We start from the raw sequence: 72,089 nt of genomic DNA, 5'->3' as shown, positions 1-72,089 counted from the left end.
GCCATGCTGCTCGCCGTCGTACGCTCAGCCTCAGCGGCGCCGTCGAACTAGAACCACTCTCCTGGATCTTTCGCAGATCGGGCTCTGACTTTTGGTATGCGCGGCTGCCCATGCTCGACATCGCACCTCCCGAAGAGAATCGTGCCTCCCATTCGGTCAGTCGCCCTTTGACCTCCGCCGAATAGCTACCGCCCTGGATATAGGACGACAATCTCTTCCTTAAATCCTCCACGCGGCCCTCGTCGTCCAGGCCGAGATCTCGTGCAACCGCTATCAATTCTTCTTTGCAGCGCTGGTAAACCCAGCCGACGTTCAGTCCCGAACTGTGAGATGCCGCTCCTTCCATCCTTGATGCCTGGGTGCTCTGTGTTACTTTGATTACTTATACTAACGATCTCCAGTCGTTTAGCTCTTCTTTTCTCTTCTCTTTTTTTTTTTTTTTTTTTTTTATTAATTTTTTTTTCCCCCTTTTTTGTCCCTTCCTTTTTTTTTTTTTTTTTTCCTACTCTTTATTTGTTATTATATATATATATTTATTTATTTTTTTTCTCTCTTTTTTTTACTCTTTTTTATTATTATATATTTATTTTTTTTCCCAAATTTTCTTATCTTATACAATTCTGTTTGCTTTTACTGTCTTAATCTATCTTATATTACACTTATTCTAGTTTTGGTTTACTTTTCTTTATTCGTCTTAACCTATTTCGTTCTCTTTAGTTTTATTCTCTTTTTTCTCTTAATCTCTTTTTTTTTCTATCTTGCTTTATTTCGTTTTCTTTATTTCTCTTAGTATTTTGTTTTATTTCGTTTTCTTTATTCTTTCTTAATCTAGTTTTAGACTATTTTACTTTGTTTCATTTCTTTTTTTTTCTTTCAGTTTTACTTCTCAATTGACTTTATTCCCCTTCCCTTTTTCACTTTCCGTTCGCTCATCCAACTCAACTTTATCCCTTTATCCTAGTTTGTTCGCTTCAACTTGCTTTGCTTTCACTACCGTTTACTTGACTTACTCCTCTTCTCTTTACTCTAGTTACTTTACTTGACTTTCCCGTCTCTACTTATTCCACCTTATTTTATCTCTTTACTCTTGTCTTTATTACTCCGCTTTTATTCTGTTTCACTCCGCTTCAGCTCTCCTTGCTGCATTTTCTCTTCACTTTATCTCATGTCGCCTCACTTCATCTTCACTTGACTTGGCTTCGCTTTATCTTCTTTGCTTTTCCTTCGCTTCACTTTATCCTGCTTAACCTTGCTATGTCCCGCTTCGCTCCGTTCCAGTGCGTTTTTATTTTATTTTATTTTATTTTATTTTATTTTATTTTATTTTATTTTATTTAATTTAATTTAATTTAATTTAATTTAATTTAATTTAATTTTATTTAATTTTATTTTATTTTATTTTATTTTATTAGCCAAAATCGCCCAGTGTCATGCGCGCATAATTACACACATACACGCACCGATCGCTCTCTCCCTCTCAATTTGTTCTCTCACCTACATATGCACATACCCAGTGGCGACGACCTGAATGAGGTTGGTCGAAATAATGCATGAAATACGAGACGTAAGTAATGCATTACCTATGAGATTTTTTTTCAGCGCATTTGTAATGGGCAAAATAAAAACGACTACTCGTACGAAAGAATCGAGCTGTTGTCAACTTCGGTTTTGTATGCCCCTTCCCCTCTGATCAACAAACGATTTTCGTCGTTCGTTGCGTCTGTCGAATTTCGTTTTCAATTTTACCGATTTGCGTGTGGCATGCGTTCTTCTTTCGTTTGGTTTTTTGTCTATGCCTATTCCTTTTGTGTGTATAGTGTTAATGTGCGTAAATACAAGTGCATAATTGCATATGTGTGATGACTTCTGATTTCGTTTTACCCGCCGCGTCGCGTCACTTTTCTGATTTTCTTGTGCTGTGTGGACGTTAAGGAAAGTATTTTGCAGTAAGTTAAACAAAAATATTTGTAAAATTGGCTTGTTGCATTACAATTAATAATTTTAATAATTTAATAATTTTAATTGTACGGAATTAAGTGTACACATTTTGATAGCATTATATCCAAGGATATAATCCCAAACCTTAACTATGATGGCTTAAACGGCAAAAAGCCATTTAAAGAGTTCAAATATTTGAACGATGCTCTTGCTGGTATGTAAAAATCATCTTACATGTATTTTGAATGAACAAAAATTAATAATGTTTAATTTACAGATGCTATCAAAACCGAAGGGTCGACGAAGAAGACGTACATAGCGACGATTCGCAACTGCTTCAAAGTCCAGAAAGGTCGACTGGCAAAACAAAAATTTGACTGCAAAATTAAAGTAGATAATAAGACATAGCTTAGATAGATTTAATAAAATAGTAATAAGACATAGTTTAAGTTTTAAATATTAAGAAATAATAAATAATAATAATAATAATATTAAATAAAAATTTTTAAAAATTTACACCAAAAATACTGCATTACTGAAGCCTTTCTATTTTTCAATTAGTAATCAATTATTTCCCCAATTACTTTACATTAAGAAGTAAGCCATTTTATATAGTGGGAAAATGGGTTACAGGTATATTGTGTTGTAATGCACGTACATTATTTACCCATAAGCGATTTTGAAATTGTATGATGCGTTTTCTTCAGGTTGCGGAATTTCTGCATTACAATATTTAAAAAGTATACGCATGGGTAATGGAGAGCCGAAGGCAACTTCGTCACAGCCTTACTTTCTACTTTACAAAATTCAACATTTTCATGCACCCGGGAGAAAAAGCGGCCATTCCTTAAAAAAGTAAGGCAGCTTGTAAGCGGTTATTGAATGCACACAGGCGCGAAGTAATGCATGAGTAATGGATGTTATAATGAACATTTCCGCCACTGGGTATTTCGCTTTTCGTTCTCTCCCCGCTAATCCTCACATTCACTCACGTATGTATATGCACACTTGCACCCTTGACTATGCGCGTTTTCTTGACTGTTTCTTTCACTTGATTTTTTATTTTTATTTTTTTTTGTCCTCTGTTACTTACTTTTGACGTGTGCATACATATATACACACTCTGCTCTTACCACTTCTCCTTGCTGCATTTCGGCGACGTTCGCTACGCTGCCCCCGCGCGTGCACATGCTTATGCACATGCGTTTTCGGTTTTACGCTTCTGCGTAATATTTTCGCACGCACTGTACTTTTCGGCGCCGCAACGGTTTTCTAGTCCCGTTTTTTCGCTCGACGCAATTTCTGACCCCCCGACCCCGCGGCCGTCGTAGGGTGTCTTCACTTTTTAATTTTCGCACTTTTTCATGAATGTTCTTGCCTTTTGCTGCTTTTATACGCACACTGCCTATATTCGAATTAACCACCAAATAACTACACAATCGCCTCTATTGCCCATCACCTCTATTTGGGTATGCCGGCGGGCTTTTACGCCGCCCGTATACCACACTCTCTCTAGCCCCGCGTCCCTGCTCGGGCGCCACTTGTAAGGTTCGCTAAATGGGTGGAGCTGGTGCCATTGAGGAGAGCTACTACCGCTCTGTTGCAACTGGCGTTCCGGGAACGTACACTCAGCAGATTTGGAATACCCAGGACATTCGTTTGCGACAACGGTGTACAATTTGCGAGCAGAAATTTCAAGGCGTTCATGGAATCCCTGGGGGTGACACTCCAGTACACAGCGCCTTATTCACCACAGGAGAACCCGACGGAGAGAACGAATCGCACAGTGAAGACTATGATCGCCCAATACATCGAAGGCCACCAGAGCTCGTGGGACGAGCTGTTGCCGGAGATAACGCTGGCGGTCAATTCGAGCGTGGCCGACTCCACGGGCTTCACTCCAGCTTTTCTGATGTTAGGGCGGGAGCCACGCCTACCCGCCGCTTTGTACGATGAAGTCACTCCCGGTTCGGCGACTAGAGAGACCCAGCCCGAGGCCAAGGGAGTCAAAATGAAGGAAATTTTTGACATAGTGCGTAGTAACTTGCAGCGAGCATCAGGGGATCAAGGCAGGCACTACAACTTGAGACGGCGTGACTGGAGACCAGCGTTGGGTTCGGCGGTGCTGTTACGACAACATCAACTGTCGAACGCGGTGGAAGGATTCGCGGCGAAACTGTCGCCCAAATTCGACGGCCCCTACAAGGTCGTTAAGTTCCTGTCCCCCAACGTGGTGCGCCTGACGAAGGAGGGCGAACGCAAGAGGAGGGTGGCCAACATTGCGCAGTTGAAGCCATTCCATCAAGAGGATGAAGAGAGCGACACGATCTCGGGAACCGAGACCGAGGAAACGGGGAACGAGGAGCAAGCCCCGCTGTCCCCGGCGAAGACAACCAAAGCCCTTGACAGATCTACACGTCTCATCAACCACTAACTTCCCCGTAGAGCCCCTATTAATGCTAACACTAACGCAGTAGTTAGAGGGCCATTTCGGTCATTAACAAAAAGAATAAACAGAAGACTAAAGAATCTGAACTTGCAGGGAAGTAGCGGTATGGAAGACGTCATCGAAATCAGCAGTGACGACGAAGGCTCAGTCCGAGTCGAGGACGCGAGCAGCGACAGTACGGTGCCGTTCTCCAGAGAAGAGGCGAGGAGTCGGCAAAGGGACCCGAGGCTCGGTAGGGAGTACTACCATCGCCGAGAGGAGCGGGCGCCACCCCGGCGTGTGCACACGGTCCTCCGCTCGACGGTGAACGTAGCGACTCGGATGGACGGCCTCATACAACTTGTACAGGCCAGGTACACGACGGTGTACATCCAGGTGCCTAGGGGGGGCACCACGCCACCACTCGTGGAGGAGCCGCCATCTCCGCCCCGCCCACCGGGCAGCCCGAAGCCGGACGCACGGAGATGTGCGGAAGACGGAGCCCCGTCGAGATGGGCGACTCCGACGCCGTGGACGGCAAGCGAGGACGAAGAAGCTCCGGCTGTAGAAATGGACGACAGATCCCCGTCACGGGGGTGGGAAGGCGGCAGGGAGCATTGTCCCTCCGTCGATGACCCCGCCCCGGAGACCGCGGCGCGGGATGGAGTGGAGGAAGGGCGCAGTGATGTGTCGAGAAGTTCCGGCGAAGAGTTCCAGGCCGAGGATGCGAGCCCCGAGGAAGGCGGCATTGCAAGCCCCATTCCCCGAGGGCTAGACGATGGATCCCCGTCACGGGGACGGGACGGCGGCAGGGAATGTTACCCCTCTGTCGACGTACCCGCCCCGAAGACCGCGGCGCGGGACGGAGCAGAAGTGGAGCAGTTGAGCATGTCGAGGAGTTCCGATGAGGAATTCCAAGTGGAGGACGCGAACCCTGAGGAGGATGCTACCGCAGACCCTATTCCCCAACGCCGAACTGGCGCCGACGTTGAGAGGGACCAGCAGCCAGAATCCGTCAGGATCTCGTTGTGATATACGCCGGGCACGGCTGAAAACCGACGCCTATCGCGCTCGTCGCAATCCAGCGCAGAAAGCCCGACAGGTCACTACCAGGCGTCCAGGCGTAAGCGTCGTCGGCGACGACAAAAGGGGCGACCAGTGTCCGCGCGCAAACCGGACCCCTGTACCCCCGCCGATCAAGGGAAACCGACGGATGGAGCCGAGGTTCCGTCCGCGCATCGGCATAGCAGGAAGTGGAGCCGGTCTGGGAGCGGCCAAGAACGTGACGGGCGTAGAGATGAGTCGACGGAGACTCGCTCGAGCGAGGAGAGGCGCCTACTGGCAGACATGGCCGAGCTGTTGGACGGATGGGAGGTGAGCCTCGAGGACGCGCTGGGCGCGGAGGACGTGGAGGCGACAAGGATGTTACCGCTGATCCCCGTCAACTGGAGGGTACGCCCTGCTGGCACCGAGCTGAGTGCGGAGATGATCCAGCTCCTGAGGCGGGAGGTGGAGACGCGTGGACGGCAGCACAGGAGAACCCGCTTCCGGGTCGCGGCGGGGGGACGTTCCTTCACGGTGACCGTCAACTCGTCGGGGGGCGTGACGGTTGTTTTGTCGAAGTAAGGGGGGGGGGGGGGGGGTGTAAGGTGGCCTTTTTGCCCACCTTACATGTTGAATCATAGTTGTTAAGTTATATGATACTTGTAGCAAGTAAGTCAATGAATTGAATTGAAGAGAATTATAGTCGTTAAGTTATATTACATTTGTAGCGACTAAGTTAGTGAATTGAATTGAATTGCTTTGATTGATCTTTATAGTTGTTGAATTTGCATTATACTCGTAGCGATAAAGTTGGATTAGATTGATTTTTGTAGCCATTAAGCTTACATCTTGTAGTTGCTGTATATTTTTGGTAGATGGTAAGGTAGATAGTAAGCAGACTAAGCGTTAGTTCGTAAGATAGTTAAGTAGATATAGGTGCCATAGCTATTAACTCTAGACAGTAAGCAAAATTCAAATTAGTGGGCGGGCACGCGATCAGCAATGCAACCGTGCAGTTTGAAAGCTCGCGGTGGTGGATTTCATTGCTGGTCGCGTGGTGAAATCTGAAGAGCGGGAGGAGAAGCTTGAAAGCTGCACGCAGATTTCAGTCATGATACATGATACTCAAACCGTAGAAATGGTAGACATTTTTTAGAATCACCTTGTTAAATCAGTCTACCGATATACCAAACGACTCTTTCTGAAGTAGAAGAGAATATAAAAAACCTAAATAGGAAAAAGTCCCCAGGATACGACAAAATTTGCGCGACTACAATTAGGTATCTCCCGAGAAAATGCATTCGTCTGCTCACATATATATTTAATGCGATGCTCAGATTGGAATACTTTCCAAGTCAGTAGAAATGCGCAGAAGTAGTAATGATTGCTAAGCCCAACAAGCCGGAAGGCTGCACATCGTCCTACCGTCCCATTAGTTTGCTGGTGACGTTCTCTAAAGTATTCGAAAGGATACTTTTAAGAAGAATGTTACCAGTGCTGGACAAACTAAACATCATACCCGAACACCAGTTTGGGTTTAGAAGAGGACACGGTACGATAGAGTTTTTAGCTCTCGGTTTGAGCAGTCGGTTTTTAGCTCTCGGTTGGAGCAGTCAGTTTTTAGCTCTCGGTTTGAGCAGTCAGTTTTTAGCTCTCGGTTGGAGCAGTCGGTTTTTAGCTCTCGGTTTGAGCAGTCAGTTTTTAGCTCTCGGTTTGAGCAGTTGGTTTTAGCTCTCGATTTGAGCAGTCGGAGAAAAAAAAAAATAAAAAGGAAAATAGAGAACCGATAGGCAAAGGGTAGAAGGTGTAAGGTAATATATAGAATAAAAATAAGAAAAGTATATAGAAACAGTTGCGCGTTTATTTGTAGTTAGTCTGCTAACAATAATTCACTAACAATTATAACCATACTAACAGGTAGTTAGAACGAGGGTAAATCCCGTTCGCCAGACGGTCAAAACTCTGGCATGCAAAAACCGCGTGGTCTTGAGCGAACGTCGACGGCAACGCTGGCCGTTCCTCAATCTGCGGTCTACCAATCGTAGTAGCCCCACTAATACCCCACTAATAACTTTTTTTGTGGACGTACGATCTTCATGAAACTTTCAGATTATGATTATAACATAGATATGCATGTAATTGCCAAAGCACAAGTGTCTAGTATTTGAAATACGCTTTTTACAAAAGTGAGGGTGAGGGGGTGAATTTAAGGGTAGGGGGTAAATTTTAACAAAAACCGAAATTTTATAAATTGCATGTAAGCATACATTAAAAATTTGGAGACTCTAGCAATAAAGGTGTAGAAGATATAATTTTATAACTGGTTTTCGATAAGGTTTTTTATCGATAAAAATATCGGGATGAGCTATCGATTTTTAATGATAATCTTATTTTTCATTCATCTTTTTTTAGCTACGGCTACATAACGGTACTTTACGAACCAGAAAAAACAAACGATCTCCGAATTGCAGCATAACAACGGCAGAAAGATCCGTAGCAAAAAACAATTTCGTTTGCTCTGCTCTCGTTTTTCGGCTACAAGTCTGACGAAGCGTAGTCGTTAGTCGTAGTCGTAGTGCTATTGCTATCGCTACAGATTTGAAAACAAAAAACTATGAAAGCAGAGCAGAGCTCATACATTTTTTCGTTCTGCTACGTCTCCTGTCATAAATGAAACCGGTAAGCAGAGTAAAACGAAAAACTACGGAGTAGCGTAACATTTTCAAACGTTGGTTTTATTTTTATTATTTGTAGGAAGGTGATGAAAGCGTTGAGGCGAATAAAAGTTTGTCTCGGGACCAGAATTTTCGTCGCTATAACCATGTGATGTTTCCATGGATATGTAGAAACAGAAAAGTCTTTTCCTCAATTGTCTGCATTTTACAGCGATTACTGTAATCAGTCGCCGACCCACACTCCGTACAAAAATTCAAAAATAGGCCGATCGCATGAAGCGAAATAATTTTGCGTTCCTATATTTTCGTAGCCTTAATCAAAGTGTAAGGAATCATTTCTCGGATCTCGAAGTTGATTCGCTATCGAACTCTCATTGAGTACGGACGCGCACGCGCATAGTAACTGAAGTCGTAATGAAAAACAAAAAATAAAATATACAAAGCAAAACAAAATAGCAAAACAACAACTTACAGCAAAGTAACGGTCGCCCGTTCTAAAAATATAATTTACTGATAAGCGGCTGCAAGTTTGCAGCTGCTAAGCAGCAAAAGATCATGCCTCCAGACGACGATGACAACAACTTAGCATGGCAAAAAGTGCCCACTAATACACGATTACCGAAGAGAAGAAATGAAAGTTCCCCAGCTTTAGTAGGAAAGATCATGGCTATAGACGAACCTTCGACATCTAAACGAGCCAACCACTTTGCCCTATTAGCAGACTCAGAAGATGACAACCCAAAACTAGATAAAGAAATGGAAACCGACAAGTCAACACCTGAAAAACCACCTCCCATTTTCGTGTCCAATGTCAATGATATAAATGGATTGCTGAAGTACCTCAATTCATACCTTCATGCTACTGAATTTACTTACAAAACACAGCGAGACGGTCATATTCGAATCATGCTAAAAAGCATTGAAAAATATAGGGATATAATTAAAGTTTTAAAGGCTGATAAAGTAAATTACCATACATTTCAGCTTAAACAAGAAAGGGCATTTAGGGTTGTATTAAAAAATATCCATTACTCCACACAAACTGAGTCAATAAAACGAGCTATTGAAATGCAAGGTCATGTAGTTAGATCGATTCAAAACATAAGGAGTCGTATTACCAAGGAGCCGCTAGAATGACAACAATTGTCGACAGCAGGGGCCAACGCTGCAGACATAATGCTGAGAAGGCTGAAGCATTCGCAGAACACTTAAGCTCGGTTTTTAAGCCCGATGATGTACATGATACTCAAACCGTAGAAATGGTAGACATTTTTTAGAATCACCTTGTTAAATCAGTCTACCGATATACCAAACGACTCTTTCTGAAGTAGAAGAGAATATAAAAAACCTAAATAGGAAAAAGTCCCCAGGATACGACAAAATTTGCGCGACTACAATTAGGTATCTCCCGAGAAAATGCATTCGTCTGCTCACATATATATTTAATGCGATGCTCAGATTGGAATACTTTCCAAGTCAGTAGAAATGCGCAGAAGTAGTAATGATTGCTAAGCCCAACAAGCCGGAAGGCTGCACATCGTCCTACCGTCCCATTAGTTTGCTGGTGACGTTCTCTAAAGTATTCGAAAGGATACTTTTAAGAAGAATGTTACCAGTGCTGGACAAACTAAACATCATACCCGAACACCAGTTTGGGTTTAGAAGAGGACACGGTACGATAGAGCAATGCCATCGCATCACAAATATAATTATAAATGTGTTTGAATAAATAGTATTGCACAGGAGTATTCCTAGATGTCAAACAGGCCTTCGACAAAGTGTGGCATGCAGGTCTACTGTATAAAATTAAGAAATGGTTGCCTGCACCATACTTTTTGATTATCAAGTACTATATGGAAAACAGGAGTTTTTACGTCCAAGAGCAGGATGAATCGTCCAGTATACGCACTGCAAACGCTGGAGTCCCTTAAGGCAGTGTATTGGGCCCAGTCCTCTATACTGTTTTTACAGCCGACTTGCCTTCTACCAATGCTGTAGAACTAGCAACATATGCTGACGACATCGCAGTCGTTGCTACCAGCACTGACCCAACAGTTGCATCCAATCTTATTCAAGAGGAACTTGGTCTGATTGAAGCTTGGCTAAACAAATGGAGAATTGTGGTGAACGCCCAAAAGTCTGTGCAAGTAACATTCGCTCTCAGACCCGGGAACTGTCCTACAGTCTCACTCAATGGAATCACCATTCCAGTTAGCGAAACGGTTAAATACCTGGGAGTGCATATGGATCGGAGGCTTACCTGGAGACAGCATATAAATGCAAAGAAATTACAACTCAAAATCAAGACAACAAAAATGTACTGGCTATTAGGACCGCGCTCGCAGCTAAGCCTTGAAAACAAAATACGGCTATATAAGGCTGTTTTAAAACCAATATGGACCTACGCGTTGCACCTTTGGGGAACAGCCAGTAAATCAAACATTGAAATTCTTCAACGTTACCAGTCTAAAACACTGAGAACAATAACAGGTGCTCCATGGTATATGACCAACTTTGACATCCATAAAAACCTCAAACTTCCTCTTATCAAAGAGGAAATACAAAAAAGCGCAGAGAGTTATTTAAATTGGCTACATGACCACTGCAATGCTCTAGCTTCTGGACTCCTCTACAACACAAATAACAGCGAACGGCGCTTAAAAAGATTCCACGTATTAGATTTGCCAAATAGAGAATAGACTCGTAGAGAGTTAAACTAGTAGATTAGCTATAAATATGTAAATATGTAAATATATGGATTGATCTTGTTGGAGTTCAAGCCATCCGGTTATTTATAATTTTAGTTTAAAGATTTGCTTATTGTTTTGTACAAGACAGATTGCAAATAAAATATATATATTTATATAAAAAAAAAAAAAAAAAAAAAGGATCTCGAAGATGTCTAGGAGTTAATGCTCTAAAGTTACTGTGCAAAAAACATTGTAAAAGCTATCCACTCTATAGGCTGTATGGCTAGTGGTTATATCTAAATTTGTTGACTGTAGAACTTCATTCGTATTTCTTCATACTTTGGCAGCTCTTCCAATCCGAAAATGTTAAATTTGGATTCGTTACTCTAAATAACTGAGTCACAAAACAAAAATTTAGTACGATCAGATGCTTTTTGATATATTATATTCGTTTTTGCAATATGAAAATCAAAGATTTCGGCGTGGAGCTCAAACGTTGCAGCCGTCTTTGTACGGCACATTTCGCACTGTTGACAGATGAATTGCACCTTATAAGATCAAAAATATGTCCTGTACTTTTAGCATAGACTATGTCAGATCCTCGGTTGTTGTGACCAGGATCAATCTTTAATATGCAATTTTGAAGAAGTGAATTGATACTTCAAATATAGCTGGGTTTCCGCAGTACTTCATAATTTTTTGAGCACTAGAAGGAGGTCGCCCCTTCATACGATCAATTTCATGTACAGAGGAAACTCCACCGCGGAAGCAGGTTTCCTAAGCACTACTGCAGAGGCGGTAATCTCACCAAGGCATGAGTACATGTTGAAACTCCGGGCCGAGGAAGAGGATGCCATTCTAAAATGTCGCCAGGCGCTGCGGCGTATAAAAACCGCTGTCGCTAAGCAAAAAACATCAGTCTGGATGTTAAAAGTGGGTTATGCGACCTAGACGAACTGCTCGATATTCTAGGACACTGCAGGAACTCCTGGAAGAAGCTGGAAGCTGAAGCAACTAAACAGAAGCAATTGGAACCAGCAGCAGAGGCAGAGGCACGGATCTTGGAAACGGTGGAAACAAGTCCGGCAAAAAACTTTGCAAGGGACAACAGAATCTGAGGCAAAAAGTCGCCAGAAAATGGGCTTCGAAACAAAGAGCGGAAAAGACTACTTCGGCACCCGCAGATAAGCCGAAAGTAGTAGCACAACCAACAAGAAAAGAGAAGAAAAAACCTCCCCGAACAGAAGCCTCATAAAACCTGAAAGTGGGCAAAGCTACGTAGATGTTTTACGAAACATACAGCACAATCCAACAGGATGAAAAGGCAAATGTGAGAGGCAAAAGGAAAACCCGATCCGGGGCACTTCTTGTAGAACTGAGCAAAGAGGAAAAGTTACAACCGGAGCTGGTTGAACAAACGTTGCAGTCGGGCGTTACCGACTGCGGAATAATCATTCACACCTCATTAGCAATTTAGTAGCTAAGTTTCGCTCTAATTAAAATCTATAGAAAATGCAGTTTTCCCCGATTTGCCACGTCCCTACTGGGCGTAGACACCTCATTTTTGTTCAGTTCTTAGAACGAGATAGCGGTACCCTAACTGCAAAGTTTGAATGCTTACCTTCAAAATATGTAAAAATTACAGGGTATTTTTATTTTTTGGTCTTGGGTGATCAGCCCGAGTACAAAATTTGAGGTATCTGGCATCAATAGTGTCCAAAATACAGCAGAATTTAAGAAACCACTATATCTTACCACGCCCCTAATGGGCGTAGAATTATAACTATACCCTGGACCCCTTGAAAATGGCAAATCAGGGTATAATGGTTTTGTTAAAAGTATGTAACAGGCAGAAGGAGGCGTGGCAGACCCCACAAAATATATATATTCTTGATCAGAACAACGAGCTGAGTCGATTTGGCCCTGTCCGTCTGTCTGTGCGTCCGTCCGTCCGTCCGTATGTATGAACGCGTCGATCTCAGAAGATATAAAAGCTGGAGACTTGAAATTTTTTTTCCTAGATCCGTGTATATCACGCGCATATCATGTTTTTCTCTATATATCGATAACTACTCTCGATATTTTATTATCGATTAAAACCCTTATTGAAAGCTAGTTATTTAATTATATCTTCTACACCTTTAGAGCCAGAGCTTGCAAATTTTAAATATAGACTTATATGTATTTTATATAATTTCGATTTTTGTTGTAATTTACCCCCCCACCCTTATATCCACCCCCTCACCCTCATCTTTGTAAAAGGCGTATTTCAGGGACTAGAGATTTGTGCTTTGGAATGTATACACATTTGAACATTATGATTATATTCTGAAAGTTTCTTTACACACTTTCGTGTGTATGTATGTGTGCTGAAAAGAAGTGCAGAGTGATTAGAATATCAGATTAGAGGGTTCAGCGTATCTCCTAGTCGAGCAGTCTCGACTAGAGTCTTCTAACTTGTTTTGTCTTTTGACTTTATAGAATTATAACATTAGCTGACGTGCAAAATTTCGGCGTTCTAGCTGTAAAACTCTTAGAGATGCAGTTTTATCCGATTTGCCACGCCCCCAATGGCCGTAGATATATCCGCCATAGCTTGTGATATTGGGTGGTCGATGCGGATCTATATTCCAAATTTCAGCTTTCTACCTCTTCAATTAATATGATTTCTGGCATATCGGAAAATGCATTTTCCGACTTGCCACACCCCTAGTGGGTGGATCGGTAGTCTCTAGCTTCAATAGCGCCGAAATAGATTGCGTTCATACGGACAGCAAGACGGACATTGCACAAAACCAATATACTAATTCACTTTCGCGAATGAGTATAAAAACTAAGAAAACAGCTACGCTAGCCGAGTTAAATCCTACAGCGCATAAAAGTCACTGCAAAAAACCACCAAACTGTTGCATTTGCACGGATGCTGGGCGCACTACTGTTGATCACATGCCGGGATCGCAGAATAGCTCAAGCACACGACAAACTACAGCAAAACCTTGAAAATTTTCCAAGGTAATCTACATCGGAGCAAAACGGCAGATGCACTTTTGACACAGATAGTAGCAGAACATGCTATAGATGTAGGGATCATCAGTGAGCAATACAAGCGAAAAGAAACCGGTGTCTGATTAGAGGATGACACTAAGACTGCTGCCATATGGATTCCCAGTAGTAGTGGACAACGGCCACTAGAAAGCAGGATGGGAACGTGCTACGTCTACGCACACTTCAGAGATTTCGCAGAAGTTGCTACCTAACTCCTAGCGATGACATAAGCACCTTCCAGAATAAACTGGATGCAATCGAGGATCTGCTCGTGGATCGAAGGCTGCCCTTCATTGTAGTAAGCGATCTGAATGCCCGAGCAGTAGACTGGGGAATGTCCTCTACTAACTCTAGAGAACGGAAAATCATGGATATGGCCGCTAGGTCCGGGTTAGTGGTAGCAAACCGCGGAAGAAGAGCTACCTTTCATATGCCGGGATGTGAAGGTAACCTTTGGATCCGAACACATCGTAGATCGGATAAAGGACTGGAAGATACTCGATGACTTCACGGGCAGTGATCACGAGTATATATCATATAATATCCAGAATACCAATCAGCAAAACCCTCCTTCATGACCAAGAAAGACTTCCCACAGATGGGACATAAGCAAGGTGGATACAGGCAAATTACTAGCTGAACTAGATAGACGAGAACGACAGTTCGACGACACATTGACCTCGGAGCAAGTGGTCGAAAGAAGCCTAACAGTTATGGAAAGAGCGTGTAACGTTTCGATACCAAAAACGCACAGCAAACACGGAGGTAGACGACAGGTGTACTGGTGGAACCACGATATTGCAGAAAAAAGTAAAGTATGCATACAATGTAGAAGAAGGCTAACAAGGGCACGACGCTCTGGAAATTTTATGACGGAAGCGTTAGCAGCTAAGATTGCGAGAAAAGAACTGTCAGTTGCTATCACACGCAGTAAGCATGACAAGTGGAAAGAACTCTGCAAAGATATAAATAAAGACTATTGGAGACTTGGCTACAAGATAGTCATGAAGAAGCTAAGAAACTACGGATCAGTGCCAAACGTGGATGATGATACGATGGATCACATTTCCAACACACACATTCAATGGTTCAGTCCTTGAAGAACTGGCAGAGATACTGAAGGTGATAGCATCAGGACGGCCTACTTATCTACTTAGGATGTATAACGCATGTCTAAAAGAAAGGATATTCCCAGAAGCGTGGAAAGAAAAGTGTTCATGAACATGCATGAACATAAAAATATGATAAGTAGGGGAACGTACGCGCTATGCACTCGACAGCTAGCATAAAATAAATAACATATGATTCAAGTGTGAACTTTCAAACTGGGCGTAAATTATGACCCTGACCCTTAGCGATTAGAATACGTAAGAGGCGAGCGCTGAGCATTACAAACTCAGCGATAGCATAAGAATAGCTAATAAGCCAACGCGGAGTCTTATAAACTCAGCAATAGAAGCACTAGATTTAATGGTTGAAATTATACATGAGTCTGGGTATAAAAACCCGGGCCCAGCAGAATAAATATCAATACGAAACTAAACACCAACATAGTAAAGTGTATTCGTTCAAACAGAGACTGGTGCCCATTAGCAAAGGCAAAGGCGATCCCAACACCCCTTCGGCTTATCGCCCATTGTGTATGCTAAACACAGCTGGGAAGCTGTTAGAAAAGCTCATAAGACACAGACTACTCGCCGCAGTAGAGGCCGCTGGAAGAATTAGCCCAAGGCAACACGAGTTCAGAGCTGGAAAATCCACAATAAGAGCTATCGATGAAGTGGTTCAGGTAGCCAGAGGTATGCAAAGAGGAAATGCATACTCTGTTAGCAACGCTGAACGTTAAAAACGCCTTTAATAGTGTAAGGTGGAGCGATATGCTTGCTTCCTTGGAGCATCGCTTCCATATACCGGATTACCTGATGAATATGATCAGGAGCTATTTGCAGGATCGAATACTCCTGTACTCCACACAGACTGGTACGAAACGATATAGAATGACTAGAGAAGGTGCACAGGGGTCAATCCTGGGACGACATCCTAAGACTGGAAATGCCTGAAGGCACCTTCCTTATTGGTTATGCCGATGATATCGCAGCCGTTATTACTGCCAGAAACACCGTAGAGGCCCAAAAGAGACTTACCCAAGTCATGATCCCCACGCAGACATGGTCAGCTCTCGAGGATTGGAACTTGCCACCTATAAAACAGAGTTACTTCTGTTCATGGGGAAGCAGATCACAACCGAAATTGAGATGCGAGTAAACGGAACAGACAGTAAACTTACCTTCTGGGAACAGCTGAAGCATGTCACGCGGAAAACAGCGACAGCAACGGAGTCTTTGGGTAGACTGATGGCAAACATTGACGGCCCGACGGCAGGAAAACGAAGACTCCTCTTTATCAGTGCAACGAAGAGCAGCCTTAAGGATAACATCGGCGTACCGCACAGTCTCCGGGGCTGCCGTGACTGTGATAGCAGCAGTCATATCGGTTGACTCGCTTGGCCAAGAGCGCAAAAAAATATGGAATCTTCGGCAAAGAGGAGAGTTCTCAGAACAGGCGGCAAAGAGTATACGATAGCAAACCATAGTCTCGTGGAAGGCGTGGTCATGACATCGCCGAAAAGGTTCTGCGGCGGAAGAAGTATGACCTGGACGCAGGCACACAGAAGGCAACGCTCATTTAGAGCACAATATGCCTTGAAGGCTAATGCGAGATAGCTCCTGGTTCCAAGGTGGATTCGAGCCCCAGAAGAGGATTTTTTAGTCGGTAATCAGTCATGCAGTCCGACACACCGGTCAGAGTGACGACCTGACTGACGGTGCATAAAGCATTTTTTCCTACCTCAACCCAAAAAAAAAAAAATTCTCGCAAAAATTACCCAAGTGAAATTCAACACATAATTCAAGTATATGACTATTAAGCAAGAAGAGCGGCAAACGGGATTGCCGGAGTACCTAAGCGTTTTTGGCATTCTTGCAGGCAGTTTTACCTTTTCTGGTGTCATAAATTGGTGATTACATATGGATTTTACTGAGCCAGACGAAATTATGCTAGCCAAGTAAGAAGACTCTAGTCGAGACTGCTCGACTAGGAAATATCTTGAACCCTCTAATCTGATAATCACTCTGCACTTCTCTTCGGCACATACGCACGTATTAAAACGCGCTCTGCTATTTGCGCAGTAAGCAAGCTTGGGCTGCACTGCAGTGTGGGCAACATTATAAAAAATAATTTGTTGAATAATTTAATTTCTAGACGTACAATCTTTATGAAACTTTTAGAGCCTAATCATATGGTGAAAATGTATGTACATTCCAAATCACTAGTCTCCAGTACTTGAAATACGCCTTTTACAATGGTGATGGTGAGGGGGTGGATATAAGGGTGAGGGGTTAATTACAACAAAAATCGAAATTATATAAAATACATATAAGTCTATATTTAAAATTTGCAAGCTCTGGCTTTACAGCCAGAGGAGATATAATGCAGGAGATATAATTAAATAACTAGCTTTCGATAAGGTCTTTGATCGATAATAAAATATCGGGAGTATTTATCGATATATATAGAAAAACTCGATATGCGCGTAATACACACGGACCTAGGAAAAAATTTCAAGTCTCTAGCTTTTATATCTTCTGAGATCGACGCGTTCATACATACGGATGGCCAGACGGACAGAGCCAAATCGTCGTAGCTCGCAGCCCTGATCAAGAATATATATACTTAGTGGGGTCTGCCACGCCTCCTTCTGCCTGCTACATACTTTTAACAAAACTATTATACCCTGTTTTCCCATTTTCAATGGGTTCTGGGTATAAAAAAAAAATCGTCTTAATGATTGGCAAGCTATTACTCATCTAAGAACTTTTTGGAAACAGCTCGACGAATACCAGTTATACCAGAGGTCAGGCACAGATTTCCATTAGGTCTAATTACCTCTATGATTAGAAATGTATTTCGCCAAACTAAACAAAACGAAAAATGTGTGTCTAATTAATATGTGGGCGCACAGGCTTTACGGGATCGAATAGTTTGGGCTCTTGCAGAAAATCCAAATCTTTGTGGCAGTCCGGCATTAGCAGGCAGCGCTGGGCGCGCGTTATCGTCTTCTCCACGTCCTTCTGTTTCTGCTTGCTTAATCCATTTATGACAAGGGTAGGTCTGTGGGCTCTTTTCAAAGGGATTTGGTATATCAATGGAATCGTCGACATTTTTTGTTGTCGATGTGTTTTCCTTCTCTCATAGCAGGCGCATTGGCGAACGAGTGAGGTAATAGTTGTTGCACGCCTCTTAAATTGACAACATTCACATTACGAGCGATAGCCTTGTTAACTTACACATTAATATTTTCGCTTTCGGTTAATAGGAATGCGAGACACACTAAGTAAAAACGTCTATTAAGCAAGCAAGTTTCAGTTTTAATTTTAAATGCCTCCGGAATATCATTTCAGTAGAATTGAATAGAAATCCTTTAATTCTAAATGATATCATAAAATTAGCTTAGCATCTAAATCTTACTAAGTGTCCTTGAGACATATAATTGTGAAGGTAAGCGCGTCTATGGGACATGCTTGTTTAATACAACTGATCTCTTATGTTGTGAGTGTTTAATTAACTAATTTCTTAATTCCTTGTTTAATGAATTTAGTTTTGGTGGATTAAAGGTTTAAAAATAAAAAAAAAACAAGTAAGAAAGCTCTAGTCGAGACTGCTCGACTACGAGATCCCCTGAACCCTTGGAGCAATAGATATTTCAATAATTTTTCGCGTCTTTCAGCTTACACAAGAAACACGCACACACACACACACAGGCATACATACACACACACGCATACAGACACACATACACACACACGCATACATACACAAACGCATACACACACACATACACATACACACACACATACACAAACACATACACACACATACACAAACACATACACACACAAGCACTCACGCATAAACACGCATGGGCTGCAGTGTGCGCTTACTATGAGAACTTAATTGTTTAATAACTTTAATAATTGTTTATGGACGTACGATCTTCATGAAACTTTCAGATTATGATTATAACATGGATATGCATGTAATTGCCAAAGCACAAGTCTCTAGTATTTGAAATACGCTTTTTACAAAAGTGCGGGTGAGGGGGTGAATTTAAGGGTGGGGGGTAAATTTTAACAAAAACCGAAATTGTATAAATTGCATATAAGCATACATTAAAAATTTGGAGACTCTAGCAATAAAGGTGTAGAAGATATAATTTTATAACTCGTTTTCGATAAGGTTTTTTATCGATAAAAAAAGATCGGGATGAGTTATCGAATTTTAATGATAAACTTGATATGCGCGCTGTAATTACGGACATTTAAAAAAAAAATTTGAAGTCTCTAGCTCTTATATCTTCTGAAATCGACGCGTTCATACATACGGACAGACGGACAGACGGACAGACAGACGGACAGGGCCAAATCAACTCAGCTCGTCACCCTGATCAAGAATATATATACTTTGTGGGGTCTGCCACGCCTCCTTCTCCCTGTTACATACATTTCAACAAAACCATTATACCCTGATTTCCCATTGAAAATGGGTTCAGGGTATAATAAAAATTTAAAGGTATAAAGCACTGATTACTGACATATTTGTTTTCGTTTATTATACCCTGAACCCATTTTCAATGGGAAATCAGGGTATAATGGTTTTGTTGAAATGTATGTAACAGGGAGAAGGAGGCGTGGCAGACCCCACAAAGTATATATATTCTTGATCAGGGTGACGAGCTGAGTTGATTTGGCCCTGTCCGTCTGTCTGTCCGTCTGTCCGTCTGTCCGTATGTATGAACGCGTCGATTTCAGAAGATATAAGAGCTAGAGACTTCAAAGTTTTTTTTAAAATGTCCGTAATTACAGCGCGCATATCAAGTTTATCATTAAAATTCGATAACTCATCCCGATCTTTTTTTATCGATAAAAAACCTTATCGAAAACCAGTTATAAAATTATATCTTCTACACCTTTATTGCTAGAGTCTCCAAATTTTTAATGTATGCTTACATGCAATTTATACAATTTCGGTTTTTGTTAAAATTTACCCCCCACCCTTAAATTCACCCCCTCACCCGCACTTTTGTAAAAAGCGTATTTCAAATACTAGAGACTTGTACTTTGGCAATTACATGCATATCCATGTTATAATCATAATCTGAAAGTTTCATGAAGATCGTACGTCCATAAAAAAAGTTATTAAACAATTAAGTTCTCATAGTAAGCGCACACTGCAGCCCATGCGTGTTTATGCGTGGGTGCTTGTGTGTGTATGTGTTTGTGTATGTGTGTGTATGTGTTTGTGTATGTGTGTGTGTATGTGTATGTGTGTGTGTATGCGTTTGTGTATGTGTGTGTGTATGCGTTTGTGTATGTATGCGTGTGTGTGTGTGTCTGTATGCGTGTGTGTGTATGTATGCCTGTGTGTGCGTACGTGCCTGTGTGTGTGTGTGCGTGTTTCTTGTGTAAGCTGAAAGTCGCGAAAAATTATTGAAATATCTATTGCTCCAAGAGTTCAGGGGATCTCGTAGTCGAGCAGTCTCGACTAGAGCTTTCTTACTTTTTTTTTCATGTTTTCAGATATTTCAAAATATTCCTTTATTTTTCAAATTATTTTTTAAAGTATCTATTTACTAACATTCCCCTCCTCGTTTGTAGAATTATTAAGATCACTATTGTTGCATGTTTCTCCTGAAGACCCACTAACATTTGCCACATACAATGCTGGATCTATTACTTTTGGTATGGGTTTTATTTCCGTTCCCAATTCCTTTTCAATGCGATGAAGGTCAAACCGATCCTCGTAAGTTATTAGATTAATGGCGATACCTAGAACAAAATAATAAATAAAAATAAATATACATCTTTTAAAAATTATATTAAAAAACAAGTAAGAAGACTCTAGTCGAGACTGCTCGACTAGGAGATACCCTGAACCCTCCAATCTGATATTCTAATCACTGTGCACTTCTTTTCGGCACACATACATACACACGCACGTATTAAAACGCGCTCTGCTAACTGTGCAATAAGCAGCGACTGCGCTTGGGCTCCGCTGCTGTGTGAGCAACATTATAAGAATTTATTTGTTGAATAATTTAATTTCAAGACGTACAATCTTAATGAAACTGTCAGAACATGTGAGTATTTTCCAAAGCACAAGTCTCTGGTATTTGAAATACGCTTTTTATAAAGGTGAGGGTGAGGGGGTAGAAGGAGTGGGGGGTAAATTTTAACAAAAATCGAAATTGTATAATATATATATAAGTCTACATTTAAAATTTGGAAGCTCTAGCTCTAAAGGTGTGGGAGATATAATTAAATAACTAGCTTTCGATAAGGTTTTTAATCGATAATAAAATATCGAGAGTAGTTATTGATATTTAGAGAAAAACTTGATATGCGCGTGATATACACGGACCTAGGAAAAAAATTCAAGTCTCTAGCTTTTATATCTTCTGAGATCGACGCGTTCATACATACGGACGGACGGGATGGATGGACAGAGCCAAATCGACTCAGCTCGTTGTTCTGATCAAGAATATATATATTTTGTTGGGTCTGCCACGCCTCCTTCTGCCTGTTACATAAATTTCAACAAAACCATTATACCCCGCTTTACCATTTTCAATGGGTTCAGGGTATAACAGGTAAGAAAGCTCTAGTCGAGACTGCTCGACTACGAGATCCCCTGAACCCTTGGAGTAATAGCTATTTCAATAATTTTTCGCGTCTTTCAGCTTACACAAGAAACACGCACACACATACACACACACACACATGCACGCACGCACGCACACATAGGCATACATACATACATATACACACATACACACACACACACACACATACACAAACAATTACATATGTTCAGGCACGAACATAAGGATTGCAAGCATGATCAGTTCGTCAAGAATACTAACAATTATTAAATTTGTATTTGTCCTGAATATTGTTTAGAAATCCACAGATAGCAGTTCTGGACGGTACCCACTTTGGCCCCCCGCAGAATGTTCATACACATGCATGAACATAGAAATATGATAAGTAGGGGAACGTACGCGCTATGCACTCGACAGCTAGCATAAAATAAACGACACATGTTTCAAGTGTGAACTGTCAAACTGGGCACAAATTATGACCCTGACCCTTAGCGATTAGAATACGTAAGAGCCGAGCGCTGAGCATTACAAACTCAGCGATAGCATAAGAATAGCTAATAAGCCAACGCGGAGTCTTATAAACTCAGCAATAGAAGCACTAGATTTAATGGTTGAAATTATACATGAGTCTGGGTATAAAAACCCGGGCCCAACAGAATAAATATCAATACGAAACTAAACACCAACATAGTAAAGTGTATTCGTTCAAACAGAGACTGGTGCCCATTAGCAAAGGCAAAGGCGATCCCAACACCCCTTCGGCTTATCGCCCATTGTGTATGCTAAACACAGCTGGGAAGCTGTTAGAAAAGCTCATAAGACACAGACTACTCGCCGCAGTAGAGGCCGCTGGAAGAATTAGCCCAAGGCAACACGAGTTCAGAGCTGGAAAATCCACAATAAGAGCTATCGATGAAGTGGTTCAGGTAGCCAGAGGTATGCAAAGAGGAAATGCATACTCGCGTAAAGTGGTTCTGTTAGCAACGCTGAACGTTAAAAACGCCTTTAATAGTGTAAGGTGGAGCGATATGCTTGCTTCCTTGGAGCATCGCTTCCATATACCAGATTACCTGATGAATATGATCAGGAGCTATTTGCAGGATCGAATACTCCTGTACTCCACACAGACTGGTACGAAACGATATAGAATGACTAGAGAAGGTGCACAGGGGTCAATCCTGGGACGACATCCTAAGACTGGAAATGCCTGAAGGCACCTTCCTTATTGGTTATGCCGATGATATAGCAGCCGTTATTGCTGCCAGAAACACCGTAGAGGCCCAAAAGAGACTTACCCAAGTCATGATCCCCACGCAGACATGGCTCAGCTCTCGAGGATTGGAACTTGCCACCTATAAAACAGAGTTACTTCTGTTCATGGGGAAGCAGATCCCAACCGAAATAGAGATGCGAGTAAACGGAACAGACAGTAAACTTACCTTCTGGGAACAGCTGAAGCATGTCACGCGGAAAACAGCGACAGCAACGGAGTCTTTGGGTAGACTGATGGCAAACATTGACGGCCCGACGGCAGGAAAACAAAGACTCCTCTTTATCAGTGCAACGAAGAGCAGCCTTAAGGATAACATCGGCGTACCGCACAGTCTCCGGGGCTGCCGTGACTGTGATAGCAGCAGTCATATCGGTTGGCTCGCTTGCCCAAGAGCGCAAAAAAATATGGAATCTTCGGCAAAGAGGAGAGTTCTCAGAACAGGCGGCAAAGAGTATACGATAGCAAACCATAGTCTCGTTGAAGGCGTGGTCATGACATCGTGATTACATATGGATTTTACTGAGCCAGACGAAATTATGCTAACCAAGTAAGAAGACTCTAGTCGAGACTGCTCGACTAGGAGATATCTTGAGCCCTCTAATCTGATATTCTGATCACTCTGCACTTCTTTTCGGCACACACGCACGTATTAAAACGCGCTCTGCTATTTGCGCAGTAAGCAACGACTGCGCTTGGGCTGCGCTGCAGTGTGGGCAACATTATAAAAATTAATTTGTTGAATAATTTAATTTCTAGACGTACAATCTTTATGAAACTTTTAGAGCCTAATCATATGGTGAAAATGTATGTACATTCCAAATCACTAGTCTCCAGTACTTGAAATACGCCTTTTACAATGGTGATGGTGAGGGGGTGGATATAAGGGTGAGGGGTTAATTACAACAAAAATCGAAATTATATAAAATACATATAAGTCTATATTTAAAATTTGCAAGCTCTGGCTTTACAGCCAGAGGAGATATAATGCAGGAGATATAATTAAATAACTAGCTTTCGATAAGGTCTTTGATCGATAATAAAATATCGGGAGTATTTATCGATATATATAGAAAAACTCGATATGCGCGTAATACACACGGACCTAGGAAAAAATTTCAAGTCTCTAGCTTTTATATCTTCTGAGATCGACGCGTTCATACATACGGATGGCCGGACGGACAGAGCCAAATCGTCGTAGCTCGCAGCCCTGATCAAGAATATATATACTTAGTGGGGTCTGCCACGCCTCCTTCTGCCTGCTACATACTTTTAACAAAACTATTATACCCTGTTTTCCCATTTTCAATGGGTTCTGGGTATAAAAAAAAAAATTGTCTTAATGATTGGCAAACTATTACTCATCTAACAACTTTTTGGAAACAGCTCGACGAATACCAGTTATACCAGAGGTCAGGCACAGATTTCCATTAGGTCTAATTACCTCTATGATTAGAAATGTATTTCGCCAAACTAAACAAAACGAAAAATGTGTGTCTAATTAATATGTGGGCGCACAGGCTTTACGGGATCGAATAGTTTGGGCTCTTGCAGGAAATCCAAATCTTTGTGGCAGTCCGGCATTAGCAGGCAGCGCTGGGCGCGCGTTATCGTCTTCTCCACGTCCTTCTGTTTCTGCTTGCTTAATCCATTTATGACAAGGGTAGGTCTGTGGGCTCTTTTCAAAGGGATTTGGTATATCAATGGAATCGTCGACATTTTTTGTTGTCGATGTGTTTTCCTTCTCTCATAGCAGGCGCATTGGCGAACGAGTGAGGTAATAGTTGTTGCACGCCTCTTAAATTGACAACATTTCACAAGTTTCAGTTTTAATTTTAAATGCCTCCGGAATATCATTTCAGTAGAATTGAATAGAAATCCTTTAATTCTAAATGATATCATAAAATCAGCTTAGCATCTAAATCTTACTAAGTGTCCTTGAGACATATAATTGTGAAGGTAAGCGCGACTATGGGACATGCTTGTTTAATACAACTGATCTCTTATGTTGTGAGTGTTTAATTAACTAATTTCTTAATTCCTTGTTTAATGAATTTAGTTTTGGTGGATTAAAGGTTTAAAAAAAAAAAAAAAAAAAAAAATCAAAATTTAAAGGTATAAAGCACTGATTACTGACATATTTATTTTCGTTTATTTTTTTCATGTTTTTAGATATTTCAAAATATTCCTTTATTTTTCAAATTATTTTTTATAGTATCTATTTACTAACATTATTAAGATCACTATTGTTGCATGTTTCTCCTGAAGACCCACTAACATTTGCCACATACAATGCTGGATCTATTACTTTTGGTATGGGTTTTATTTCCGTTCCCAATTCCTTTTCAATGCGATGAAGGTCAAACCGATCCTCGTAAGTTATTAGATTAATGGCGATACCTAGAACAAAATAATAAATAAAAATAAATATACATCTTTTAAAAATTATATTAAAAAACAAGTAAGAAGACTCTAGTCGAGACTGCTCGACTACGAGATCCCCTGAACCCTTGGAGTGCTAGCTATTTCAATAATTTTTCGCGTCTTTCAGCTTACACAAGAAACACACACACATACACAAACACATACACACACAAGCACCCACGCATAAACACGCATGGGCTGCAGTGTGCGCTTACTATGAGAACTTAATTGTTTAATAACTTTTTTTTGTGGACTTACGATCTTCATGAAACTTTCAGATTATGATTATAACATGAATATGCATGTAATTGCCAAAGCACAAGTCTCTAGTATTTGAAATACGCGTTTTACAAAAGTGAGGGTGAGGGGGTGAATTTAGAGGTGGGGGGTAAATTTTAACAAAAACCGAAATTGTATAAATTGCATATAAGTATATATAAAAAATTTGGAGACTCTAGCAATAAAGGTGTAGAAGATATAATTTTATAACAGATTTTCGATAAGGTTTTTCATCGATAAAAAAAGATCGGGATGAGTTATCGAATTTTAATGATAAACTCGATATCCGCGCTGTAATTACGAACATTTTACAAAAAATTTGAAGTCTCTAGCTCTTATATCTTCGGAAATTGACGCGTTCAAACATACGGACAGACGGACAGACGGACAGACGGACAGACAGACAGACGGACAGGGCCAAATCAACTCAGCTCGTCACCCTGATCAAGAATATATATACTTTGTGGGGTCTGCCACGCCTCCTTCTGCCTGTTACATACATTTCAACAAAACCATTATACCCTGATTTCCCATTTTCAATGGGTTCAGGGTATAAAAACAAGTAAGAAGACTCTAGTCGAGACTGCTCGACTAGGAGATACCCTGAACCCTCGAATATGATATTCTAATCACTGTGCACTTCTTTTCGGCACACATACATACGCACGCACGTATTAGAACGCGCTCTGCTAACTGTGCAATAAGCAGCGACTGCGCTTGGGCTCCGCTGCTGTGTGAGCAACATTATAAGAATTTATTTGTTGAATAATTTAATTTCAAGACGTACAATCTTAATGAAACTGTCAGAACATGTGAGTATTTTCCAAAGCACAAGTCTCTGGTATTTGAAATACGCTTTTTATAAAGGTGAGGGTGAGGGGGTAGAAATAGGAGTGGGGGGTAAATTTTAACAAAAATCGAAATTGTATAATATATATATAAGTCTACATTTAAAATTTGGAAGCTCTAGCTCTAAAGGTGTGGGAGATATAATTAAATAACTAGCTTTCGATAAGGTTTTTAATCGATAATAAAATATCGAGAGTAGTTATTGATATTTAGAGAAAAACTTGATATGCGCGTGATATACACGGACCTAGGAAAAAAATTCAAGTCTCTAGCTTTCATATCTTCTGAGATCGACGCGTTCATACATACGGACGGACGGGATGGATGGACAGAGCCAAATCGACTCAGCTCGTTGTTCTGATCAAGAAAATATATATTTTGTTGGGTCTGCCACGCCTCCTTCTGCCTGTTACATAAATTTCAACAAAACCATTATACCCCGCTTTACCATTTTCAATGGGTTCAGGGTATAACAGGTAAGAAAGCTCTAGTCGAGACTACTCGACTACGAGATCCCCTGAACCCTTGGAGTAATAGCTATTTCAATAATTTTTCGCGTCTTTCAGTTTACACAAGAAACACGCACACACATACACACACACACACGCACGCACGCACGCACACATAGGCATACATACATACATACACACACATACACACACACACACACACATACACAAACAATTACATACATATACACACACAAGCATAAACACGCATAGGCGGCAGTGAGCGCTTACTATGAGAACTTAATTGCTTAATAACTTGTTTTGTGGACGTACGCTCTTCACTTTCAGATTATGATTATAACATGGATATGCATGTATTTGCTAAAGCACAAGTCTCTAGTATTCGACATCGACGTTGAGTATCACTGAAGATACATTAACAGATATCCAATTGGAAGTTCGACCAATAGATGATATTTCCACAGTTGGCAGCACGACGGAAGAGCAAACTTCTGCGGAGACTGCAACAGCGACTGGAAGCGCAGCTGAAGAGAAAAGCAACAATGCCGACTCAAACTCTTCAGTGATGACCACAGCAGCGCCACCAACAATGGAATTTAAAGCTGCAAGTACAATTACATCAGAAAAAGAGTCAATTGGAAGTAGCAGCAACATATTAAAGGAAACAATCATAAACACTACAAGCGAAACAATAGGCACAATAAGGCATCAGCATCAACAGAAGGACATCTATCACTTGGAGGCTTTGGCCTCGGCAGCAATGAAGCGATCGACAACGTCCTCAACAGATGCAATGAGCTGTATTAATGCAACAAACGATGACACCTACAAGCCGCCGAAGTTCTTTAAAGAGGCACGACTTCACTTGGCATGGGAGCCGCCACCTGAGCAAAAGACCAAGCTGATGGTGGCATACTCGGTTTATCTGGTTGTCACATTCTCTGGGCCCTGCAGAATGTTCAGGCACGAACATAAGGATTGCAAGCATGATCATTTCGTCAAGAATACTAACAATTATTAAATTTGTATTTGTCCTGAATATTGTTTAGAAATCCACAGATAGCAGTTCTGGACATTACACACTTCTCTGGCCCCCCGCAGAATGTTCATGAACATGCATGAACATAAAAATATGATAAGTAGGGGAACGTACGCGCTATGCACTCGACAGCTAGCATAAAATAAATAACATATGTTTCAAGTGTGAACTTTCAAACTGGGCACAAATTATGACCCTGACCCTTAGCGATTAGAATACGTAAGAGCCGAGCGCTGAGCATTACAAACTCAGCGATAGCATAAGAATAGCTAATAAGCCAACGCGGAGTCTTATAAACTCAGCAATAGAAGCACTAGATTTAATGGTTGAAATTATACATGAGTCTGGGTATAAAAACCCGGGCCCAACAGAATAAATATCAATACGAAACTAAACACCAACATAGTAAAGTGTATTCGTTCAAACAGAGTCTGGTGCCCATTAGCAAAGGCAAAGGCGATCCCAACACCCCTTCGGCTTATCGCCCATTGTGTATGCTAAACACAGCTGGGAAGCTGTTAGAAAAGCTCATAAGACACAGACTACTCGCCGCAGTAGAGGCCGCTGGAAGAATTAGCCCAAGGGAACACGAGTTCAGAGCTGGAAAATCCACAATAAGAGCTATCGATGAAGTGGTTCAGGTAGCCAGAGGTATGCAAAGAGGAAATGCATACTCGCGTAAAGTGGTTCTGTTAGCAACGCTGAACGTTAAAAACGCCTTTAATAGTGTAAGGTGGAGCGATATGCTTGCTTCCTTGGAGCATCGCTTCCATATACCGGATTACCTGATGAATATGATCAGGAGCTATTTGCAGGATCGAATACTCCTGTACTCCACACAGACTGGTACGAAACGATATAGAATGACTAGAGAAGGTGCACAGGGGTCAATCCTGGGACGACATCCTAAGACTGGAAATGCCTGAAGGCACCTTCCTTATTGGTTATGCCGATGATATCGCAGCCGTTATTACTGCCAGAAACACCGTAGAGGCCCAAAAGAGACTTACCCAAGTCATGATCCCCACGCAGACATGGCTCAGCTCTCGAGGATTGGAACTTGCCACCTATAAAACAGAGTTACTTCTGTTCATGGGGAAGCAGATCCCAACCGAAATAGAGATGCGAGTAAACGGAACAGACAGTAAACTTACCTTCTGGGAACAGCTGAAGCATGTCACGCGCAAAACAGCGACAGCAACGGAGTCTTTGGGTAGACTGATGGCAAACATTGACGGCCCGACGGCAGGAAAACGAAGACTCCTCTTTATCAGTGCAACGAAGAGCAGCCTTAAGGATAACATCGGCGTACCGCACAGTCTCCGGGGCTGCCGTGACTGTGATAGCAGCAGTCATATCGGTTGACTCGCTTGCCCAAGAGCGCAAAAAAATATGGAATCTTCGGCAAAGAGGAGAGTTCTCAGAACAGGCGGCAAAGAGTATACGATAGCAAACCATAGTCTCGTGGAAGGCGTGGTCATGGATCTCCGATCTAGAGAAGTGGATAAAAAAAAAAACAACATGAAACGTCGTTCTATTTGACACAACTACTCTCTGGACATGGATACATTCAAGAGTATCTAAATAAGATGGGCAAAACTTCCGAATCCAGCTGTATATACTGCGAAAATGCAATCGACGATGCAGAACACAGTTTCTTCAACTGCAAAAGGTGGTCGGAAGAAAGAATCGACCTGGCAGAAACAGCCGCTGAAGTCGAAGTAGAGACATTAGTACAGCAAATGACTATTAAGCAAGAAGAGCGGCAAACGGGATTGCCGGAGTACCTAAGCGTTTTTGGCATTCTTGCAGGCAGTTTTACCTTTTATGGTGTCATAAATTGGTGATTACATATGGATTTTACTGAGCCAGACGAAATTATGCTAACCAAGTAAGAAGACTCTAGTCGAGACTGCTCGACTAGGAGATATCTTGAACCCTCTAATCTGATATTCTGATCACTCTGCACTTCTTTTCGGCACACACGCACGTATTAAAACGCGCTCTGCTATTTGCGCAGTAAGCAACGACTGCGCTTGGGCTGCGCTGCAGTGTGGGCAACATTATAAAAATTAATTTGTTGAATAATTTAATTTCTAGACGTACAATCTTTATGAAACTTTTAGAGCCTAATCATATGGTGAAAATGTATGTACATTCCAAATCACTAGTCTCCAGTACTTGAAATACGCCTTTTACAATGGTGATGGTGAGGGGGTGGATATAAGGGTGAGGGGTTAATTACAACAAAAATCGAAATTATATAAAATACATATAAGTCTATATTTAAAATTTGCAAGCTCTGGCTTTACAGCCAGAGGAGATATAATGCAGGAGATATAATTAAATAACTAGCTTTCGATAAGGTCTTTGATCGATAATAAAATATCGGGAGTATTTATCGATATATATAGAAAAACTCGATATGCGCGTAATACACACGGACCTAGGAAAAAATTTCAAGTCTCTAGCTTTTATATCTTCTGAGATCGACGCGTTCATACATACGGATGGCCGGACGGACAGAGCCAAATCGTCGTAGCTCGCAGCCCTGATCAAGAATATATATACTTAGTGGGGTCTGCCACGCCTCCTTCTGCCTGCTACATACTTTTAACAAAACTATTATACCCTGTTTTCCCATTTTCAATGGGTTCTGGGTATAAAAAAAAAATTGTCTTAATGATTGGCAAACTATTACTCATCTAAGAACTTTTTGGAAACAGCTCGACGAATACCAGTTATACCAGAGGTCAGGCACAGATTTCCATTAGGTCTAATTACCTCTATGATTAGAAATGTATTTCGCCAAACTAAACAAAACGAAAAATGTGTGTCTAATTAATATGTGGGCGCACAGGCTTTACGGGATCGAATAGTTTGGGCTCTTGCAGGCAATCCAAATCTTTGTGGCAGTCCGGCATTAGCAGGCAGCGCTGGGCGCGCGTTATCGTCTTCTCCACGTCCTTCTGTTTCTGCTTGCTTAATCCATTTATGACAAGGGTAGGTCTGTGGGCTCTTTTCAAAGGGATTTGGTATATCAATGGAATCGTCGACATTTTTTGTTGTCGATGTGTTTTCCTTCTCTCATAGCAGGCGCATTGGCGAACGAGTGAGGTAATAGTTGTTGCACGCCTCTTAAATTGACAACATTTCACAAGTTTCAGTTTTAATTTTAAATGCCTCCGGAATATCATATAACATATAATTGTGAAGGTAAGCGCGTCTATGGGACAAGCTTGTTTAATACAACTGATCTCTTATGTTGTGAGTGTTTAATTAACTAATTTCTTAATTCCTTGTTTAATGAATTTAGTTTTGGTGGATTAAAGGTTTAAAAACAAAAAAAAAAATCAAAATTTAAAAGTGTAAAGCACTGATTACTGACATATTTGTTTTCGTTTATTTTTTTCATGTTTTTAGATATTTCAAAATATTCCTTTATTTTTCAAATTATTTTTTAAAGTATCTATTTACTAACATTCCCCTCCTCGTTTGTAGAATTATTAAGATCACTATTGTTGCATGTTTCTCCTGAAGACCCACTAACATTTGCCACATACAATGCTGGATCTATTACTTTTGGTATGGGTTTTATTTCCGTTCCCAATTCCTTTTCAATGCGATGAAGGTCAAACCGATCCTCGTAAGTTATTAGATTAATGGCAATACCTAGAACAAAATAATAAATAAAAATAAATATACATCTTTTAAAAATTATATTAAAAAACAAGTAAGAAGACTCTAGTCGAGACTGCTCGACTAGGAGATACCCTGAACCCTCGAATCTGATATTCTAATCACTGTGCACTTCTTTTCGGCACAGATACATACGCACGCACGTATTAGAACGCGCTCTGCTAACTGTGCAATAAGCAGCGACTGCGCTTGGGCTGCGCTGCTGTGTGAGCAACATTATAAGAATTTATTTGTTGAATAATTTAATTTCAAGACGTACAATCTTAATGAAACTGTCAGAACATGTATGTATTTTCCAAAGCACAAGTCTCTGGTATTTGAAATACGCTTTTTATAAAGGTGAGGGTGAGGGGGTGAATTTAAGGGTGGGGGGTAAATTTTAATAAAAACAAACAAATTTTATAACTGGTTTTCGATAAGGTTTTTTATCGATAAAAAAGATCGGGATGAGTTATCGATTTTTAATGATAAACTTGATATGCGCGCTGTAATTACGGACATTTACAAAAAAAATTGAAGTCTCTAGCTCTTATATCTTCCGAAATCGACGCGTTCATACATACGGACAGACGGGCAGGGCCAAATCAACTCAGCTCGTTGCCCTGATCAAGAATATATATACTTTGTGGGGTCTGCCACGCCTCCTTCTGCCTGTTACATACTTTTAACAAAACCATTATACCTTGATTTCCCATTGAAAATAGGTTCAGGGTATAAAAACAAGAGTGCACTAGACGAGACTACTCGAGTAGGAGATACCCTGATCCATCCCAGCATCCCCAAGCAAGCAGCGACTGCGCTGCAGTCTTGGAACTATACTGAAATTTACTAGTGGAATAATGTTTCTTGCAGTGGGACTATATTGATGAAACTTTCAGAACGTGATCATAATCTTTAATGTACAATGTGTGAGCACTTAAAATATGGTTTTTTACAAATTGGGGGCGAAGAGGGCGTGCCATACACAATGTAAATGTAAATGTAAATCTGAAGTATCCAGGTCTACTAGAATTCAACTTATGCTCAAATAACAAAATCAATTTATCGATTATTCTCAATAAAAAAGAAATCGTATGAGTAATCGAGAAAATAAGGTAAATTCAAGTCTCTAGCTCTGACATCTTCATATACGTCAATACGGACAGAGGCACAGACGGACATGGCTATATCGACTCAGCTCGTCGCCCTGATCATATGACCATATGTAATGTTATTTAATATGTGTTACACCTTTTCGGTGGGTTTTCATCGAGTTCTAAATAAGGTTTTACAAAAGTTAAAATTACTTACCTAAATGTCCAAAACGGCCGGAACGACCAATTCGATGCAAATAAGTTTCTGCCATTCGCGGAAAATCGAAATTAATAACAACATTTACAGCTTGTACATCGATGCCACGAGTAAATAAATCAGAGCAGACCAAGTTTCGACAGAGACCTTGTCGGAAGTCGTGAAATACTCTATTTCTATGTGCTTGAGCCATTTTAGCATGAATATAGTAGCAGCAATAACCGAGCTCTGTTATTTTTTTTGCTAGGAGCTCAACACGTTGTGTTGAGTTGCAAAATATTATTGATTGATTTATTTGCAATTTTGAAAACAGAGTGTTTAAGCAATGCACTTTCTGACGCTCTTGCACAAACGCATAGTATTGCGTGACTCCTTTTAGCGTTAACTCTTCCATAAGGTTTATTTCATAGGGCTCACGCAAATGTTTCTCCATAAAATTTTTAACGGTTAATGGAAACGTTGCAGAAAACAGAAGTATTTGTGGATCCTTGGGTAATTTTAAAATAACATGATCCAGCATGCCTTGAAAATCTAATGAAAGCAGCTTATCAGCTTCATCCAAGACTAATATTTTGCAATGGGACATATCTGCTACTTTCTTATCCATTAAATCCAAAATTCGTCCCGGAGTCGCAATAATTAATTGTACTAAAATGAAATAGATTTTATTATTATATTTTAATAAGATAGTATTGCCATAATTTATTGTATTTACTGGTGGTAGGTTTCAGATGAAATAAAATTTCTTTATAAAACAGATTTCTATGAATTCCATCTTGCTACATATAAAGTTTTTATACACCCTACTAAAAATAACAATTAATAAAACTCTAGTTGAGACTGCTTGACTAGGAGATAGCCTAAACCCTCTAAGGTCATTCTGCACTTCCTTTATGCACACATGTGGTCACACCTAAGCGTTATAGAAAATTTGTGGGCGAAAGGTCAATATCAAAACAAAACAAGTAAGAACGTTGCAGTTAAGTTTCGCTCTAACACTGTAGAAAATGCAGTTTTTCCCGATTTTCCACGCCCCTAGTGGGCGGATCGGGAAAACTTTAACACTTTATAAATCGGATATATACACGAGTATGTGTTCCAAATTTCAAGTGTCTAGCTTCAATAGCGCCGAAATAGATTGCGTTCATACGGACAGACGGACGGACATTGCACAAAACCAATATACTAATTCACTTTCGTGAGTTGTAATGAGCTTAAAACGGCCCTATTAGAGGAATGGCCAAAAATCTCCAGCGCAGTAACCCGAAAATTGTTAAACTCGATATAATCACGCTTAAAATAGGTGATTAAACAAAAAAGAGGTAAAAAAAATCCTAATTTAAGAATTTTTGGACAATAAAGTCATTGAAAGTGAAGTGCACGAAATAAGCTGTGACATGGAAGAGGCCAGTTATTTTAGTTTTCTTTAATTTTAAATGTTATTAATTATAATAGAAAAATGATGAGGTGCGTTAATACATAATGAATAACCAATAAATAAGACCTCATTTAAATTTTTTGGATATCTTTACTGGTTTAGCGGGAATACGGCTTTAAAATTGTACTACACCGCTGCACGAAATAAGTTGTGAGCCACTGTATATACAGCTACGAAAAATAAAATAGCACCACTTGCAAACGCAAAGTTTAAGAAGTTCTCCTAGGTGCATTTATCAATGTATTGATCTACTTTTTACTTGTATATAAGCAGAAAAAATTAAGAATCGCAACAAGCAAGAATTATTCCAAAAATATTAATCGTTTTTATATTATTCAAAAAATTCTCAAAAAAGTCGAAAAAATGCCGAAAAAAATAATAGCACCACTAACCCTTTTCGAGTGAAAATCTATATTTTTCGAAGATTTGAATATCTTCAAAAGCACTAATTGATGAGATTAGTTATTTATATATCATAGCTCGCAAAAAACTGTTAACACTTTTGCGTTGTCTGCAAAAAAGTGTCTTTCACTGACACAGTCAAAAAAACTCAGACAGAAACTGTTTTTGTCGCGTCTGGCTTAGCTCTCTCGCGCTCTGAGGGAGACAGTTGTTTCTGTTTTCGTTTCCTCAAGTCAAACACTGATCGTTTGCTTGAGTTAAATGAAGTAACGGTAAGTTGCGTTTGTATGGGTAATCACGCGCGATTGCTGCGTTCTTTTTGTATGTATGTATGCGTGTATTTACATGCACACGAAGGCAAAAACATTTTCTGCTGAGTTTGTTAGTCAAAGTGTTTCTTGCTGAGAGGCTTTGTGTGAGAGAAAATCGTGTTAGTTTTACGCGACACTCATGTGAGAGCGTCACACGAATGAGTCATCGCATTGCGTCTGAGCGAAACAGATGCTAAAGAAAAAAGAGAGTGACGCTCAGAGAGAGACGTGTCTACACAATTTTTTTTGAGTATGATGCGAGAAAGAGAATAAACGAAAAAACGCTCAACTCTCATTTGCAAGCTCTGTTATATATCTATTTTGATTAAAAAATTTTCAGAATTTGTGAAAATTTGCAAAAAAAAAAAAAAAATGGGTCGTGAAGAGCATTACACCACCGAACAACCCACTCTCATCAAAAAATTGATTTCGGCTCGGAATTCTCACAGTAAAGTTGGTCATTTAATGGGTTGTTCAAATAAAATGATCCACAATGCAATAATACATAAAAAAAAAAAATTGATGAGAAGCGCGGATTGCGTTGAGTTCTGACCCAAAATCATGTCACTTGACTCATTTAGGAGAGTAAAAGGATCCTTTTAAGTCGGCTACTCAACTGAAAAAGGACCTAAACATATCAGCAATGGACCAAACAGTACGGAAACATTTAAGACATCTCGAGTTGAACACTTTCCGTTCAAGAAGAGTACCATATTTGAATATAAAACACGTTTCCAAACGGATGGTGTTTGAAAGTCAAACACAAAAATTTGTCTAAGCAGGAATGGAGAAACATACTTTTGAATGATGAAAGTAAGATGATAATTTTTAGTGGAAAAGGATCGCGGTCCTACGTGAGACATCCACAGAATTCAGTCCAGTATGTGACTGCTTTTTTGCGAACGCATTCCGCATACGCAGATCTAAAGTCTCCAGGTCTAAAAGTGCTCAAATTAGACTAAAGAAATCAATTTTTCGATTATTCTCGATAAAAACGTTAACGGAACGGGCCGGATTTTTATCGGGTACCCGTGTGCACCCGCGGTTACCCGTGGGTATGGGCTGAAAAATCGAGTTTCGGGTTGGGTGCGGGCGGGTGTGGGTTACGCCGCTCAACCCGTTTTACCCCGAAAAATCATATTAAAATTTGATATGCAAAATGATTCAATTGAGGACGCAAGAATTGAAAAATCTCCGACCAATTTGAATCATGAATTTCTAGAGTTTTTGGACAAAAATCAACAAAAAAAAGAAAACTTAAAGAACCTGGCAAAAATGCAATTGATAAATAATATGCCATACGCTATAATTCAAACTTGTCAATCTTAGATTTTTGGCAGGAGGCAACGGACCTTAAATTGTGGCAAACAATATTTTATGTATTCCGGTAAGCTGTGCAACAAGCGAGCGAGTATTCTCCTCTTCTGGAAAATTTTTAAATGAAAGGCGAACAAGGCTGTTAAGCGCTCCTTGTTTTTATATAAAAACATGTAATATTTCTGTAAATAATATTGTAATTTTTAAAAATTAAATAGTTATTTTTGAGAACAAAAAGTTTTTTGTAATTTTTGAGTATTAAATTTTTTGTGTTTCGGGCAGGCGGGTTGGGTGCGGGTATGAAAATTTTTGTTGCTTTCGGGTACGGATTGTGAACTTTTGACCGTGGGCGGATCGGGCAAAAAAAAGTCGGCCCGTGCCCATCTCTAGTTCACGGTATAAAAACTAAACTCGGATCTGAAATAGCACTACTTGCTCTAACGGGAACTTGTTTAATAATTTTTCTTATTGATACGACAGCAATATTTAAATCATCATACATTTGCCAAAACGCTTCTTTCAAAATAAAATAAAAATTCTTTACACGAAGTTAACCTATTTCTCTTTATAGTATAGACGAAAAAATGTATAAAATGCTTATAAATTATATTAACCCTGTTAAACAATTTGTTTGCAATTATTTTGAAGTATATAATTTAACGCTAATTTTTAAGGGAAATACCTTTTTGATAAATACGAAGAATGTCATCCTTTAAAATTGTACCTCCCGTTGTAACCATTACACGGATATCAAGATGCTTGGCAAGTTCAATACAGATTTGTGATGTCTGCAACGCCAGTTCTCGTGTAGGAACCATTACCAATGCTTGAATATAGTCTTTAGTTGGGTCTATTTGCTCTAAGACAGGAATACAGTATGCTCCAGTCTTCCCAGTGCCGTTTTTTGCCCGAGCTAAAACATCTTTGCCACTTAAAGCTATAGGTATAGCAGCTTCTTGAATTGGCGATGGACGTTCCCAACCCTTTTCGAAAATGCCCATTAGTAGTTCTCGTTTTAGACAAAATTCTTCAAATTCATTGCCGCGTGTATCTGTCACATCCTGAAGAACAATTTTACCATTAATGCAAGATATGGCAAATTTCATAAAATAATGCATAATAGAAAATGTTTTATTATTAGTACATATTCATAAATATCATGTCAATATAATTTGAAAGTTGAGTGGATTTATAAATTATTTGCTGAAATATAATTCATTATCTTTGCAAACAGTTTATTGGCTCTAGCATCCATCTGTCAGTCAGCCTATTTTATTGGTATAATATAAAAAAAAAAATATACATACTGTTGTTTTAAAACGATTATCCTTTGGAGGAAGCTTCAGTTTCGATTTCCATCCCATGTCGTCGCCTAAGTTACTGGCAATCTGATGATCACTTAGCATTCTAAAAATATATTTATTGGTTAGTACATCTTAAAATATCAGCAAATTCTACAATTCATTTATCTGGTACTTTAATCCGACGTTAATTAAATATTTCATCTTTTAACTTTACCTCCAATTTCCACCATAATTTTAATGTCTAATACTAATTTAAATAGCTTTTCTTATGTGATTTTTATTGCTAAAACGTTAAAAAGCAACAGTTAATAATATCTAAAATAGCACGTTAATAGAGTATTAACAAATATATTCGGTATTTTATCTTCATTGTAATAAACAATTTAACAAACATTTTTCTGTATAGCCTCTATGGGACAGTATTAATATATTGAATATATTACTTATTTAAATGAATACAAAGTAAATATATACAAACCCTTTGTTAATCAAACTTGGGTGACCGGGTACAATTTTTTCTGTCATCATTATTTCGAAATAGTAATTTTTATATGTGTATGTGTCACGGCTTGAAAACGAAAGAAATGGATAGTTTGTACCCATGTTAAACATAGAAAGTTGATTAAAATTATATTTTTACCTGTTGCGTAAATGTTTATATATATATATAAGTATTTATTATTTATAATTTAAGAGTTTGACTTAATCCTCTTTCAACAAGGAAAATATTAATTTGAGTTTGTTTTATAGGCTTATCGATGTTACAAATACAACCTAATGAGATAGAAACCTTAATAGCCTTACAACTTCTTATCAATAATACCAATCACAGGAAAACAATCACTCTGTAAAAAAATTACTTGGAAGTGATGTGCAAAGCCAATTCGATTACAATTAATTTTCTTAACGTTGAACCACTAACACATAGACTAGACACCACAAACCAGAGAACACATAGACTAGACATGTAGAACAAACTTTTTCAACACCGAAAAAATGCCCTGAAGAGACCGGACAACTTCGTATTTGGTCGGCTCGGTCTTCTGAGGCTTAAGCAGTGAAAATAAGGCAAGACAAAATCAGTGTGCTGCGACTGCTGCCACGAAATGCACGCATTACTAAATGAAACACGGCTATGCGCTCTTTTTACCTTACTCACTCTCTCCCTCTCTTTATGGTCTCTCTCTATGGTCTCTCGAATAGCAGCAGCGCACAAAAAATTATTCGCGACGATCTCAGCTCGTTCCTTATGAGTGAAGGGTATACCGAAATTTGTAAAGCGTTCGCCACGTTCATACAAAATCAACTTCGTATTTGCTCAGCTCGGTCTTTTGAGCATCAAGCAGTGCAAATAAGGCACGATAAATTCAATACGCTGCAAGCGTTGACACTCTCTTAATGCTCTCTCTCTATCTCTCTCTCTCTCTCTCCCTCTTTATAGCAGCAGCACAAAAAAAAAAAAATGAAAATTGTTCGCGACGATCCCAGCTCTTTCCTTTTGAGTGAATGGTATACCGAAATCTTAAAAGAGTTTGCCACGCTCATATAAAATGTTAGCGTTTTCATGAATTTTTCTAGGAATGGTATGAAAGTTTTGAAGCGTATAAAGAAAATGTTTTGATGACGAGCATGCACACACGGTTTCATTTATAAATATTTGAACATAGAAATATGATAAGTATGGGAACATATGAATATACGAAGATCGTATACATGCCTCCGACGCCCTCAACGACTAGTAAGTAGTGCGCTGGGAAGAGATAAGGGTCATATGTACGGACTCTATAAATAGACAAATGTACACCAACCCTTGCAACACCAGAGTCAGATTATGTAAGAGACGAACGCTGAGCCTTACAACCTCAGCGATAGGATAAGAATAGCTAATAGACCCACGCGGAGCCTTACAAACTCTGCGATAAGATAAGAATATGTAATAGACCAATGCTGAGCCTTACACACTCAGCAACAGTCGCACTAGATTTAAGGATTGAAATTATGCATGAGTCTGGGTATATAAACCCAGGCTCAGAAGAATAAAGATCAATACGCAACTAAACACCATCATAGTCAAGTGTATTCGTTCATGGTCCTTCGATCCGTACCACAAGTCTACCAAATACCAAATGTTGTGACAGTTCTATATTAAATTTAAAAAAAGTGGTTTCTTCTTTGGCTTACCAATCCACGCTGTGAGTAAAGGCACATCAAGATCAACAAGGCGATCAAAACAAAAACACCTCCAACGGGTCAAGCCAAAGAGTAAATTAACAACCAATAAACAAAAACTACAACAACCGCAACAAAATGCGGTCAGGAAAGGGTATTGATATGCTAAAAAAGCAATCAGACCTGTATGACACAATTATAAAAGCCATAGCTGATAAGGATGCGTTAGAAGTCGTGGATAAGTTGGCAGAAGAATTCACTGCCAACCACTCTACACTGACTAAAATCTGTACCCCAAACCATATATATTTTACTGAGAAAATATATGATGGATTAATGGAAAAGGTCAGTATCTACAAGGAGGCCCTGATGAAGGTCGAAGCTACCGACCTCGATATAGATACCGACAAACCATCCACAGCAAGAATTGGCATATGCAAACTGAGGTATTCATGGAACAGCAAACTCAAAAGGAAGTACTGTTTTCACGAAGTGGCTCAGCCTCAATGGACTATCTGGTAGAACTTGTGGAAATAAGAGCTCAAAGAGTAAGGCTGCACATTGAAGAAGTGCTAGCCAACATTGAGCTCAGCAACCAGGAGGAAACTCTAGACAGCAAAGAAACGCTAGAGTTCCTATGGAATAAAGTCCAGTCTACGCTTACAGATTTAGAGGTGAAATATGATAAGCCCACCCATTTAATCGACGGCATAGACGCATTGGAAGTTAAAGTCCACACTTTGTCAAAGAAACTTAAAAGAACGTTAGGTGTCTTTCACAGTATGAAAGAAGACGTTCCAGAGCTACCAAAATTGAATCTTCCTCAATTTAATGGAAGTCCCAAAGAGTGGCCAACGTTCTTCAACTTGTTCTCCGACATGATCCACAAAAGGAAGGATATCAGCGACACAAGGAAGCAGAACTACCTGAAATCATGCTTCAAAGGAGATGCCCAAATGGTAGTAAGCCATTTGTTAAGTGGAACATCTGCTAGCTACAATTCGGCGTGGGAACTTATATGCAAGCGCTATAAAAATAAGCGCAAGATATTCGCAAGCACCGTTAACCAGTTAGTGGACATGGAACTGCTGGAGAATGATGATGAAGGCAGGATCCGCCAATTCTTGGACACAGCAAATGGGAGTATTCACATCATTAAAGAAGTAGGCCAAATTGGTAACGATGCTGATGTACTAATCGCTCAAATTTTGCTACGAAGATTCTCGACGGAAGTCCTACAACTTTACGAACAACATGTAAAGAGGGCCAGAGAAATTCAGTCCTTGAAAAATGTACTCAAGTTTATTGATCAACTATTCAATTCAATAGACGCAGTACAGATAAGGGCCGTCCAGACGGTTATTGAAGCAAAGAGAACGAACTACAAAGGATGCCGTTTTTGCAACCTGGACAACCACGAAATTACCAGGTGTTCAAAATTTAAAGCAGAGCCAGTTAAAAAACGCAAGGAGTTTGTAACTAAAAGTGCTCTATGTTTTAAATGCCTAGGTTCCCATAGCATGAAAGAGTGCCAAAAGGATTGGTCATGCAAGTATTGTACCAAATCACACAGCAATCTGCTTCACGAGGATGCGAGCGAAAACGAGACCTTCAGCAGCAATTGTCTCAAAGAAAACAACGGACAAGATACGTTGTTGGCAACAGCGCTTATTCGGATCAAAAACAAGTTCGGAAAATATGAGCAGCTAAGAGCCCTCATCGATGGAGGCTCCCAAAAGACATTGATATCTGAAGAGGCCGCTCAACGACTACAACTGCGCCGAATCAAGCGGAAAGTGGGAGTACAAGGAATTTCACAAAATGTTGAAGTTAAAAAAAACAGCGTTTGCTTGACAATCAAACTAAGGATGACAAGCAAATTCGTCACCAGAACGGAGGCACTCCTTATGCCAAAACTGCAAAGAGCTCTACCGAGCAAGAAAATTGAAATGGACATCAATAAGGACTGGATGGGCTGCAAGCTGGCAGACCCACATTTCAATGAACCCAGCAGAATCGATGTTGTGATTGGCGTTGATTTACTCCACTCAGTAATGTTGGGAAAAGTTAAAAAAGTCAACGGTATACTGAGGCAAAAACTGAACTTGGATGGATTATTTCCGGGAACATAGAGCAATAAACAACAAGGTGATCAGCACAACAACATGCCTGGATAACCTCGAACGCTTCTGGAAGCTTGAAAATAACTCAAGCGGTTCAAAAGAGAACAATAAATGGGTTGGCGAAGGCCGGCTAGTCTCCATACCATTTAAAAAAGACTTCGAGTCAGGAAAATCGCGCAAGCACGCTATGACACGATTACTGCATATGGAGAACAAATTCAGAAAGCATCTATAAATATTCACGGAATATAAAGACTTCACTTGACGGAAAATATTGATGGAAACTACAAAGCGGCTTGAGGGAGCTTATGAAACTGGTCTCTTATGGTCTGAAGATGATGTACATTTTCCGGATAGTTACAATGCAGCTTTAAAGAGATTAAAGGCTGTAGAATATAAATTGGAACGTAATGGAAAGTTCACAGAGTATAATGATGCTCTCATGGAATTTGTTAGAAAAGGATATGCAATAAAAATGTCGAACGAAGATGCAGAAAAGGTTGGTCCGAGGACGTGGTACCTACCACACTTCTCTATATACAATGTTAATAAACCAAACAAGATACGGCTGGCATTTGACGCGGCTGCAATGGTCAACGAAGTGTCATTGAACTCCAAATTGCTGAAAGGACCAGATGAGAACCCGCCTTTACCGAAGATATTATATAAATTTCGACAGGGCAAGATTGGAATATGCGCGGATATAAAAGAGATGTTTCTTCAAGTATCAGTACGAGAAGAAGATCAAGACTTCTTGAGATTTTTATGGAGGAGTAACTGCTCAAACGGAAAAGTCGATACCTATAAGATGAAGGTTATGATATTCGGCGCTTCGTGCTCACCGTGAAGAATGTAAATGCGTATCAAGCTGTAAAATATAAAGATGAAGTGATCGACGCGATACACTCAAAACACTATGTGGACGATTATATTGCTAGTTTTCAATCTGAAGAACAAGCATGTGAGATAAGCAAAGAGGTATGTCGAGTACACAAAATGGCGCATTTCGAACTGAGAGGCTTTGTATCAAATTCAACGGAAGTACAAGCCAAATTAAACAAGGATACTGACTACAAGAAAGGACGAACGGTTAAAATGGACGTTGAGGCCATTGATAAGATTTTGGGTATGCATTGGCAAAGCACAGATGACAACTTCGTATTTGACTTGAAGTTAAATAAGGTGGATAAGGACATCGTAAGAGGGATTAAGTGTCCATCTAAACGACAATTGCTCAGTTTAGTGATGTCAATCTATGATCCATTTGGAATGTTAACGGATTTAACAATATATGGAAAAAACTTGATGCAAGCAGTGTGGCGACTTGGAATAGACTGGAATGATTTATTGCCCGAGGATTTATTCGTTCGATTTAAGCAATGGATGCTCCAAATCGAAAAGGTCAAGAATTTCAAGATAGGAAGATGCTACTCACCCCATTTTCTATCAAATGAAGCTGATGTGGAGTTGCATACATTTGTAGATGCAAGCGAACAGGCATTTGCTGCAGTTTCATATTGGAGGATAACAGTAAACAATCATACTAATGTTGTATTCGTTGCAGGGAAATCGAGATGTGCTCCTTTAAAACACTTGTCGATACCCCGGCTCGAATTGCAGGCTGCAGTACTTGGAACGAGACTCAGAAGCTCAATTTTGGAATGCCACGACATTAGCGTGCGGCGGTCAGTAATGTGGACAGATTCTGAAACGGTTTTATCATGGATTGGCTCTGATCAACGACAATATAAGCCGTTTGTGGCTCATCGAATAGGTGAAATCTTGGAATCAACTGATATAGACAGCTGGCGGTGGATTCCTACCAACATGAATGTTGCTGATGTAGCTACGAGGGCACACAAGAGTTTGAACTATGTGCCAAATGGGTTGTGGACAACAGGTCCAGCATTTCTGCAACAAGATGAAACAAGTAAGAAAGCTCTAGTCGAGACTGCTCGACTAGGAGATACCCTGAACCCTCTAATCTGATATTCTAATCATTATGCACTTCTTTTATGCACACATACATACACATGCATCCACACGCACGCATAAGCCTGCGCTCTGCTAACTGCGCAGTAAGAAGCGACTGCGCTTGGGCTGTGCTGCAGTGTGGGCAATATTATGAGAATTTATTTGTCGAATAATTTCTTTTGTAAACATATGATCTTAATGAAACTTTCAGAGTGTAATCATATGGTAAATATGTGTGTACATTCCAAAGCACAAGTCTCTAGTACTTGAAATGCGTTTTTTACAAATTGGGGGAGAAGGGGGCGTGGTATCCAAAATCTGTAAATTACAAAATCTTTGTATCGATTAACTTTATATACAACACAAATTTGAAGACTCCAGGTCTAAAAATGCTCAAGTTAGGCTAAAAAAACAAAATCAATTTTTCGATTATTCTCGATAAAAAAGTTCTCGGACGATTTATCGAAAAAATAAAGCAAACTCGTACTGCGTATGGTACACACGAGTATGCATGCCAAATTTCAGCTCTCTAGCTCTTATAACTTCTGAGATCGACGCACTCATACGGACGGACGGACGGACGGACGGACGGACGGACGGACGGACAGACGGACAGGGCTATATCGACTCAGCTCGTCACGCTGATCAAGAATATATATACTTTGTGGGGTCTGCCACGCCTCCTTCTGCCCGTTACATACTTTTTCACAAAACCATTATACCCTGATTTCCCATTTTCAATGGGTTCAGGGTATAAAAATTTGGCCAGCACAGAAAATGAATTATGTAAGCGAGGACTCAACGGAACGTCGTAAACACATATTGATGGTATCAACAGTTTCTGTGATTGACATACGATTCTCAAATTATATGCGATTGAAACGTACTGTCGGTTGGATAGTAAGATTTATGAATCAACTACGTAAACAGAGAATAACAAATTCAATAAAAGAACTGACATCACTGGAATTACAGAAGGCAGAAGTCATATTGTGCAAAATGGCACAACAAGACGTTTTTGCACAGGAAATAGATGACCTGCAGAAACATGGATCTGTATCAAAGAATAGCGATATCTACTCATTGGCTCCCACACTTAGCGAAGAAGGAGTGATAATTTTACATAGCAGACTTGGCAACGCTACAGCGGTGGCGAAAGCCAATAGTTTTGCCGAAAGATCATCTGATTACTAAATTAATTGTAAAGCGATATCATGAGTGTTTTCATCATCAAAATAATGAATTGATTATTGCAGAAATTAGACAGAAATTCTGGATCACAGGTTTACGTAATTTAGTCAAACAAGCAAAGAAAAATTGACACGATTACTGCATATGGAGAACAAATTCAGAAAGCATCTATAAATATTCACGGAATATAAAGACTTCACTTGACGGAAAATATTGATGGAAACTACAAAGCGGCTTGAGGGAGCTTATGAAACTGGTCTCTTATGGTCTGAAGATGATGTACATTTTCCGGATAGTTACAATGCAGCTTTAAAGAGATTAAAGGCTGTAGAATATAAATTGGAACGTAATGGAAAGTTCACAGAGTATAATGATGCTCTCATGGAATTTGTTAGAAAAGGATATGCAATAAAAATGTCGAACGAAGATGCAGAAAAGGTTGGTCCGAGGACGTGGTACCTACCACACTTCTCTATATACAATGTTAATAAACCAAACAAGATACGGCTGGCATTTGACGCGGCTGCAATGGTCAACGAAGTGTCATTGAACTCCAAATTGCTGAAAGGACCAGATGAGAACCCGCCTTTACCGAAGATATTATATAAATTTCGACAGGGCAAGATTGGAATATGCGCGGATATAAAAGAGATGTTTCTTCAAGTATCAGTACGAGAAGAAGATCAAGACTTCTTGAGATTTTTATGGAGGAGTAACTGCTCAAACGGAAAAGTCGATACCTATAAGATGAAGGTTATGATATTCGGCGCTTCGTGCTCACCGTGAAGAATGTAAATGCGTATCAAGCTGTAAAATATAAAGATGAAGTGATCGACGCGATACACTCAAAACACTATGTGGACGATTATGTTGCTAGTTTTCAATCTGAAGAACAAGCATGTGAAATAAGCAAAGAGGTATGTCGAGTACACAAAATGGCGCATTTCGAACTGAGAGGCTTTGTATCAAATTCAACGGAAGTACAAGCCAAATTAAACAAGGATACTGACTACATGAAAGGACGAACGGTTAAAATGGACGTTGAGGCCATTGATAAGATTTTGGGTATGCATTGGCAAAGCACAGATGACAACTTCGTATTTGACTTGAAGTTAAATAAGGTGGATAAGGACATCGTAAGAGGGATTAAGTGTCCATCTAAACGACAATTGCTCAGTTTAGTGATGTCAATCTATGATCCATTTGGAATGTTAACGGATTTAACAATATATGGAAAAAACTTGATGCAAGCAGTGTGGCGACTTGGAATAGACTGGAATGATTTATTGCCCGAGGATTTATTCGTTCGATTTAAGCAATGGATGCTCCAAATCGAAAAGGTCAAGAGTTTCAAGATAGGAAGATGCTACTCACCCCATTTTCTATCAAATGAAGCTGATGTGGAGTTGCATACATTTGTAGATGCAAGCGAACAGGCATTTGCTACAGTTTCTTATTGGAGGATAACAGTAAACAATCATACTAATGTTGTATTCGTTGCAGGGAAATCGAGATGTGCTCCTTTAAAACACTTGTCGATACCCCGGCTCGAATTGCAGGCTGCAGTACTTGGAACGAGACTCAGAAGCTCAATTTTGGAATGCCACGACATTAGCGTGCGGCGGTCAGTAATGTGGACAGATTCTGAAACGGTTTTATCATGGATTGGCTCTGATCAACGACAATATAAGCCGTTTGTGGCTCATCGAATAGGTGAAATCTTGGAATCAACTGATATAGACAGCTGGCGGTGGATTCCTACCAACATGAATGTTGCTGATGTAGCTACGAGGGCACACAAGAGTTTGAACTATGTGCCAAATGGGTTGTGGACAACAGGTCCAGCATTTCTGCAACAAGATGAAAAAATTTGGCCAGCACAGAAAATGAATTATGTAAGCGAGGACTCAACGGAACGTCGTAAACACATACTGATGGTATCAACAGTTTCTGTGATTGACATACGATTCTCAAATTATATGCGATTGAAACGTACTGTCGGTTGGATAGTAAGATTCATGAATCAACTACGTAAACAGAGAATAACAAATTCAATAAAAGAACTGACATCACTGGAATTACAGAAGGCAGAAGTCATATTGTGCAAAATGGCACAACAACAGGTTTTTGCACAGGAAATAGATGACCTGCAGAAACATGGATCTGTATCAAAGAATAGCGATATCTACTCATTGGCTCCCACACTTAGCGAAGAAGGAGTGATAATTTTACATAGCAGACTTGGCAACGCTACAGCGGTGGCGAAAGGTGTACGAGAGCCAATAGTTTTGCCGAAAGATCATCTGATTACTAAATTAATTGTAAAGCGATATCATGAGTGTTTTCATCATCAAAATAATGAATTGATTATTGCAGAAATTAGACAGAAATTCTAGATCACAGGTTTACGTAATTTAGTCAAACAAGCAAAGAAAAATTGTCAATATTGCAAAAATGCAAATGCAAAGCCGGAGGCGCCGTTTATGGGGCAACTGCCCATACACGGGTCTCGACTACTTTGGTCTGGTAATGGTAACGGTAGGACGACGTCGAGAAAAAAGATGGGTCGCGTTGTTCACTTGCTTGACAGTACGAGCAGTTCACCTGGAGTTAGCAGAAAACTTGTCTACCGACGCATGCATATTATGTATACGAAACTTCGTAAATAGGCGAGGCATCCCCGTACGGATTAGGTCGGATATGGGTACGAATTTCGTGGGAGCTGACAATGAAATACGAAATGTTAAGGAAATATTTGATTTCGAGAATATTCAGTCAGAATTGGCCAACAATGGCAATTCAATTGTCCAGCAAACCCAAGCTCTGGGGGCTGCTGGGAACGTTTAGTTCAATCAACGAAACGCGTATTGGCAGTTACTTTAAAGCAACAAGCACCACATGTTGAAACTTTGAGAAGCTTACTCATTGAAGCAGAAAATATCATTAACAGTAGACCACTAACACATGTCGCAGTTGACTTCGATGATCCGCAGCCACTGACGCCGAATCATTTTCTACTGGGAACATCAAACTCAACTCAAACACCTGGAGATACTAGCGAGTATCCACATCGGAAACAATATCGGATTTGTCAACAATTGAAAAACAACTTTTGGAAACGTTGGTTTCGAGAATATTTGCCAACACTAACAAGACGCACAAAGTGGAACGTCAAGAGAAGGCCTATACAAATAGGAGATGTTGTCATCATATGTGAGGACAATCAGCCGAGAGGCAGTTTTAAGAAAGGCGTTGTAATCAGCACCATTCCAGCTAGAGATGGAATCATACGTATAGCGGAGGTGAAAACATCAACGGGTGTTTTGAAGCGTCCCGTATCTAAATTAGCTATTCTAGATGTTATTGGTAAAACTCCCTCGTAGTTTAACGGTGGGCGGAATGTTGTGAATTAAAATATATCAAACGTTAATTTCGAATTAGATATCTATTTCACCCCTGTAAGTTATCGATAGGTCGCAGCCCTGGTCTCAAGCTTCGATATGTCGATCAGTTAGTCCACTGACCAGAGAACACATAGACTAGACATGTAGAACAAACTTTTTCAACACCGAAAAAATGCGCTGAACGGACCGGACAACTTCGTATTTGGTCGGCTCGGTCTTCTGAGGCTCAAGCAGTGAAAATAAGGCAAGACAAAATCAGTGTGCTGCGACTGCTGCCACGAAATGCACGCATTACTAAATGAAGCACGGCTATGTGCTCTTTTTCCTTTACTCACTCTCTCCCTCTCTTTATGCTCTCTCTCTCTCTATATGGTCTCTCAAATAGCAGCAGCGCACAGAAATTGAATATTGTTCGCGACGATCCCAGCTCTTTCCTCTTGAGTGAAGAGTATACCGAAATCATAAAAGCATTTGTCACGCTCATGCAAACAAAATGTAAGCGTTTCGATGGTTATTCGTGGGAAGGGTATGAAAGCGTTGATACGCATAAACAATATTATTTCGCGACGGGCAAGTACACACACACTTGTAGTCCCTTGCTACATATATGAGCATTTGTGACCTGCGTGCGTTACTCTTGCTGCTTGTAGCAATTTTAAAGCCCAGCATTTGCATTTGGTCGGTCTTACGGACTGTCATAACCACTTTAAACAGATGTACTATGTATGAACATACATACTTATTTACATAAGTACATTTATATATTATTATTGCTAATCATGTTTATAAATGTGTTTATATCCGTAAATAATTATATATAATTAAAATTATTTTATACACATTTTCAACCGAAAAAATTATTGTAAAACACTACTAACTTTATTAAATGCTTTGCAATATATGAAATACACATGTCATATTATACTCAAGCTTTACTCATTATTGTCAAAAATTTCTAATTAAGTCATAATGGCCCATTTGATAGTCACCCTACGATTCAAATCATACAAAATTTACAAACTACTAAATCCAGAGACAATTAGCTTGCCATCCCATACAAGCATACACATACACAAATGTATGTATGCATGTGCTCACTTCACAAGGCAGACCAACGGCAAATTTTGGGCTGATAATAGACGAAAATACTGAGAAAGAATTGAGTTTCGCGACGCACGCACACAAAAGCACATACACGTAGCAAGGATGTAAATGTGTGTGTGCATGCTCGTCGCGAAAATGTATTCTTTCTGTGCAGAACAGGCTGTGCAAATTGTAAAGCCCAAAATTTACCGTTGGTCTGCCTTGTGAAGTGAGCACATGCATACATACATTTGTGTATGTGTATGCTTGTATGGGATGGCAAGCTAATTGTCTCTGGATTTAGTAGTTTGTAAATTTTGTATGATTTGAATCGTAGGGTGACTATCAAATGGGCCATTATGACTTAATTAGAAATTTTTGACAATAATGAGTAAAGCTTGAGTATAATATGACATGTGTATTTCATATATTGCAAAGCATTTAATAAAGTTAGTAGTGTTTTACAATAATTTTTTCGGTTGAAAATGTGTATAAAATAATTTTAATTATATATAATTATTTACGGATATAAACACATTTATAAACATGATTAGCAATAATAATATATAAATGTACTTATGTAAATAAGTATGTATGTTCATACATAGTACATCTGTTTAAAGTGGTTATGACAGTCCGTAAGACCGACCAAATGCAAATGCTGGGCTTTAAAATTGCTACAAGCAGCAAGAGTAACGCACGCAGGTCACAAATGCTCATATATGTAGCAAGGGACTACAAGTGTGTGTGTACTTGCCCGTCGCGAAATAATATTGTTTATGCGTATCAACGCTTTCATACCCTTCCCACGAATAACCATCGAAACGCTTACATTTTGTTTGCATGAGCGTGACAAATGCTTTTATGATTTCGGTATACTCTTCACTCAAGAGGAAAGAGCTGGGATCGTCGCGAACAATATTCAATTTCTGTGCGCTGCTGCTATTTGAGAGACCATATAGAGAGAGAGAGAGCATAAAGAGAGGGAGAGAGTGAGTAAAGGAAAAAGAGCACATAGCCGTGCTTCATTTAGTAATGCGTGCATTTCGTGGCAGCAGTCGCAGCACACTGATTTTGTCTTGCCTTATTTTCACTGCTTGAGCCTCAGAAGACCGAGCCGACCAAATACGAAGTTGTCCGGTCCGTTCAGCGCATTTTTTCGGTGTTGAAAAAGTTTGTTCTACATGTCTAGTCTATGTGTTCTCTGGTCAGTGGTTAGTCGTAAGAAAGAGCTGAAGAACGGCAGCACAACACATAAAAATAAATTTTACAAGTTTTACGTTTATTTGTTTAATTGTGAGGCGGCTCCCTAGTCACCGCCTCACGATCGTTTGAAATGAAGAGTTATTTTGGTTATGAAAGAAAGAGGGGCTGTTTATAAAGAGAATGGAGAAATGTTTAGTTTGGAGTTAAAATGGAAAATGTTTATTTTGATTGGACTATTATTGAAATTTATGAAGTATTTAGTTTATTTTGTAGCGATTAAGATTTAGAGTTAAGTTAGCAAATTAAGTAGGCTTAATTAGGATTAGTTTTGTAGTCAGTAAGATTTAGCCGTAGGAATTAGAGATTAGGTAAAAATTAGTTTAATATATTCTATATTAATTTGAATTCGCATTTGAAATGCCGCCCAAAGCGCTGATTTATCGGCGATCGGCGGCGCAACCCTGCGTGGAGAATTGTAAGCGGAGAGTTGCGTCGCCGACGCCGAGCGCTTTTGAGCGAGCGCGAGAGATCGAGGCAGTCGTTGGCGAGTCGGTTTTGAAGATAGTCGTGTTAAGTTTTGGCGAGTGATTTTGAGTGGTATATTAGAATAAGCGGCAAAGAAATAAAAGAAAATTGAAAAAAAAAAGGGTGAATCGACGATTTTGTTGAATAAAACGGCGAGCAGTGTAGAGTTTGACGGCAGCGAGGGAAAAGAAGGCCGCAGCAAAGAAAAGAAAAGAGGCGATACGCAGCAAAGTTCGACGGCGGGCCCAGAAACGAAGAGAGAAAGGCAAGCGGTACACGTGAGTGGCGGTCCCCGCATTAAAGTTCCCCCCCCCTCTCCCATTTCCCGGCCATTAACATTAGATATTCCCCACCCCCCTGGTGTCTCACTATTTCAATTAAATAAATTTTCTTGTGAGAGCACCCTGGGTAGACTGAGTCTACCCCAGCTGCAAAATTACTACCTTACAAGTGGCGCCCGAGCAGGGACCTGAGGGAGGTGCGCGGTATCGTATGGCCGAGGGGAAACGGCGGAAATAAATACATATATAAAAGTGCTATATTTTGATATATAAAACATTTAAATTGTGATCGAGAAAAGTAGAAAATTTTATGGGTGTGTATATATATGTGCATATGTGTTTAGCGATTTTGGCGCGCGCTGTACTTTTCGGCGCCATAATTGTTTTACCGTTACTTTTCTTTTCTCGTCGCTTTTGAATCTTAATACCCTGGACAGCGCGGTCGCTGTGTGGTATATCCGTTTGGTTGCTTGTATTTCCTCACTGCTTCAATGTTTGGTTTTGGTGGTAATTAGATATATGAATATATATGTATAAGTGCATGAGTGAACGTTGGTGCTTAAATGTGCGCATATATGGGGGTGTATATTGGAATGAATACATATATGTGGTGCATGTAAGCCTATGTGAATAAAGGAATATAAGGGTATATGGATATGTATATACAGATGAAGAAACGAGAATATTGTTATATGTTCGAGTAGTGGCCTGTTTTGACACTTGAATATCTTCTCTAAGTGGCAAGTCGAGTGTACCTTGCGAGTGAGAGAAGAAAAGTAGGGTATATCGGTAACGACAAAAAGACAAATTGCGCGTCTAGTTCGAGTTTTGGCGCGTTAATTTTGTGCATGCTTTTTTCGCTAATATATGTATGAGAATACGCATTTGCATATATGTGTGTCTGTTTGTATGCATGTCGGTGAATATATGCAAGCATATATATATGTATGCAGGTTAGAGCGAGCATACATATATACGCGCTTTGTTCGTTTTTCCTCCCACTATTCGCTATATGTATATATGCATGCGAGCGCATAGACGAACGAGAGGAAGAAAGCGAGGGTCAAATTTTGGCCGCTTGTCAGTTACATATGTATGTATGCAGGTTGTAGCGCACATACATATATACGCGCTTTGTCCGTTTTTTTTTACTCTCGCTATTCGCTGTATGCATGCATATACGCATATGTGAGCGCATAGGCGAGTGAGAGAAAGAGGTGAGGGTCAACTTTTGGCCGTTTGTCCGTTACGTGGGTCCGCTGTGCCCTACGTAGGGCATATGCGGCATGTGGGTATGAAAACGCATTGCATCGAGAATCGTCCGGGTTTTGGTGGCTTGGGGCCCACTATGCAGCTCGTCTACTATAGTTCGCTTACCCGTGCGTTATTTCGTGATACCCTACCCAGGGCATATCCGAAATGAATAAAATAAAAAAAAAAACAAATAAAATAAAATAAAATAAAATAAAATAAAATAAAATAGAATAAAATAAAATAAAATAAAATAAAATAAAATAAAATAAAATAAAATAAAATAAAATAAAATAAAATAAAATAAAATAAAATAAAATAAAATAAAATAAAATAAATTGATATATAACAAATAAACAAGGCGGAGCGAATCAGAATGTAGCAGGCGTAAAGTGAAGAGAGATGAAACAAGTAGGAAATGAAGGAGGGCAAGATTCGATAATGAAGATGGAGTGAAGCAACGATGAAATTAAACAAAGGTATCGAAAGAAAACGATCAAGGAAAATGAAAGTGTGGGAATGAAGACGAAATACAGGAAGTTAAACGAAGGGAAAAGGAATTAAATGCGTATAAAAAGGAAGCGAAAAGGAATGAAACGAATGAACGAGGAAGATCTAACTGAAAGTAAATACGGGGATGAGAAGAGGAGATGAAGTAAAGGCACTTAAACATTAAAAAAAAAAAAAAAAAAAAAAAAAAAAAAAAAAAAAAAAAAAATAAAAAAAAAAATAAAATAAAATAAAATAAGAAGAAATAAAGAGAATACAGTAAAATTAGAATAAGTGATCAAAGGGTAGGTTAAGAGGAAATAAGATAATAATAAGACGATAAACGCAAGCGGAATTGTAAAAAAAAAAAAAAAAAAAAAAAAAAAAAAAAAGGGAATAAATGAATGTAAATAAAGCAAAAGTAAAAGAAAACGAAATAAAATGAAGTAGATTATGAGAAATAAAGAAAAGGAAGTGAAGAGAAATAAAGAGAGAAAGGTTAAGAGAAATAAATAAAACAAGATAGATTAAGACGAATAAAGAGAGATAAAGCAAAGCTAGAATAAGTGTGTAAAAGCAAGGAAGAAAAAGAAGAAGTAAAACAAGATAGACTAAGATGGTAAAGGTTAATAAAATTGTATATATATAAGAGAATTTAAAAAAAAAAAAAAAAAAAAAAAAAAAAAAGAGAGAGAAACAAATAAGTCGAATAACAATAGAAGAATACGAGGCAAAAAAAAAAAAAAAAAAAAAAAAAAAAAAAAAAAAAAAAAGATAAATAGGTATAAATAAATAGATTCGAGATGGAGGACGCCGAATATCACAACCCAGGATTAAGCGTCGGGTGGATCTACCAGCGATGCAAGGAAGAGTTGATCGCGATAGCGCGAGAGTTCGGCCTGGATGCTGAGGGCCGAGTAGAGGATCTAAGGAAAAGGCTCTCTTCGTTCATACAGAGCAGCAACTATTCGGCAGAGGCCAAAGCGAGACTGGCCGACATTGAGAGGCGCTTCGCGAAGGTGTCCGAGTCCGCTCCGGGAGGCAATGCGCCAAGCATGGGCAGCCGAACTTATCAGAAGTCGGAGCCGGATTTACGGAAGGTGCAAGAACAAGGTCCCGTCCAAGCAGAGTCCCTGAGACTGAGGGTGCCCGTGGCGAATAATGCGGCGGCGCGACGGCGCGAAGGGCAGAAGGAAGAAGACGAGGCGTTAGCGACGATTCCGAAGACTGGCCAGCGAGTTCCCTACGCCCGCGATCCCATTAGAGAGGTCCCCGCCATGGGGAGTCGCCGAACAAGTTCGCAAATGGGGCATGCGGTACGATGGCCGAACGGACCCGTTGGGCTTCGTGGAAATCGTGGAAGAGAGAGCGATCACATACGGCATTGGATTGGATCAAATGCCACGAGCGATGAGCGAGGTATTCGCGGATAAGGCGGCGAAGTGGTTCCTGACCAGCGGTTTGAGGAATGCGTCGTGGGTCGATTTCAGGAGGGAATTCTTGGATTTCTTCCTCCCCCCGCAGTACTTCGAACGCCTGGAGGATCAAATAAGGTCGCGTCATCAGAAAGAAGGAGAAAGTTTCAAGGACTACCTAATCGAGCTTAGGTTGTTGATGCGGCAGGCACGATATAGCGCGGCGCAGGAACTGTATAGAGCATATGAGAATGCGGCCCCGGACTATCGGTTATATGTGAGGCGTCATGACTTTGCCACGCTCACACAACTCACGCAGATGGCAGCCGAGTATGAGAATGTCCAAGGTCAGAGGAGAGAACAAGGCAGAGAGGCTGTGGCAGATAAAACGAAGACAGCATGGTCGAGGCCGGCGGAAAATCGACCAAACAACCCTTTCCGCACACAGGCGCCGGGATCCCAAGCCAGAGGCCAAGCAGCAGGAGCAGCGATGGCGTCCACGGCGACATCCCAAGAGGCTGTTCATCGTATGATGGTGCAGGAGGGCGAGTCTGGAACGGCGACACGACGAACTTGCTATCGGTGCGGGCAAGTAGGCCATTTCGCACGCGAATGTCAAAGCGGGCAAGCACCGTCCTGTCAGCGATGCGGAAGGAAGGGGAAAAGCACGCGGGAATGCTGCGAGCGCGACGACGCGGGAAACGGAATGGGGCGCCCCCCGCTGGAGCGGGGCGGCGCCGTTTAGATAGCAAAGATGAGGCGAAGAATACACTTTCGGTGGAAGAGGGAAGGATCGTCGCGGCGGTGGTGATTGGGGGTCGAGCGATGACGGCCACAATCGACACTGGAGCCACACGCAGTTGCATAAGCGAAGACTGTGTGCGCAGGCAGGCGATCCGAGGCGAGATCCAGGAGATGCAATCGCGGATTAGATTGGCTGATGGATCTACGCTGGAGATAACGAAGAGGATAAGCGTAGAGGTGAGTCTCGCAGGAAAGGTTGCAAAGATGACGTTGCTCGTCATGCCGGCGATGCTGGACCACCTTATCCTGGGGATGGATTTCTTGTGCGTTATGGACACCACATTGTGTTGTGGTAATGCAGCGCTCACCATGAGGATGAAGGAGAAGCCGAACGAAGAGACGTCCCTGAGAAGCGGGCCACACGAATCGAAAGAAAGCGATCAGCCTGGAGGGCCACAATCGCTTGCTCGATCGAGGATTCGCGAGAAGGAACGAGAGAGAGGCCCCGAGACACCACGTTGGTCCCCGACGCGGAGAGAGGGCGCGGCGTCAGCGGACGGAGGATTGCCGATCGATGGGCAGGGCACGTCGCAGGGCGACGGACCATCTGATCAGCCAATCAAGAAATGTCGCACGATCCCGAAAAGAGAGCTCGGGAGGTGTCCTCAGCTGGCGAGGACAAAGAATCTGGAGGACGAGCCAAAGGAGCATCCCCCAGAAGTTAGGTTGGTGGGATTGGAGGCGGAGGATGTAGACGAAATTCGGAGTAGTCGGTCACCGCAGAGCCTAATGGACCAAGAAGAGGATGAGGAGAATGCAGAGTCTTCCCCCGACGACACAGGGTGGCCGGAGGACCTAGAAGACGAGCTGAAGGAGTTCCTAGAAGTAGAGCTGGCGCTTTTCGAGGGACTGGATGGAGTGTCAAACATCGCCGAGCATAGCATAAGGATGCGGGATAATAAGCCTCTTAAGCAAAGATATTATCCCAAGAATCCGGCTATGAGGAAAGTAATTGACGAACAGGTAGACGAATTGATTAGAGTTGGAGCCATCGAGCCGTCGCGGAGCCCGCATAGTGCCCCTATCGTTCTGGTAAAGAAGAAGACCGGAGATTGGCGTATGTGTGTGGACTACAGGCAGCTGAATGCGCACTCAATCCCAGACGCCTACCCAGTTCCACGTATCAATCACATTCTCGAGAGGCTGAGGCACGCACGATACATATCCACCCTGGACTTGAAGAGCGGATATTGGCAGATCCCCATGGCAGCAGACAGTAGAGAATGCACAGCTTTCACGGTCCCGGGGAGAGGATTATTTCAATGGCGAGTCATGCCATTTGGCTTGCATTCAGCAGGCGCTACGTTTCAGAGGGCGTTAGACACGGTAATAGGGCCGGACATGGAGCCGCATGCTTTTGCATACTTAGACGACATTGTGGTGATCGGCGCGACGAAAGCGCAGCACGTAGAGAACTTGAGGGAAGTTTTCCGCCGATTGAGGAAAGCCAACCTACGAGTAAACCGGAAGAAATGCAGCTTCTTCAGGAAAAGGTTGGTCTATCTCGGGCATGTCATCAGCGAAGAGGGGATACGCACAGATCCCGCAAAGGTCGAGGCTATCCGCCGCTTCCCGACACCATCGACTCTCAAAGAATTGCGGCAGTGTTTGGGAATGGCGTCGTGGTACAGGCGATTCGTGCCGAACTTTGCATCGATGGTGGAACCAATGACGAGACTCCTGAAGAAAGGCCACAAATGGGAATGGAACGACGAGCAAGAGGAGTCACTGAAGCAGTTGAAAGAGAGTCTTACGACCGCGCCAGTGTTGGCGTGTCCCGATTTTTCGGCGAGGTTCATACTACAGACGGACGCCAGCGACTACGGCTTGGGCGCGGTGCTCACACAAGAGGTCGAAGGCGAGGAAAAGGTGATTGCGTACGCTAGTCGAAAGATGTTGAAAGCGGAGCTCAATTATTCAGCTACAGAAAAGGAGTGCCTAGCAATTGTCTGGGCTATCAGGAAGATGCGTTGCTACCTCGAAGGCTATCGATTTGAGGTAGTTACAGATCACTTGGCATTGAAGTGGCTTAATTCGATAGAGAGTCCCACGGGGAGGATCGCGAGGTGGGCGTTGGAGCTACAGCAGTTTCAATTCGACATCCGCTATCGACGAGGGAAGCTGAATGTTGTGGCCGACGCACTCTCTCGACAACCTGTGGAAAGCTGCCAGCGAATGATGGAAGCCCATCCCCCTTGCAAATGGATAGCGAGGATGCGCGGGAGGATCAAGGAGGATCCAGAGAAGTACAAAGATTACGTTGAGGAGAACGGGCAGCTGTACCGTAACCTTGGCCACCGGGTGGACGACGAAGACTACATTCCCTGGAAATTGTGCGTCCCAACTCACCAGCGGAAAAGAGTGCTGCAAGAGTGCCATGACGCTCCCACGGCAGGGCATCAAGGCGTGAGGAAGACGGTTATGAGGTTGGCGCAAAGGTACTACTGGCCGGGGATGTTCCGTGAAGCGGCTCTATACGTGAAGCGATGCGAGGAGTGCCAAAAGTTTAAGAGCGAGCAGCGCAAACCAGCGGGTCAGATGTTAACCAGGCAAGTAGTGGAGCCCATGTCGATTCTGTGCGCGGATTTCGTAGGCCCTATGCCTCGTTCGAAGCGCGGGAACACCATGTTGCTTGTGTTCCATGATGCGTTCGCCAAATGGGTGGAACTGGTGCCGTTGAAGAGAGCAACCACGGCGTTGCTGCAAGCGGCTTTTAGGGAGCGCATTTTGGCTCGATTCGGAGTCCCCAAGATATTCGTCTGTGACAACGGCGCGCAGTTTGCGAGCAGGGGATTTCGGTCATACATGGAGTCTCTGGGGGTACAGCTACAGTTCACAGCCCCATACTCCCCGCAAGAAAATCCGACCGAGAGGACCAATCGCACCGTAAAAACGATGATCGCCCAGTACATCGAGGGACATCAAAGTTCGTGGGATGTGCTGCTACCAGAGATATCGTTAGCCATCAACTCTAGTGTCGCGGATTCTACTGGATTCACGCCTGCGTTCCTAATGATGGGCAGAGAGCCTCGCCTCCCGTCTACGCTTTACGACGAGGTCACTCCCGGGTCGGCAACGAGGGAAATCGACTTAGAAACACGGAAAGAGATGATGAAAGAAATCTTCGAAGTGGCCCGTAACAATCTGCAAAAGGCGTCGAAGGACCAAGGCAGGTATTACAACCTGCGCCGACGAGAGTGGAGACCCGCGCTAGGGTCGATGGTTTTGCTGCGGCAGCACCAGCTGTCCAGCGCAGCGGAGGGCTTCGCGGCGAAATTGGCGCCCAAATTCGATGGTCCCTACAAAGTCGTCCACTTCATTTCCCCCAACGTGGTGCGACTCACTCGAGCGGGCGAACGAAAGAAGAGGGTGGCCAACATTTCCCAGCTTAAGCCTTTTTACGCTGAGGAGGAGGAGACCGGCGAAACGGTGCTGAGAGAAGAAACAGAAGAGGAGGGAAGATCCGATCGGCGCAAATCGAGCATTGGCACGCCGCTCGGAGAATAAAAGAGTCTCGATTGCATGAAACCCCGCTATCCCCTCTACCACCTCTTTGAAAACCTCACTAATCTTACACTAACGCATTAACCGTTTTGGTCAAGAAGAGATACGAGAGAGAGCGAATATTAATGTTCTAATTCCCACAGATGAGCGAAATGGAAGAAGACATAATCACGATCAGTGGTGACGAGGAGTGGGAGGATGCGTTTCCTCAAGGGTCGTCGTGGGAGAGGCAGCCACACGCCGGCCCAGTCCCCTCCATCCATCATTCCACTATCAATTTATCGGTGGCTCTGGAGGATGCAATCATGGTGTTGGGAGGACGTCTCACTACGCTGTACATACCAGCGCCTGGAGTGCAGCGTACTCCACCGCACGCGGAAGAGCCGGCGTCTACTCCCGCTTCGCCGACTCCATCCGAGGCGGAGATCCTGAACATATCGACAGATGAGGAGTTAGAGGGCTGGGCCAGCCCGACACCCTGGGCTGCGAATGGAAGCGAGGAGGAGGGCAATGCAGAAGAGGTCCCCGACCAGCTCCCGCCACGCGAGGTAGAAGGCGGCAGGGAACACTGTCCCTCCGCCCTAAATCCTGCCTCGAGGGTGGCGTCGCGAGTGGAAGCCGGAGAGCCTGAGAAACTTTGGACGAGGAGGGGCGAGCAGCGAGAGCAGGCGGAACCGATGCCGACTACACGGCGACGATTAGGGGATGAGCGAGGCGATAGCCGACGCCGCGACTCCGCGCGGGTCGCATTTCGCTATGTTCCGGGGGCCGTGGAGAACAGACGTGGATTGGCCCAGCCGGTATATTATCCGGAACGCACGAGTCGACGGGCTAGTGCAGGTCGCCGGGATCGAGGTGCCAGGTCCCCGTGCGTCGACGGAGTGCCGAGCAGCGGCAGGGCGGACCGACGGAGACGGCCAACAGACGACGCTGAGCCGCGGCCAAAATGGCGGAAGCTGAATGATCCCCGGCTGGCAGGGTCGAGCCACCGGCGAGAGCTGGAGGATGTCCTCGAGGGATGGGAAGCAGGAGAGGCGTCCCAGTCGAGCGCGGAGGATAGCGCGGGACAAGAGGTCTTCGTGTCCATCCCGCGGGATTGGACAGTGCGCCCGGAGGGCGCGATTCTGGCCGAAGAAGTGGTGGAATTGGTGAAAAGAGAAGCGGAGGCTTGCGGTCGCCGACATCGCCGCACACGCTTCAAGGTGACGTCGGATGCCGGAGTTTATAATGTCACGGTGGCGGCCACAGGAGCCGTGGTCGTCTCCTTGATTAAGTAAGGGGGGGGTGTGAGGCGGCTCCCTAGTCACCGCCTCACGATCGTTTGAAATGAAGAGTTATTTTGGTTATGAAAGAAAGAGGGGCTGTTTATAAAGAGAATGGAGAAATGTTTAGTTTGGAGTTAAAATGGAAAATGTTTATTTTGATTGGACTATTATTGAAATTTATGAAGTATTTAGTTTATTTTGTAGCGATTAAGATTTAGAGTTAAGTTAGCAAATTAAGTAGGCTTAATTAGGATTAGTTTTGTAGTCAGTAAGATTTAGCCGTAGGAATTAGAGATTAGGTAAAAATTAGTTTAATATATTCTATATTAATTTGAATTCGCATTTGAAATGCCGCCCAAAGCGCTGATTTATCGGCGATCGGCGGCGCAACCCTGCGTGGAGAATTGTAAGCGGAGAGTTGCGTCGCCGACGCCGAGCGCTTTTGAGCGAGCGCGAGAGATCGAGGCAGTCGTTGGCGAGTCGGTTTTGAAGATAGTCGTGTTAAGTTTTGGCGAGTGATTTTGAGTGGTATATTAGAATAAGCGGCAAAGAAATAAAAGAAAATTGAAAAAAAAAAGGGTGAATCGACGATTTTGTTGAATAAAACGGCGAGCAGTGTAGAGTTTGACGGCAGCGAGGGAAAAGAAGGCCGCAGCAAAGAAAAGAAAAGAGGCGATACGCAGCAAAGTTCGACGGCGGGCCCAGAAACGAAGAGAGAAAGGCAAGCGGTACACGTGAGTGGCGGTCCCCGCATTAAAGTTCCCCCCCCCTCTCCCATTTCCCGGCCATTAACATTAGATATTCCCCACCCCCCTGGTGTCTCACTATTTCAATTAAATAAATTTTCTTGTGAGAGCACCCTGGGTAGACTGAGTCTACCCCAGCTGCAAAATTACTACCTTACATAATGATCATTTAAGTATGTTTAAATAAGATTAATGAGTGAAATATTGAATATAACTATGGACAAATGGAATAAACCAATGGAAAAACTAAAGAAAACGACTAAAACTTATTCTATTTTCGTGATGTAATAAAATGAAATTACTTGCTAGCAAGAGTAGCAACAGTATGCTTATATGCAATTTATACAAATTCGGTTTTTGTTAAAATTTACCTCCCATCCCTTAATTCACCCCCTCACCCTCACTTTTGTAAAAAGCGTATTTCAAATACTAGAGACTTGTGCTTTAGCAATTACATGCATATCCATGTTATAATCATAATCTGAAAGTTTCATGAAGATCGTACGTCCACAAAAAAAGTTATTAAACAATTAAGTTCTCATAGTAAGCGCTCACTGCCGCCCATGCGTGTTTATGCTTGTGTGTGTATATGTATGTATGTGTTTGTGTATGTGTGTGTATGTGTTTGTGTATGTGTGTCTGTATGCGTGTGTGTGTATGTATGCCTGTGTCGTGCGTACGTGCGTGTGTGTGTGCGTGTTTCTTGTGTAAGCTGAAAGACGCGAAAAATTATTGAAATATCTATTGCTCCAAGGGTTCAGTGGATCTCGTAGTCGAGCAGTCTCGACTAGAGCTTTCTTACTTGTTATACCCTGAACCCATTTTCAATGGGAAATCAGGGTATAATGGTTTTGTTGAAATGTATGTAACAGGGAGAAGGAGGCGTGGCAGGCCCCACAAAGTATATATATCCTTGATCAGGGCGACGAGCTGAGTTGATTTGACCTTGTCCGCCTGTCTGTCCGTCTGTCCGTATGTATGAACGCGTCGATTTCAGAAGATATAAGAGCTAGAGACTTCAAATTTTTTGTAAAATGTTCGTAATTACAGCGCGGATATCGAGTTTATCACTAAAAACCGATAACTCATCCCGATCTTTTTTTATCGATAAAAAAAACCTTATCGAAAACCAGTTATAAAATTATATCTTCTACACCTTTATTGCTAGAGTCTCCAAATTTTTAATGTATGCTTATATGCAATTTATACAATTTCGGTTTTTGTTAAAATGTACCCCCACCTCTAAATTCACCCCCTCACCCTCACTTTTGTAAAAAGCGTATTTTAAATACTAAGACTTGTGCTTTGGCAAATTCATGCATATTCATGTTATAATCATAATCTGAAAGTTTCATGAAGATCGTACGTCCACAAAAAAAGTTATTAAACAATTAAATTCTCATAGTAAGCGCACACTGCAGCCCATGCGTGTTTAGGCGTGGGTGCTTGTGTGTGTATGTGTTTGTGTATGTGTGTGTATGTGTTTGTGTATGTATGTGTGTGTGTGTGTGTTTGTATGTGCGTGTTTCTTGTGTAAGCTGAAAGACGCGAAAAATTATTGAAATATCTATTGCCCCAAGGGTTCAGGGGATCTCGTAGTCGAGCAGTCTCGACTAGAGCTTTCTTACTTGTTTTTATTTGATTTGGTTGATTGAATTTCGTCGACAATTTTATAGGTGTGTTTTTACGCGCCTATATATTTTTTATTTTTGGTGCACAACAAATGGAACCAATGCAGAAAAACTAAACACACTGATAGAATTTGTACACAATTAAAAAGAGCGGTTACATTGTCGACTTGGATGATTTGTCAAAGTGTTAGTGCGTTAAATAAAAACAACTCCACATTTGCCGAATTCAAGAACTGAACTGAACTGTTTATTGCTTAAAATCTCAGCTCTTATATACCTAACAGAGACTCTTAAGACTACTTCCAGTCACTGGAAGGGTGCATTTTCCCATACAAACAAGTGCACAGATGTTTATTCAAGTGTCCCTTTTTTAGATCGCTGGGCCCAGGCTCACGTTACATTTACATATATATGTCTCTGCATTGGTCGCTGCAACTAAGGGATGACATATTTATTACTTTCTGCCGGATAACGCGCAAGTTATTGAGTATTGTCTCTATTAATATGTATATAACATGTTTATGTTTGAACACAAAGCTTACATTTCGTACATTTGTAAAAGATTTGCAACTCTTTGGCAAAAACACAATCGTACAGAATCCTCTGTATTGGAATATCAAAATGTTCGGCTGAAAGAAAAGGAAAAAATTTCATTGCGCTGTGACCACCAATCAATATCCAAAGCAACTGTTCATGGAAGGCCGAAAAAAGATTTCATCGAGCCTTCTAAAAGGACAAAATGTCGAAAAATGGCTGAGCTTTCAAAATCCGATAAATCCATGCTTGTGCCCTACGTTCCTGCAACTTTTCTAGTCCAGCGTTTTCGGAATTCAATGCCGACGAAGTGCTATCGATTTTCGTGGAGACAGGCTTGAGTAAACAACAGTATTTAACTATACGAAGTTTTATTAATACTAAAAAGTCGTATAATTTACTCCCAAGCTACGAAAAACTTTTGGCAGCCAAAGCATTAAGCTATCCTGTAAACATCGCAAGCTGAAGTTGAACTGCAGAGCTTGGTTGATCATACGGCATCGCGAATTGTCCAACTTCAAGCAGATGTTCTTGACTCCACTGATTAATTGGGAAATGGGGCTTTGATGGCAGCTCTGGGCATTCGGAATATAAACAAAAAACAATGATTAATGATTTTGACGATTCAAGTTTGTTTGTTACCTCTTATGTCCCACTGCAACTGATAACCAAAGATGAAGATCCTAGAAACCGAAAATTAATTTGGAAAAATCCTCGACCGTCATCTACATGCTACTGCAGACCAATAAGGTTCCAATTTCAAAAAGAAACAACACAATTGGCCCTTAGCGAAGAAAAATACTTCAAGGAGAAAATTGCCGCTCTGAAACTCACAACGTGCATTGTATCCAATTCACTGATTTAAGTTGGGCATAATTTGTAATTGACTATGGTTGACGGAAAAGTTTGCAGTGCTTTAAGCCAAACATCTTGTAAGTGCTTCATAAGCCGACAGAAATGAATGATTTGGAGCAATGTTTGACAAGGAAAGTTCACGAATATGAGTTTGGCTTATCACCATTACACTTTTTTTTTTTTAATATTTCTTACACATTGCCTACAGATTGGATATCAAAATTTTGCGAGCTTGTACCCCACAAGAGAAAACCGCTCTTCTGGATAGGAAAAAGAAAATACCAACAGACTTTCCTTCTAAAATGAGATTGATCGTCGACAAGCCGAAATGTGGAGGACGACGGAAATTCTGCAAGAAAATTTTTTAGCGATCCGAAATTGTCTGCTGAAATTATAGGATTAGAGGCAAATGTTTTAATTAGGTGTTCAACAGTAGTGCAATGCATATCGTCTGGCTATAAAATTAATATAAAAAAGTTTGGAGACTATGCACTTGACACTGCAAAACAACTAATTATATTGTATCCATAATACTACATGCCACCATCTGTCCACAAAGTAATAAGTTATGCGCTGGTTTCCATAGGAGAATTGTCTGAAGAAGACGAAGAATAAAAAAAAAGACATTAAAAAATTTAGAGAGCAACATACGTGAAAAATATCACGTATTTCAACCAATACTGATTTGTTAAATAGATTGCTGCTTAGCTCAGACCATTTCATTACTGGTCAAAGAAAGTTACCTTGCACAAAAAAAAAAAAAACAAAACAAAATTATTAAACAGTACATTCCAATTATTATTAGATGAGTAAGTGTATTTAAATATAGTCTTAAAACTTGATAATATTAGTTTTTATTATATAATTTTAGTTTTTCCTACTATTTGCTTCATTTATTTTTAATAAATCTTCCGTTTTGTTCTAATGTTATATTTTAATACAAGCGCAACCACTGTGAATCGAGATCTGCCAATAACCACTTTTAAGGTCCAGCGTGGATATGAAACGAGTTTGTCACAGCCTTTCTAGGATGTAATTATCCCAGGAACAGGGTAAGCGTCCGGTAGGGATGCAAAACTATCGATAGTGAGGCCATCGATTTTTTATATCCGATAGTGAAAACCATCGATATTATCGATAGTACCATTGTAGTATGTCCACTTAATCAAATGTTCACTGTACTCAGTAACATACATATTTACATATACAAAGAATGTCACAAATACATTGTTACAATTAAACAGCAATATTCATACATAACTCGAAGTCACAACATAAGAGGTAATATGATCACTCTCAAGTGCATGTGCCTTAACAGAGTACTAACTCCGCTGAGTCGGCATATTTTACATGCGCGACTGTTTCGTAAACAAGTGGACACATTACCCCCTCTCCGTCTGCGACTCTCGCTAGACCCTTAAGCTAATACATAAACACTTGTACCTAAGCATATATGTATATGTACGAAGTCGCTCCGCTGCTGGCGTAACCGGCAGCGCAGCTATGCGGCTGTAACCCTAAGAATATATTCAATAAAGAAGATTCGCAAAAGAAGTCTAAGAAGGCACTGACGTGCCAGTGAAAATAAATGCTTTTCATTATTAAAACAAATTCGACAAGTTATACTCAACATGGCGACCGTGACCAGTCCTTTTAAGGACTAACCGGATCAACTCAATCAACAATATGATCATCAACCGCAACATTATCAACAGCAGCAACAACAACAACAACAGCAGCAGAAACAACAGCAACAACAGCAGCAGCAGCAGGCAATATCAGGAAAAACCGTGGCTAAAGTCTGAGTGAGTGGAGGCTCTGAGCAATGCCTAAAACTAGGCGCAGTGGAGTTGAAAGAAGGCTTAAAAGTAAAAAAAAAGCCGAGCTCCTCAAACTGCTATTTTCCACCAACACAAAAATAAATTGGAAAACAGGCAATAAAATACAAGCTGAAATCGACAATATCGAGTCGATTCAGCAACAATATAAAAGCTCATCCTCTACAAATGAAAAAAACATTAAGAAAATAAAAACTATTAATGAAATAAAATTCCAAGCAGTGCCACTAAAGAAGGATATCAAAACAAAACCCGACGATAAATGCCCTGCTGACTGCGCTGGACCATTGGAGACGCCTCACTGCGTTTATACGTGTATGAAGAGGACCAGCACCGGCACCCCAACAGTCTGTGCGAGGACCAGCACCGGCGCCCCGACAGCCTGACCAAGGACTATAGGGCCGGCAGCGCTACATAGAGCGCGCAACATATTTATAAATATAAAAATAATTCTAAATTTAAAAATTTGTTAAGCTAAGAATTACATTAAGTCATGAAATGTCAAGATATGCTTGTAATACTGGGCGATAATTGCGTTGCTCGTAATAGAGTATGGCCTGAAAGCCATACGAAACATTAGCCAGGAGTTGATCGCATAGGAAAACTGTAATACAAAGAATACAAATGAACAAAGTTAAAAACATTAAAAACAACAAATTGAAAAAAAAAAACAAGTAAGAAAGCTCTAGTCGAGACTGCTCGACTACGAGATCCCCTGAACCCTTGGAGCAATAGATATTTCAATAATTTTTCGCGTCTTTCAGCTTACACAAGAAACACGCACACACACACACACAGGCACGTACGCACACACAGGCATACATACACACACGCATACAGACACACATACACACACACACACGCATACACACACAAGCACCCACGCATAAACACGCATGGGCTGCAGTGTGCGCTTACTATTAGAACTTAATTGTTTAATAACTTTTTTTATGGACGTACGATCTTCATGAAACTTTCAGATTATGATTATAACATGAATGTATGTAATGAATGCATGTAATTGCCAAAGCACAAGTCTCTAGTATTTGAAATACGCTTTTTACAAAAGTGAGGGTGAGGGGGTGAATTTAAGGGTGGGGGGTAAATTTTAACAAAAACCGAAATTGTATAAATTGCATGTAAGTATACATTAAAAATTTGGAGACTCTAGCAATAAAGGTGAAGAAGATATAATTTTATAGTTTTCGATAAGGTTTTTTATCGATAAAAAAAGATCGGGATGAGTTATCGAATTTTAATGATAAACTTGATATGCGCGCTGTAATTACGGACATTTAAAAAAAAATTTGAAGTCTCTAGCTCTTATATCTTCTGATATCGACGCGTTCATACATACCGACAGACGGACAGACGGACAGACGGACAGACGGACAGACGGACGGACGGACAGACGGACAGACAGACAGACAGACGGACAGGGCCAAATCAACTCAGCTCGTCGCCCTGATCAAGAATATATATACTTTGTGGGGTCTGCCACGCCTCCTTCTGCCTGTTACATACATTTCAACAAAACCATTATACCCTGATTTCCCATTGAAAATGGGTTCAGGGTATAACAAGTAAGAAAGCTCTAGTCGAGACTGCTCGACTACGAGATCCCCTGAACCCTTGGAGCAATAGATATTTCAATAACTTTTCGCGTACACACACGCATACAGACACACATACACACACACACGCATACACACACAAACGCACAGTTATTAAAAGTAGTGCATACTTTCGGGCTCTCGCTGTAGTCAAGTTGAGTTTAAGTTACTGCGGGTTGTAAACTCAGATTATAGTAGTAGCCATTGCCCACTACAGGCTTCACGCCGTGGTAGTCGGAGCAGAAATGGATGCCATGATGGAGGACGAGCTGCAAGCTTTTGCGCGTCGTTCCTCGTTGCAGCGATCGCCGCAGCAACAACAGAGGGTGTTGGCGCAGCCGTCGACTTCTATCCAGGCTCCAGTGGCTGAGTGCCAGGCACCCAAGTCACTAAAAGAAGCGTTAGCTCAAATAGGAGCTACACTAGAGGGTTTGTCTGCCTTATTTGGGGGTCAGCGGCATATAAATGCCTTAATGAGAGAGGAGCTGGCTAGGCTGGTCAGCCTTCACAAGACGGCCGAAGCGTTCTGCAACCGTTCGGTTAAAAACTGTGAGGTGCAGACCACGCCACTCAAAAAAGTAGGCGAAAACTTTAAGGCAGCGAGCATTAGTGCTACAGTAGGTAGCAATACTCCCAAGCGGTCGAGGGAAGTTGCCTCCGAACAGAGGAAAACTCCCTCAAAAAAGCCGAGGCCCAATAGAAGTGCAGCGAACCCAAAAGAACCAATGGCTCTACGGGCTACAGCTGAATCTGAAACTTCAAACCAGGCCGCCCGACAGACAAACCAGAGCAGCTGGACAGTCGTCAAAGGGCGAAAGCCTATGCAAAAACGTCCCAGGACTGACGCGATTGCGATTTCAGGCGTAGGGGGTTGCAGCTATGCGGACATGCTTCGTGTAGTTAAAAACGACCCAAATTTGAAGCATCTGAGCAGCGACGTTCAAGGCATTAGGAAGACAGCTAAGGGGGACCTTTTACTGCAACTGAGTAGGAAGCCGGAGCATAGCGCTGAGGCTCTGCACGAAGCTGTAGGCAAGGCCTTGGGAGACCGAGCGGTAGTTAAAACACTTACCGAATCGGCGCAAGTTGAGATTCGCGATCTAGATGAGTTAGCGACCAAAGAGGAGATCTTGGAGGCAATTAGGGTGGAGTTGAAGGATAGCTCACTCCCCATTGAGGCTATCAAATCGCTTCGGCCAGCTTTCGGTGGACAGCAAAGAGCTACGGTTGCTCTTCCAATTGGGAAAGCTAAAACTCTGCTCGAGCTGTCCAAAATTAGAATAGGATGGGTAGTTTGCCGTATCCGAGCCGTGGAGCAGCCTAAACGCTGTTTCAAGTGCCTCGATTACGGTCATATGGCAGCAAACTGCGGCAGCGACTGTGACTTAAAGGGCGCCTGTTTCAGGTGTGGAGAGATGGGTCACAGTGCCAAAGCATGCACCAAGCCACCAAAATGTAGCCTCTGCATCCGGAAAGGTGAAAAGCAGACGGACCATTCAGCAGGCAGCTTCAAGTGCCCATCTTACCGTGAAGCTGCTCGTAAAATGAAATGTTAAGGTTTTTGCAGCTTAACTTAAATCATTGTGTTGCTGCCCAAGATCTTCTAGAGCAGACCATTAGGGAAAAATGTATAGATGTAGCTTTTCTCAGTGAGCCTCACCACTGTAGAACCAGCTGCCCTAGGACATGGTCAACAGACGTAAATGGCAAAGCTGCGTTGTGGGTATGCGGCAACTCAACGAACGTACTTTCGAATGTTAAGTCATTCAATGGGTTCGTACGTGGCCGATATGGTAGCTTGTGGCTTTACAGTTGCTATCTGGCCCCCAGCATGCAGCTCAGTGAATTCACGACGGTGCTCGACGAGCTTGCCGAGGATGCCAGGGGTCGGAAGGCCATTATAGCTGGAGATTTTAACTCCTGGGCGCTAGAATGGGGTAGCCCAACAACAAATGCCAGAGGTCGTATCCTACTGGAGATCTTCGCGACACTAGATGTTGCACTGCTCAACACTGGCCATGAGTACACCTTCAGTCGGGCGGGATACGGGTCTGTTATCGACATTACTTTTGTCGCTTCATCCCTCTTTCGGGGAGCAACATGGAGCCATTGCGATAGCTATACAGGCAGCGATCATACGGCACTTTTGTTCACAATAGGTGAGCCACCTGCCAGGGCGTCAACATTGTGGAGGGAGTCGTATCGGCTAGATACTTTTGATCCCGCGGTCTTTTCAGAGGCCATTCAGTCTCTAGGTACAATTGGTAATGCTGAGGCCAGAGCATGCCAAATGGTAGCCCAAATACAGTGTGCCTGCAATAGCAGCATGTTACGTCGCAAGCAGTTCACGCGACAACATGATCCTACGTATTGGTGGAATACGCAAATAGGTGACATTCGTCGCAAATGCATCCAGGCGAGAAGAAGCTACCAACGGGCTCGCGGTAGGTCAACGTTTTTTGAGAAACAGTTAGCTTACCAGGCAGCTAAAAGACAGCTGAAGAAGGCCATTCGGGCAAGCAAAAGAGAATGTTTTTACAGTTGTGCGACTCAGCCAAATATGACCCTTGGGGCAGGGCATATAAGATAGTAGTTAAAAGACTATACGCAGGTAGACAGGTGCAGCCTACGGATCGTCTGGAGCTTAAATCGATTGTGGAAACACTCTTTCCAGAAAGTTTAAGCTCCATTCACGCCCCTGAGTCCGAGTCTGCTGATCAGGGCTCAACGAGCACTGAAATTGTTTTAGTTACAGAGGAAGAAATATCAGTAGTTCTCCGAGGTCTTAGAACCAACACAGCTCCAGGGCCGGACGGGATCCCAAATCGTGCGCTAAAGCTAGCCCTCGCCTTGCACCCAAGTACGTGCGCCGAATTATTTAACGAATGCCTGATCCAAGAGACGTTCCCGGCAAAATGGAAAGCCCAGAATCTGGTATTGCTACCCAAGGCTGGCAAACCACCAGATGAGCCATCTTCGTACAGACCGATCTGTCTCTTAGACACCATGGGAAAGGTGTTTGAGAAACTGATCTGCTCTAGGCTGGAGACTGCGATTGCAAGCGCCGGAGGCCTGTCACCAAACCAATTTGGATTCCGGAAGGCCCGGTCAACAACGGACGCGCTTAACAAAGTTGTTGGTCTGGCCACTTCCGCTATTCAAGGCACCAGATGGAGGCACGGGACGAAGGAATACTGTATCATCGCGACCCTGGATGTAAGGAATGCCTTCAACACAGCTAGTTGGGATATGATACTGAATGCGCTGTCACAATATAATACCCCTAAATATCTAAGAGAGATAATAAAGAGCTACTTCAGAGGAAGAACACTGGTATACAACACGAGTGAGGGTCCCCAAACTCATACAGTGTCAGCTGGAGTACCCCAAGGCTCAGTGCTGGGGCCTCTCCTATGGAACGTCATGTACGACGGCGTACTGCGCTTGGAACTACCAGCAGGCGCGCACACCATTGGCTTTGCTGATGATGTAGCTGTCGTAGCCATAGGAAAGGAGCTCAAAGATACAGAGGATATGTGCAGCGAAAGTATCAATCGCATACGAAGCTGGTTGACAGGAGCTGGGCTCGAGCTTGCGGCACACAAGACCGAAGTTGTACTAGTCAGCAGTCGCAAAAGAGTGGAAACTGCCAATATAAAGATCGGCAGCGTCACCATTGCGTCAAAGAGGGCGATAAAATATCTTGGTGTCATGATAGACACAAGATTAACTTTCCGCGAGCACTTAGAATATGTGCATAAAAAGGCAGCTGATTCTTGTAGAGCTCTCTCGAGAATCATGCTTAACACGCGGGGACCTAAACAGCAACGACGTCTCCTCCTAATGAGCGTCATTAGGTCTGTCATCCTCTATGCTGCGCCAATATGGGCAAGAGCGATGGCAACGCCGAGCTACAGCCGAGGCATTTGCGCGATCTACAGGCTGAGCGCAATCAGAGTCAGCTGCGCTTTCAGGACTATCTCCGATGACGCGGCGCTCGTCATAGCCGGTATGGTGCCACTGGAGTATTTGGTCGCCGAAGCCGTGGAGCGGAATTCGCACGGGCCTACGCGACTCAACGCTGTCAGGGCGAACAGCATCGCACGATGGCAAAGAAGGTGGAATAGCTCAGCTAAAGGGCGGTGGACGCACAAGCTCATCCCGGAGCTTGAACCATGGGTTAACCGAAAACATGGCGAGGTTAACTTCTACCTTACGCAGATCCTCTCGGGTCATGGATGCTTTCGGAGCTATTTGAAGCGCTTTGGCCACGAGGAATCTGACGAGTGCCCCTGGTGCGAGCGAGGGCATGTGGAAGACGCCAACCACATTCTTTTCGAATGTGGACGGTTTCTGGAGGAGAGGCGTCGTCTGGAAGAAGCAGTGGGCCGCTCCATCAGAGCGGACAACTTAGTCAACGCCATGCTGGAATCGGAGGAAGCTTGGGAACTAACAAGCACCTTCGCGGCCACGGTGATGATGGAGCTCCGCAGAGTCGAGCGATCGAGAAGACGAGCTGTCCCAGGCTAAGGTAGCGCATAGTGCTTGCGAAGCAATGC

At 41.7% G+C, this 72,089-nt stretch overlaps 2 protein-coding genes, 1 long non-coding RNA gene and 1 pseudogene across 5 annotated transcripts; 1 reads left to right on the top strand and 3 right to left on the bottom strand.

Moving 5' to 3' along the window:
• Positions 1-17,712: 17,712 nt before the first annotated feature.
• On the bottom strand, positions 17,713-18,365 carry LOC149270103 (uncharacterized; annotated as a pseudogene).
• Positions 18,366-20,502: 2,137 nt separating this feature from the next.
• LOC149270102 (uncharacterized) lies at positions 20,503-24,238 on the bottom strand. The gene is made up of 2 exons (XR_016269502.1): positions 22,977-24,238; positions 20,503-20,704 (listed from the first exon to the last, which is right to left on the bottom strand). It is a non-coding gene; the product is annotated as an uncharacterized LOC149270102 (long non-coding RNA).
• A 425-nt stretch (positions 24,239-24,663) lies between these two features.
• On the bottom strand, positions 24,664-38,448 carry me31B (ATP-dependent RNA helicase me31b). 2 transcript variants are annotated; one of them, XM_089465841.1, is made up of 6 exons: positions 38,270-38,448; positions 38,108-38,197; positions 37,633-37,732; positions 37,008-37,386; positions 32,858-33,505; positions 24,664-25,207 (listed from the first exon to the last, which is right to left on the bottom strand). In XM_089465841.1, exons 2-6 carry the CDS (start codon positions 38,155-38,157, stop codon positions 25,026-25,028), a joined length of 1,359 nt encoding a protein of 452 aa, XP_089321967.1. In that variant the 5' UTR covers positions 38,158-38,197; positions 38,270-38,448; the 3' UTR covers positions 24,664-25,025. The 2 variants fall into 2 exon arrangements, with proteins under 2 accessions (XP_089321967.1, XP_089321966.1); XM_089465840.1 differs by lacking the exon at positions 24,664-25,207 and adding an exon at positions 31,249-31,540 and having other exon boundaries at positions 38,270-38,446.
• Positions 38,449-50,592: 12,144 nt separating this feature from the next.
• On the top strand, positions 50,593-62,131 carry LOC149270101 (uncharacterized). 2 transcript variants are annotated; one of them, XM_089465851.1, is made up of 2 exons: positions 50,593-51,569; positions 59,192-62,131. In XM_089465851.1, the coding sequence occupies exon 2, from the start codon at positions 59,192-59,194 to the stop codon at positions 60,323-60,325; it is 1,134 nt and encodes a 377-aa protein (XP_089321977.1). In that variant the 5' UTR covers positions 50,593-51,569; the 3' UTR covers positions 60,326-62,131. The 2 variants fall into 2 exon arrangements, with proteins under 2 accessions (XP_089321977.1, XP_089321976.1); XM_089465850.1 differs by having other exon boundaries at positions 50,593-51,582.
• The last annotated feature ends 9,958 nt before the right edge of the window (positions 62,132-72,089 follow it).

This window comes from Drosophila arizonae, chromosome 3 (genome assembly GCF_054131065.1).
Source record: "Drosophila arizonae isolate 15081-1271.41 chromosome 3, UAZ_ARI_1.0, whole genome shotgun sequence".
Taxonomy (NCBI): domain Eukaryota; kingdom Metazoa; phylum Arthropoda; class Insecta; order Diptera; family Drosophilidae; genus Drosophila; species Drosophila arizonae.
This window is presented reverse-complemented; position numbering and strand designations above follow the sequence as displayed.

What these genes read in the sequence shown, in the direction of transcription:
- me31B (XM_089465840.1), bottom strand. Translation starts at nt 38,157, where the DNA reads ATGATGACAGAAAAAATTGTACCCGGTCACCCAAGTTTGATTAACAAA. An exon ending in CCAAGTTTGATTAACAAAGG is followed by an intron (nt 37,733 to 38,107) that starts GTTTGTATATAT and finishes ATATATTTTTAG; the next exon opens with AATGCTAAGTGATCATCAGA. An exon ending in ATAATCGTTTTAAAACAACA is followed by an intron (nt 37,387 to 37,632) that starts GTATGTATATTT and finishes ATTGTTCTTCAG; the next exon opens with GATGTGACAGATACACGCGG.
- LOC149270101 (XM_089465851.1), top strand. Translation starts at nt 59,192, where the DNA reads ATGAGCGAAATGGAAGAAGACATAATCACGATCAGTGGTGACGAGGAG.